The sequence below is a fragment of the Gymnoscopelus braueri genome, assembly GCF_963280865.1.
Source record: "Gymnoscopelus braueri genome assembly, chromosome: 13".
Classification (NCBI taxonomy): Eukaryota; Metazoa; Chordata; class Actinopteri; order Myctophiformes; family Myctophidae; genus Gymnoscopelus; species Gymnoscopelus braueri.
Window position 1 is genome coordinate 37,833,293 of NC_137615.1, and position 72,089 is coordinate 37,905,381.

General features: G+C 38.6%; 1 protein-coding gene and 1 pseudogene across 2 annotated transcripts; one reads left to right on the forward strand and one right to left on the reverse strand.

Moving 5' to 3' along the window:
* Positions 1-23,564: 23,564 nt before the first annotated feature.
* On the forward strand, positions 23,565-27,116 carry LOC308098854 (uncharacterized protein). The gene is made up of 5 exons (XM_080447317.1): positions 23,565-24,674; positions 24,786-24,882; positions 25,088-25,703; positions 25,878-26,037; positions 26,181-27,116. The coding sequence occupies exons 1-5, from the start codon at positions 24,458-24,460 to the stop codon at positions 26,333-26,335; spliced, it is 1,245 nt and encodes a 414-aa protein (XP_080303443.1). The 5' UTR covers positions 23,565-24,457; the 3' UTR covers positions 26,336-27,116.
* Positions 27,117-62,903: 35,787 nt separating this feature from the next.
* On the reverse strand, positions 62,904-65,444 carry LOC308098087 (beta-galactoside alpha-2,6-sialyltransferase 2-like; annotated as a pseudogene). The gene has a single exon. The product of its transcript is annotated as a beta-galactoside alpha-2,6-sialyltransferase 2-like (transcript).
* Between the last annotated feature and the right edge of the window lie 6,645 nt (positions 65,445-72,089).

Below are 72,089 nucleotides of genomic sequence, written 5' to 3' on the forward strand. Positions count from 1 at the left end.
TAAGGAGGCTTTCTATATGGCAGATGTAGAAGCTGCGAAGGATGGGAGGGGCCACGTCCATGCGTCTCAGCCTTCGTAGGAGGTAGGTCCGCTGTTGACATTTTGAAAAGATGGCCTGTGTGTTGTCATTGAAGGTCAACCCATTGTTAATAGTGGTCCCGAGGTATTTGTAGCTGCTAACCCGCTCCACTACCTCACCACCAAGTGTCAGCTGTGGAATCGGGTCGAGGTCATCCTTCCTCCGGGGGCTTATGAGGAGCTCCTTTGTCTTTTTCACATTCAACCGGAGGTAGTGCTCCTCACACCACTGGTGCAGCTTCTGTGCTTCCTCCTCAAAGTGAGCAGGGCTGTTTGAGGTGCAGTGTCGTCTGCAAACTTTACGGCCATGCTTGCACTGTCCGAGCCCCTCAGGTTGTTGGTATACAGTGAGAAAAGGAGTGGGGAAATCACTGTCCCCTGGGGAGCACCGGTGGATGTGGTCATGACTGAAGATGAGGAGTTGTTGACCTTAACAAACTGCTCATATGTTCATATGCTCATATGCTCATATGTATGTATGTATGTATGTATGTATGTATGTATGTATGTATGTATGTATGTATGTATGTATGTATGTATGTATGTACTGTATGTAACCACCCATATGCATGCTGTATACTTGTTACATATATATATACATATATATATGTGTGTGTGTGTGTGTGTGTGTGTGTGTGTGTGTGTGTGTGTGTGTGTGTGTGTGTGTGGGGTGTGTGCGTGCGCGTGCGTGCGTGTGTGTGTGTGTGTGTATGGTCATACAGCTGTGAAGTTGTATTACCACATTGATTTAAATATACCCATGTACTTTTAACAGTTCAATACTCAGAGGGCATAATTACCTTATTTACCTTTAACAACAACATTCATCTATATTCTTGGCCAATAGGCTATGCATAATATTTTATTAATCATTCTAAAAGCCCCCTGTCCTCTACATTAACTGGTAATACATGGCAGTTTGACAGCATTTGAGATATTGGCATCTTGACTCTTGTGTGAAATCATTGCTCTGAATGTGAGTTTATGTTAAAGGGTCTACACCATGAAAATCACTTTTTTCTTGGTTTTTTGTATTTTTTGGGGTCCCCAGTGTCTCTTGTACCCCAAAAAATGTTTTTTTTTTAAATTCAGTCATTCCTTCTCATTTCATGGATTTCCAGAATGGGCGTGTCTGAACAGGCGATCTCAGAATGGAAATGTTTATGATGTCACAAACATTATTGATGGCAAACCCAATGTTAAATTAAAAGTGCCCGAATCGCTCCGAAACTTTTTCTACCCCCCCTAAGTGGGGGTCTACGAACAAATACTTCGGGCTCGGATTTTGGCTCCGCCCCCCGGAAGTGGGTGAAACAGGCACCTCAAACACTTGGTGGAATTGTTCAAAAATGTTCAAAGTGTTTTTTTTTCGATTTTGTATTTTTCTTAGATGCTTCTTTTTATGCAGAATTTTTCCTTTTTTTCCCCTTTTTTTTAATAATTTCTTTTAATATTTTTTTGTATTAACAGACAGAATTGCTCAGTAGCCCCCCCCTGCCCAAGAGGACGTTTTGGTATTGCAGCTGAAAGCGCTGTATAAGCCAGAGACAATTGACTTGGGATGAGTATATCTGAGTGATGATTTAGGCTCAAACCTTTTGAAAAAGGTTTGAGGGACATACACCATATGATATTAAATATCAAAGATATTTTTTTAATTCATGGTGTAGCTCCTTTAAGGGTTAGCCTGGGATCCAGCCTGATCCAGCCTGGACAACACTGGTCGCCCCCCTACAGACCAATCAGAAGCCGCGGGTCGTTTTCACACGTGCTGTGCACGGAGATAGGAGGCTTTCCAAGTAGTAGTAGTAGTAGTATTTTATTTTGGTCTTAGCAGGATAAATTCAATATATTCAACATCATCATATCATTTCATATATGGTTTAGACAAAAAAAGGTGTAGGCTGAAGCCAATGGCTTATTTTGCCTATCCTTTTTCACACAAAACAAATTGACGTAAAGGAAAAAAAGAAAAACTATGAAAACAAGAAAAAACAAACAAACAAACAAGAAAACAGACAAAAGAGAAGATTAACACAACAGAGAAAAACAAGACAAACGTGATCACAGCAACCAAAAGACAAGACTTACAGAGTTCTTGAATTATCATATTACAATATCCATATATAATACTATAGTAGGCCTGTCCCCGACTAAGGATTTGTTTAGTCGAATCTAATTGGCGACTAATTGCCAATAGTCGACTGGCAGTCTAATGGTCCAAAATACATTTTATTTCAAAGGGCCAAGTCTACACAGTTTGTTTTGTGTCTCCAGCAGAGTTTCTAGTGTCTCTATCTCTCTCTGGAAGAGGTTGCACATGAACTCTGCAGCCACACTGAGGCGCTCCAACACAAACAATACCAATACAAAGACGAGGAATAAGAAGAATAAAGTGGAAGTTACGTGTGTTTGCAGGTGTACACTTGGCCAAAAAACAATTAAAAACATTTTTGGCCATTAAAAAATAATAATAATAATAACAATAATCCTCGACTAGATTCGACTAAGAGACACGCAGTCGACTCGGACCCCCCGCGACTAACCAGTCGACTATTCGACTTAGTCGAGGTCAGGCCTATACTATAGTAATATATTTGAATAATACTTTATAATACATAATTAATATGTAATTCAGATATAATTTATAAGATAATCTAGCAAAGCTAACATTCCTTCAAGTATTTATGATTCACATTAATGTTCTATATTTACCTATTATTTTAGATTTATACATTCTTTTACATTTATTTATGGATCTACACTTTTTTAGTTCATCGTCCAAACCGTTCCAAAGATTCACCCCTCTGACACTTATGCATCTACTTTTTTTATTGGTTCTTGCCTTAGTCCCCTTAAAAATACCGAATCCCCTTAGGTTATACCTACTCTCTCTTGACTCAAACAGCTCCTGGATACAGCACGGAAGCAGATGGTTAAGTGCTTTAAACATTGTGACTGCAGTATTAAGGTCAACAAGATCATGTAATTTTAGGGTGTTTGAATGAATGAAAAGTGAATTTGTTGGTGCATAGTATTCTGCATGATTGACAATTCTGATGGCTTTTTTTTGGAGTAGTATTGGATTGATATTTGATTTATAGTTGCTCCCCCATACTTCCACACAATAACTGCTGTGTGGAAGTATGAGAGAGCAGTACAGTAAGTACAGTGAGTTCTGGTCCAAGATTGGTTTCATTTTATACAGTATAGCAATTGTTTTCGATAATTTAGTTCTTAAGGTGTTTATGTGTGATTTCCAATTTAGTTTGCTGTCAATTGTGATTCCCAGAAATGTATTCTCAACAACTTGATCAATTTCAACATCGGCAAATTTGATTTTGACCTGTTTGTCTATTTTCCTATTTCCAAAAATGATAATGACAATTTAATGATATCAAACAACAAAATTTTCAGTATTCTTATCTCACTTTCTACTGTATCCAGGAGCTGCTCTAGGTGTTTTCCTGAGCAATACAGACTAGTGTCATACGCGAACAGTACACAATTAAGATGTTTCAATACATCACATATATCATTTATATACATTATGAACAGTTTGGGTCCCAGTACAGAGCCTTGTGGGACTTCGTATGTGATGTTTAGTTTGTCCGAGTCAACACTGTTCATGTGTGTACATACTGGTTTTTGTCGCTAAGATAACTGTTTAACCATGCATTGGCAGTTCCTCTAATACCATATCTTTCCATTTTTTTTATAGCAAACCATGGTCGATAGTGTCAAATGCTTTTCGTAAATCAATAAAAAACCCAAAGTATATTCATTATTATCAATTGCTGTAGATATTGATTCAACCAGTTCCGTGACTGCCATCGAGGTGGACCTGTTAGACCTGAACCCATACTGATGATTACTTAGTAAATTGTGTTTTTCTATGAAATTGTCAAGCCTAGTCACAAACAGTTTTTCTAATATTTTTGAAAATTGTGAGAGCAGAGAGATTGGTCTGTAATTAGTGAAGTTATATTTATCCCCGCTTTTGAAGATAGGAACCACTTTGGCTGTCTTCATTTTGCTTGGAAAATTGCCGGTTAAAAAAGATTGGTTACAGATGTATGTGAATGGTGTTACTATACAATCTATGATATCCTTGACCAGCATCATGTCTATGTTAGTGCAGTGCGTTGACTTATTTTTAAAGTGTTGGACAATTTCCAGGATTTCACTTTCGTGAACACTCCTGATGAAAATTTTGTTTTGATTCTGTCTGATAATTCTTTCATTTAGACCATCCCAGTCTCTCTGCTCTGCAATATCATTTGCCAAGAGTAGGCCCAACATTTACAAAGAAGTTGTTAAATTCATCAGCTATTTCCTTAGTCTTATTTATAATTATATTGTCTTTAATAAAGTGATTTGGGTAATCCTTACTTACATTACCTTTTTTAATTATACTATTTAATATCTTCCATGTCCCTTGGATGTTACTCCTGTGCTGTTCCAGTTTCATATGATAATATTCCTTCTTTTTTAATCTTATAATACTTACTAATTAATTTGTATACGTTTTATATGTATTTTCTGGTTCTTTTGTTCTATGTTTCATATATAATTTATATAATAGTTTTTTTTTTTTTTACACACATTTTCAAGGCCTTTGGTGATCCATGGCCTATTTTGCCTGGCTTTGTTCTTAAATGTAGACTTTCTCAACGGACAATGTTTATCATAAAGCTTGAGTATAATGGACTGGAAGGCCTCATAGGCCTGTTCAGGGTCATTTGTGGCATAGACCTCATCCCAGGTTTGTATGCTCAGGTCCACCCTATAAGGGCAACAACAGATTCAGGTGTTCTAATCTAATCATCTTATGGTTGTGCATTTGGATATTTTTTTTCCTTTTTTAGTAGATGGTGGAAAATACCAAAAACAGGGAGATGGTCACTTATGTCATTTATAAGTAATCCAGCAGTGGCTTGGCATTCTATTGTATTTGTGTATATATAATGCATATAGAAAAATAAATAAGAGGGGGAAAAAACACAGAGAAGCTCCATCTATCCTTCTGATAAAAAAAAAAAAGGAAATCCATGTTCATGCCATATGCCAAAAAGGTCAAAACCCCCAAAAACAGTCCAAAAGGAAAATAGATAAATAATGTCAGCGCTAGCTCCCTAGCTACATCCTGAGCCCTCCAGGCCATAACTCTTTTAGAGGAGACAGCAACATTATCTGTATGCATAAGGTCTTTCAGTTCTCTTACCGTTACTGTCTTGGCTTGCTCAGGAGTGGATCCATTCAGCTTTATTAGCACCTTGCAGTTTCGGGTCCATGTTGACTTGATCTTGCCGTTTTTCCTCAAGAAGCGAGCCTCTCGTGCAACCTTTCTTGGTTAGGTGCTCATTCAAGTAGACCTTACATACGAAAGGATATCCTGGACCCATTTCTGAGTTGGCAGATCTTGGCACCATTCTTCATTGTGAAACTAGAACAGACAGAGATAGAGATCTTCTCTCACACACACACGCACACGTGCACACACATGCATGGCATTACGTATTTTGGCAATAAATACTTAGATTAATTCATCAAACAAAATGGTCAGTGGAGCAAGTTTAATTATACAATCTCAGTTCAGGTATTTAATTTAGTCTCATCATTCCTCACTGGGTCACAAGACACTGAAGTTTTATTTATCATGATGAATAGATGATTTGGCTGAAATCACAATCTGAATGTTTTTTCAAATTCCAGGCATGTCTGTCTGTACTGTATATATGTGTGTGTGTGTGTGTGTGTGTGTGTGTGTGTGTGTGTGTGTGTGTGTGTGTGTGTGTGTGTGTGTGTGTGTGTGTGTGTGTGTACTGTATGTATATACGTATGTACAGTACGTATGTACTGTATGTATATATGTATGTATTGTGGAGTATCGCTAGGCATCTTGACCAGTGACGGCTCCAGAGAATTCTGGCAGGGGGGGCTATGTGGGGGCTGACTTTTTTCCAGCGGGGGCTTGACGCATGCAGGGTCCAAAAATGTGTGGGTTCGGGCGGGTTTTGGTACTTTATCTCGGTTTTAGGGTTAGGGTTAGGGTTAGGTTAGGGTTACATTATTTAATTCACATTTTTGCCTGATTTTATCGATTTATTTATTAATAAAATATAATGTAAAAAAAAATTCTTAAAAATTGGGTTTGTGGCAGGGGGTGCTTAGGGGGGGCTAGGCTTTCGCCAGGGGGTGCTTGTGCCCCCCCAAGACCCCCCCTGGCGCCGTCCCTGATCTTGACTCTTGTGTGAAATCATTGCTCTGAATGTGAGTTTATGTTAAAGGTTAGCCTGGGATCCAGCCTGATCCACTACGTTCGGCAGATTCTTTTTTTCTCACTTCGCTTATCAGTCTGGCCAGCCTCCATTTGAGTCGTATTTTAATGACGTAGGCCAGTCAGGAAGTGACTCGAGTTTTACATTGAACAACACTGGTCGCCCCCTACAGACCAATCAGAAGCCGCGGGTCGTTTTCACACGTGCTGTGCACGGAGATAGGACGCTTTCCAGACTGTAAAGTGAGTGAGAAACAAAATCCGCAGAATGTAGTGAAGCAGTGTGGATCCCAGGCTAGTTAAAGGTAGGGTAAGTGATTTTCTTTGGTTACAATAAGTGTTAAATAGCTCTATATTCTGATAGAATTCATTGCTATAGAATGTTTGTTCAGTAACAGGACATTTTTCGGGGGTCTTTTTGGGGGGTCCCTCATGCCATTTGACACCAGAAATGTAGTATATTGGATGTGTTATGCTGGAGCAAGATGTTCCACAGTAACTTGGCCCATGTCATTATACTGCCATTACCTCCCTCTCCTCTGCCTCCTGTATCATACCACAAACAGCATAACATGTTAACTTTAAGAAGAGGACAAAGTAACTAATTTCATTTGATAGCTTTAGTCCATGTGGGACTTTCATCAGTGAAAATTGCAGTAAAATAAGCAATACGTTCTCATTACCATGTAAGAATTTAAATAATTAATATTTCTCAATGTAGTCTATTGGCCATCATTTCCATTTGCATAATTCAATACTAATGATCAAATAAAACAGATAAGGCAGGTGAAGATACATTTTTTAAAATGTTGTAATAATATATCATTTAATTTGTTTCAAATTATAACATTCAAAACTAGAAAAAGTGCTCCACACAGGTCTCCGCTAGGTCAGGTAGGTTATTGTGGCCCCCTGTTGGCGCTAAAATAGGCCAATGTGAAAAGGGTGACATTTCTTCTTAGGCCTTTCACGGCAAGTGGACACTCATGATTTAAGGCATTTTGTTCCAAAAATGTGTTTTGCTAAATTAGACCTGCTGGTGGCGCTATAACAGGCCAATGTGAAAAGGGTGGCATATCTACCTCGGCCTAGTGGGAATGTGCGTGCAAAAAAAAATATGCACGATTTGAGGCATTTTGTTCAAAATGGACCTATCCTGCAAACTTTGGAAGGCAATGTTAGCCAATTAGGATGGAATATGAAATATCGTTCGCATCCGTCTTGATCACATGACTATAGAAATACTGTGTATCGATTTGTGTGATTTTTGGACTGAAGGAGTATTTGCAAAAAATATGTTTTACAAATGTCAGCCTCCTGGTGGCGCTCTAAAAGGCAGATTTGAAAAAAGAAGGGTAAAAACGCAAATTGGCCTCTTATAGTGCCACCATGAGGCTGATTTGAACATTTTCAAGTGGCATTTCTTCCTCGGCCTAGTGGGAATGTACTGTACGTGCACAATTTCACGGAAATCGCATGCTGCGTTCGTGCATTTTGTTCAAAATAAACCAATCCTGCTAACTTTGGAAGCCAATCTTAGCAAACTTTAGATGTCAATCTTAGCCAATCAGGATGGAATATGAAAAATCAAACAGATCCGTCTTGATCACATGACTATAGAGATCCTGCGTACAGATTTGTGCGAAATTTGGATCAAATCTGAAGGAGTAATATCCCAATATTTTTTTTTACATAAGTCGGCCTACTGGTGGCGCTATAAAAGGCAGATGTGAAAAATGCAGGCAAAGGTTTTTCCTTGGCCTCTAGGGAGTGCACATACAAAGTTTTACACAGATCGGTGCAAAAAAACACAAATCGGCCTGTTATAGCGCCACCATGAGGCTGATTTGAACATTTTCAAGTGGCATTTATTCCCCGGCCTAGTGAAAATGTGTGTGAAAAAAATCACGGAAATTGCATGCTGTGTTCATGACTTGGGGTATTGTGTTCAAAATGGAGCACTCCTGCAAACTTTGGATGCCATTCTTAGCATGGCCCTGATTTTCCATCATTATTGACACTTGATTCACGTCATTATTAGCCTCGGAAACTCATGCCTTTTTTTTTTGTTTCAAAAGAAAAAAAGGCTGGGCGAACCATGCAGGAACGCTGGTCTTAGGACCTTGTTATCTCCTAACCAATCAGAGTGCAGAGGGGAGTCGCTCTAAATTTGGTGACGTCAGCGTGCTCCGTGCACAGGCCTTGGGGGCGGAGGGGAGGGGAGGCGGGGACATAGATTGGTGAAGCAATAGGAAGCGGCGCAGGAATCCCTGCGCCTGGGTTTGGATCCGCCCTTCAAGACCATCGATTGGGCTCGTTCTTTCAGTCTACGTCATTATTGACACTGACTGACATTGTCATTGTTTACAGAACTTGCTGCAAGCATCTATCCCACAGTGATTGTGTCAATAATGACGATAAAATTACACCATAGTAACAAAGGTCTTGCAATCCAGACAAACTGCCAGAACACAAAAGTTAATATTTGAACAAACTGATAATTTAATTGCGGAACATTTACCATCATGGCAAGGTAACTACGCAACCCAAACCTCTACCAAAGTGTTCTTGCCCTTTAACTAACTTCCAGTAAACTGTGTGACCTTTTCCATTTGTCATAAAGCAAAACTTCAGCGTTGTCAAAAACTTTTTAGGCAGTCCTGTGTCCCACCCCCCAGAACCCTCTACTTTGGTTTATTAGGCTGCTGGTCTGGCCGCCGCGTGGGAGATGGCTTTCTGGACCCAGTCCTGAGTTCTGTCAACACAGAGCTTGGCACCATTCTTCATTGTGAACCTAGAACACACATAGATATCGAAATTAATTCCATCATTAAGATGTTTGATTTGACATTGTATTCATAGTCACTAACCAGTCAAATGGTACAATGTGTTGACACTCTTTCGCACCTTAATCCATTAAAACCGGAAAAGCATACAGTATGTGTCATTTTAGATTTTAGCTATACATACAGCAACATACGTTTTTTCAGAAAACTCTTAGGATTTAGAACCCTGGAAATAGAACAGTGGTTCTCAAAACGTTTTTGAAAAATTGTGAAAGTGTTTGAACATTTTTGAATAATTTAGACTTTTTTTTAAAAAACACAAATCTTCTCTTCTGGGGGTCCCTGGCACAAAACATTTTCAGATGGGGGTCACATTTTCAGATATAATTTTGGGGGTCCTCCTTGGCACTAAAAAGTTTGATAACTACTGATTTGTAGAATCGGCCTCAGGTCTTAATGAGTTTATGTCTAACCCTATGCACCTTATGTCTGACGTCATGTAGGCCTACATATTGCATGCTTATTTATGCTATGTGTAATACAGCTCCCTGACATGTTTTTATTTACTAAGTTATTCCCCTCCTTGCACTCCCTGCCCCTCCCTCCCTTTCATTTTTCTTTCTCTTTCTGAAAACAACAAAAACGGGAAGAAAAAATCACCCACTTCTTTACATCTGTAAGGGTACGGTCGGTCACACCGAACTTTAATTCTGCCTATGCGGCGGATTCGGCCAATGCTTTTCAACAACAAAAAAGTAGAGTCTGATTCTGATTCTGAAATGGTCAATCAGTGAGTAATGGAGCAAGTCATTCATTCAGTAAGTGTAATTAAACAATCTCAGTAGAGGTATTTTACATCTTGTTCCATCATTCCTCACTGGGTCACAAGACACAAACAGTTTTATTTATCATGATGGATATATCATTTTAGTATTGATTAGCTGTCTCTTGAAGCATGTTAACAGTTAACAAAACGCAGGGATCAACATTATAAATGGTCTGCTGACCCGTAAGTACAATTTAAATCCTCCAGGCCAACAGAACACAACCTGCACTTGCGGCACTCGGGCCAGTAAGAATAATGCCTTAAAAAAAAAACATTAATGTCTCATTCACTTTTTCCCTGTAGTGCTGGTGTTTTGTAATGATTTTTGTGAAATTGCCATAATTGGTCTAAAAGTATCCGAAATGTGTATACTTCTAACAGTTTAAGACTCAGAGAGTGTTGGGGTTAAAGTGTGTACCATATTTAGGCTCTGATGCAGCGAGGGGCGGGTTAGATTCCCGGACTTTTGCTGTGTCACTCCCCGACAGTCTATCTGTTTCCTGTCAATCTCTACAACTGCACAATCAAATAAATGTATTGAATATCCCATTCAAGTATTTTTCTCTCAGAAACCATAAGAGCTACAGTTACAAGACTTGGAGGGGAGGTTAATAGTTTAGTGAGAAATTATTTAAAAAATAATGACACCAGTCAGCTTCATGGTGGCGCTATAACAGCCCACTTTACCTTTTGGCCTATAACTCTTGAACCGTAGGTCGTAGAATAAAAAATCCCCTGGATTCCTTGGGTCATGACGCAACTCCCCATATAGGCCACGCCCATTTGCGTCTGGATCGATTTTCCGCCATTTTGAATTTTCTTCAAAACACACTTTTAGCTCCTCCCACAATTGTTTTCCAAATTTCACAAAAATCGGTACACATGATCTCTGGACCCATGCGATAAACATAACCAAATTTGATAGTCCTTACCATTCGTCCGTAATTGGCTTCCAAAGTTAGTGGGAGGGGCCTGTTTTACAAAAAATGCCATAAATCATGAACGAAACGTCCGGTCAATTCCAAATTTGAATCACATGTCAAAGATGGTTTACTCAACGAATCCCCAAAAGCATTTCCACTTTGATCAATAAGGGGCGCCACAAATGCAAAAAAAATTACTGTTTGATGCAAAAACATGATTTTTGGGGGGATCAATCCTCTCAAAATGAAATTGTGATCTCAGGAGTGAGGTGACTATACAATTGTGCCGTTACATTTGTGGGAGGGGCCTATTTATTTAGTGGGAGGGGCCTATAGACCAATTATTTGTTTACTAACATTGAGACTGGACGCACAGGTGATTGTTTCACGCAATCAATTCCCAACCTGTTTTCAGCGCTGGTTTCAGCACACCCCAACCCCCCAGTGGCGTAACGCAGAATCGCGGGGCCTCCCCGCGGGAGTTTCATGTGAGGCCCACGTGCGTGCACAACCCCGCGCGCGTGCGGGTCTAATTTGGGTCTAATTCGGTCTAATTCGGGTCTAATTCGGTCCTATTTGACCAATATAAATCAACTTTTTTCTTTTTTTTTGCTGTACAAATATTTTTATCAGCGCAGGCGGGGCCCCCCCCTGCTGGTGGCCCCCCCCGCACCGCAGCACTTGCGACCCCTCCGTTACGCCACTGCAACCCCCTCTTGTGTGTTGGCTGGTGAGGCGCGTCCTAGCGAGACCTGATAGAATAGGTTTCATTGCGCGCATACTGGTTGCACGCTTACTAGCCTGAGGCTACGAGCTCAATCCATGGTCTTGAAGGGCGGACCCAAACACAGCCGCCTGGATTTGTGCGTGGCTTCCTATTGCTTCACCAATCTATGTCCCCGCCTCCCCTCCCCTCCCCCCTCGGCCTGTGCACGGAGCACGCTGACGTCACCAAATTTAGAGCGACGCCCCTCTGCACTCTGATTGGTTAGGAGATAACAAGGTCCAAGACCATCATTCCTACATCGCTCCCCCAGGCTTTTTTTCTTTTGTAACAAAAAAAAAAGCCTGGGTTTCCGAGGCTACACGCTTACTGGTTCTGATCAGTGTGACGTCGTCTGTTAACACTCGCATGACTGAAGTTTCATTCTCCTCCACCAAGCCTGAAAAAAGATCATTTTGATCCCCAAATCAGGCTATCCTATTGGCCACTGTCTCCCCTCTCTGCTCCAGACTAGTTCACACTTTCTCCCCCAAACAGTGGGGGGTTCCATTGTCTTCTAAAAAGCTGAGAGTTGAAAATGGGTTGCCACATTTTGAGAGAGAAATAAGCAGGCAGGTCTATGAAAGTGTTACTGCATGCGTTGTGCACACTCACACACACCCCCTTTTAAAGTTGCAGCCGCGCACGCACACACACACAGAGTCACACCACCGTCAAATGAATGGCAGGAGGATTCAGATTTCAGAGCGAAACTTTACAAAATAAAACGGTAAAATGCTTTGCAGGGGCTCGGGAGAAAGAGAAGAGGTGATATGGACACATTTTCGCTACATCGATGTGGAGAACAAAACACAACGCTTGATTTTATCCTAAGGCAAGCAATGTGGGAAAAACACAACAACTTGAAGAGACACAAGCGTTCACCACAAAGAGATCGAGTTATAAGTTAACAAAAGGTTTGGTGGTGGTTGTTTACAACGTAACATTAAACGTGGTGTTGCGTGTCGGCTTAATGTTCCAACAAAAACACTAATCCGACCCCAAAGTGCCCAAACTAATGCTGACGAACTTACATTAGCTTCTTAGCATGTAGCGATAAACTTGCACCTGGTGTTTGCACTTTCTCCATTTACAGCCCCGTACATCTACACAAACGTTCAGATTTCAAATATAAAGTGCTTACCTCATGGCCAGGGATGTTACAATTATATTCGGGTAACCCATAAGTACCCATATTTTCCGTATTGTCCAATAAAAAACATTTAAATCCGATCGGTGGCCATTTTCTCCGTATTTTCTCCATGCTTTCAACTACGTGACCCTATCGGTTGGGAGGTGTAATTGCACTCTGATACACTATAACTCTATGAGAAAATGACCGCCAATCGGATTAAAATGCTTTTTATTGAACAATACAGAAGTTACGGTTACTTATACCCACCCGAAGTCAATTGTAACATCCGTGGCCACGGAATAAAAACTTTATATTTGAAATCCGAACGTTTATGTAGATGTACGGGCTGTAAATGGAGAAAGTGCAAAAAACAGGTTGAAGTTTCGTCATGACTGTCATAATATGACCGTCATGTGATGCTGCTTTAAATTTAGTAGCAGCAAGCAAACTATAGTAACTTGTAAACAACCCAGTGACAAACCTATATTATTATTATTCATAATAATAATATTCACATTATTGTCTGAGCGTAAAGCTCTCATTCTATCAGCTGTCCACGTCGCTGACAAACGCGTCTCCTCTCCTCCTCCCTCAGTGCAACAAGTGAACACAATGCTATGTTCCACAAATGTGCTCAATCCTGCGCAAAATATCTGATCTTCAAGCATAAAACAGTTGCTGCGTGACAAGCTGTATGCTTGTAGATCCTATCTTTTTCCACCGCTTTGCAGTGAAAGGGAAAGTGGAAAATGGGTCGCCAAATTTTGCGAGAGAAATAAGCAGGTCTATGAAAATGTTACTGCATACTGCATGCCGAGGCTAATTTGCAACACCAGTCCCTGGTTAGACCTTTCTATATAAATATATACCTAATACAAATGCAAGAAGCTCTAATCTAAACAAGTATGAAAAGATATTTATATCTGCAAAGTAACTAGTAACTAAAGTTTTCAAATAATTGTAGTGAAGTAAAAGTACAAGATTTGCCTCTGAGCTGTAGTGGAGTAGAAAAGTATTACCATTATAATGTAATTATATATATAATTATAATATTAATAATAATAGAAAGACGTGAAAAACAAGCCCAAAGTCGCTTATAATAAGCAGACATGGCAACATAGACTCGCATAGACTCGCTTCGCAGCTCGTCTACGGGCCGCTCTGCGGGGGGTCTAGAGGTGTCAACTGCTCTTGCCTGGGGGAGAGAGGGGGAGAGCGGTCAATTTAGCCGAAATATAACGGTTGGGATGGTATATATGGTATATATTTCATATTTATAATACGTTTCAGAAGAAAAAAAAAACGGAGATGATTTGAAACAAATATTTAGGAAAAGTCATGAAAGGGGAACTTTCTCAGAGCTTCATGAGAGAAGATAATCCACTTTAAATTCTCAAAATCGGTCATATTGATAGCTTAGTCATGCAAGTGTTAAGTGATAAATGTTAGTCTAGTTAATATGTGGGTTTACCTGGTCTGACTGCTTTGAGGTTGATAATGGGTGTGTGGTACACTATTGATTTGATATGTAAATATCTCTAGGCCTGTGGTGTGAAAAAGTATAATGTAGGTGATGTAGACATGAGTAACATTTCATGAGCACAACTTGATGAAAAGATTAAACGGGGTTAAGGACAGAAATCACATTTGATTCTACATTCAACAGAAAATGGTCAGGGCTGGAAATAACATATTTTTTTGGGGCAGATGCAGCATATATACAAGCACAAATGGTGGCACATGGCACAAGAAGCTGATAGAAGTCAACGATGAGTGGAGGCTGCGTCCATTCTACCATAAGCGCATGGCCAGTGAGGTCTCTGCCGATGCCCTTGGAGACCAGTGGAAGGTTAGAAAACTTTGAAAGGAATATCCGTCATGCCACTGTATGCTACATTTCTGCTCAGACCGAATTCTTTGGGTAACGCGTTTGGGTGTTACCCAAACACACCGGGCCGTCGAAACGTGACGTCTCTGTGTCGTGACTCCATTAGACCTGACTCTATGGTTAACACATTTAAAAATAACAAACGTGAATTAAAAATAAACGAAAAAAGTTAATAAAATGTTAGTGGTGTAAAATGGCACCAAAAAATATTCTGAAGCCTGCTGCAGGGCAACAGAAAATAGCAAACCTATTTTCTAAATATATACTATACTAAATAGTATACATACTACATATTATATACTTTGCACTGTTCTACACTTGCACTATTAAAGTTGTCGGATTTGGAATTTCTTTCAGATACATGTTCTACATGAATATAACCATAATAACCATATAAGATGAAACACGAGTTAAACGCTGGGAATTTTTGTGGGACTCATAAAATGTCCCTGGGACCCATCTAAAAGACCACCCTTGGGTCCCAGGCCTTACACCACTGTGTGATGGTTAATGCAACCAAATGTAAAACATCCAAATCAATTAGTAGTCTGCATTAAAGCCCTGTTTCCCAAACAATGTGTCATGTTTGGGTCGAAAAAAACATCATTTTTTTCCTCCTTTTTTTTCCTACATTTAAAAAACTAAAAAAGTGAGCTTGTAGATCTGCTATTTTTCACTAATTTGTGACCCAGGCAAACGTCTAAGTTCTCTTTTGGGTCTTGAGCTAAAAAGTTTGGGAACCACTGGGTTAACCTATTCATTCCAGGAACGCATACCGTGTCATTTTAGATTTCTTTGGCTATTCAAAAATAGCAGATTTACAAGCTCGGCGCGGCAACGAGTGCCGTGCTCTGAGCTTGTAGATCTGCTATTTTTGAGGAAAGAAATCGTGAAAATGTGTGCAAATCTTTGAATATATATGTACACTTTTAACTCAAATCTTTGCTTCTGAGGGTCCCTGGAACTAAATGTTTTGAGATGGGGGTCTGTGGCTAAATACATATAGCATTACCCAATTCTTAACGGACAGTGCATACAGGACTCAAACACCAATGGAAAATGACTAGTTCCCCCACATGGAGAGGATTCAGTTGGCTTACTCATGTCTCTACCATAAGACCTGATTTTATTTGAATTCAGTTATTTTAATAACATTTCCTTCAGCTATTTTTCTTTGGTTGACTATATTGAATGGAGTGTATGTTGAATCTGTCCCATTAATGGACTTTTTGTTCACCGGTTTTGAAGTGACCAAGTGCATGGGATACAAGTATGCATAGTAGTCAATAAATGACCAAGTAGAGAGCAAGTTTTCTCTCCTTATATGTTTGTATTTGTATGTCCAGTTTGCTCCCCTTATATGTTTGTATTTGTATGTCCGGTTTGTTTGTTTCCTTGTCTTGTCTTTCCTTTTTGGATGGCAAGCGCAAGCGGCCAGTAATGAACAGCTATGAGGCATCTGACCAAAAGGGGGAGTTAACCTCCGAAGCTATTTAAAGAGAGGCGGGGCGTCGGTGAAAAAGGGGCGGGGTTGGTAAGTCTGGTTGGTCTGTTGGAAAAAGGGGGCGGGTTTGCTAAAAAAGGGTCTGAAAACGCGTCATCATTAAATGTCCGTCCACCAATTGGTTGCTTCAACTTGGATTCATGCAGGGAGACGCCCCCTCTTTGCTCCGAAAAATTTTGAACAGCCGCCATAGTTGTCACAGGGACTGTGGAGAAGTAGACAGACTATGGAGGCATCAGAATGTTTTATTAAATTATAGAATGCACCAAAACTTGTCGACTTGAATCTATTTAAGCCACAATAAAGTCCCGATTTTATTTTTGATATGTTTTGGACATATTTAGCATAGTTTCAGGTGATTTTCTGTGATCATGTGTTCATTTAAGAGCATTGAAATGTCACCTTAAAATTAATTTTCATCAATTACAGAATGTACCTAAAACATTTAAGTGTCCAATAAATATAAAGGTAATTTAGATAAAGGTCCGACTTTATTTTTGATATTTTTTTGGGGTTTATTTAGCATAGTTTTAGATGATATTCTGTGCACATTTTCTTCGTTTAAAGGGTAAGACCACTTTGGTAGAGGTTTGGGTTGTGTAGTTACCTTGCCATGATGTAACTCCAAAGGTGGGCAAGAAATAAAAAATAATTGCTCCATTGATTAGAAATTGATAATTCAAAATATGCTCCTCATTGACTTACATTGTACGGTAAAACTGCTCTCAAAGTCACTCTTTTAGCACAAAAACGAATGCAAACAAAGTTGATTCAGACAATATAGAACATCACCAAACCCAGTACTGTTTGTTTTTTGAATAAAAATGTCAACTTCCTGTTGATTTTGCCATTTTTAATAAGTAGAAAACCCGGACTGGATCGGCGGATCCGGATCCAGATCTTCAAATAGTAAAATCAACAGGAAGTTGACATTTTTATTAAAAAAACAAACAGTACTGGGTTTGGTGATGCTCTATATTGTCTGAATCAGCTATGTTTGGGTTCATTTATGTGCTAAAAGAGTGACTTTGAGAGCTGTTTTACCGTACAATGTAAGTCAATGAGGAGCATATTTTGAATTATCAATTTCTAATCAATGGAGCAATTATTTTTTATTTCTTGCCCGCCTTTGGAGTTACATCATGGCAAGGTAACTACACAACCCAAACCTCTACTAAAGTGGTCTTACCCTTTAAGCACCACTGAGCACTCCATGCCGTCCCAGCCAGCACGCCCACGTGGGACCCATATGGGCCCAATGCGGGCTACTTGGGTACCAAGTGGGCATGGGCTTGAACTGGGCAAATTATGAGGGTCCCACGTGGGCTGCATGTGGGCTAACTGGGCGTGGGTTGGAAGCGGGCAAGCCCAAGTGGTTCCCGCGTGGGCTGCATGTGGGCTAACTGGGCGTGGGTTGGAAGCGGGCAAGCCCAAGTGGTTCCCGCGTGGGCTGCATGTGGGCTAACTGGGCGTGGGTTGGAAGCGGGCAAGCCCACGTGGTTCCCGCGTGGGCTGCATGTGGGCTAACTGGGCGTGGGTTGGAAGCGGGCAAGCCCACGTGGTTCCCGCGTGGGCTGCATGTGGGCTAACTGGGCGTGGGTTGGAAGCGGGCAAGCCCACGTGGTTCCCGCGTGGGCTGCATGTGGGCTAACCGGCATGGGTTGGAAGCGGGCAAGCCCACGTGGTTCCCGCGTGGGCTGCATGTGGGCTAACCGGCATGGGTTGGAAGCGGGCAAGCCCACGTGGTTCCCGCGTGGGCTGCATGTGGGCTAACTGGGCGTGGGTTGGAAGCGGGCAAGCCCACGTGGTTCCCGCGTGGGCTGCATGTGGGCTAACTGGGCGTGGGTTGGAAGCGGGCAAGCCCACGTGGTTCCCGCGTGGGCTGCATGTGGGCTAACCGGCATGGGTTGGAAGCGGGCAAGCCCACGTGGTTCCCGCGTGGGCTGCATGTGGGCTAACCGGCATGGGTTGGAAGCGGGCAAGCCCACGTGGTTCCTGCGTGGGCTGCATGTGGGCTAACTGGGCGTGGGTTGGAAGCGGGCAAGCCCACGTGGTTCCTGCGTGGGCTGCATGTGGGCTAACCGGCATGGGTTGGAAGCGGGCAAGCCCACGTGGTTCCCGCGTGGGCTGCATGTGGGCTAACCGGCATGGGTTGGAAGCGGGCAAGCCCACGTGGTTCCCGCGTGGGCTGCATGTGGGCTAACCGGCATGGGTTGGAAGCGGGCAAGCCCACGTGGTTCCCGCGTGGGCTGCATGTGGGCTAACTGGGCGTGGGTTGGAAGCGGGCAAGCCCACGTGGTTCCCGTGTGGGCTGCATGTGGGCTAACCGGCATGGGTTGGAAGCATCAAAAGCATCAAAATATACTTAGGTTGTGTGTGTGTGTGTGTGTGTGTGTGTGTGTGTGTGTGTGTGTGTACACACACACACACACACACACTCTGTTTGTTTTTTTCAGTCAGAGCTGATCATAAAAATAGCAAAAATACAATCTACAAGCTCAATGTTTCGTTTTCAGAAAGATTCAAACTGTATGATTTTTCAGTTATAGTTACTTCACTCGTTTCATTTAACTATTTTAACTCTGATACATGTTTATTTTGGCTTGGCAGTGGGGATAAGCTTCCTTGACCCCCGAAGTCAAGTTCTTGACCAACAGGTTTTCGTGCAACGACTACAGCATACAGATGCAAAATAGCTTCTCTAGAATAGGCCTACATGTGAAGCCAGAGAGGGTAACGATGTCCCGTTTTCAGTCATTGTTATTCAAACAGTTAGTATAGGCAGGCGATGTTGTTGAGCAGCTAACAGCCTGCGATCTACAGATGACCACATCTCTAAAAAAGATTTTAAAAAAATGACTTGCAGTAAAAGTAGCAATACCACAATAGAAAAATACTCTGTTACAAGTAATAGGCCTAGCTGTGTTCAAAATGTTACTTGAGTAAAAGTTATTGGCATCAAAATATACTTAGAGTACCAAAAGTAAATGTAGCCTACTAAATATTTAAGTATACTATTTAGTCCTGGTCAAATCCATGCAAACTCTGTGTCAAAAAGCCAATCTACAAGATCACATAATGTATTGCATTGCACAACTGTTATGTTCTTGTAGAGCTGTTGCCATTTGTGCCAAAAGTCCACCCCATAGGATTCATGTAATTATTAGTGTGGTTATATACATTTTAGGAAGGAAGCAGCAGGCCATATCATCTGCCTGTGAGCCATAATTGGCCCGCCCTGGGCCAGACTTTGGACACTCTGCTAAAATGTGCCGCTGGGCTATCATACTGTATAATAATACTGCTGCTTTGTATTGATAATCTAAATCTGTAACTACATAATACAGTGTGTGTGTGTGTGTGTGTGTGTGTGTGTGTGTGTGTACACACACACACACACACACACACACACACACACACACTCTGTTTTTATTATTTTTGACACAATTGCTTTGGCAATGTAAACTTTTCTCATGCCAATAAAGCTCCTTTGAATTGAATTGGTTAGTTTAGTTTACTACTTTTTTTTATTACAATATGGATCAGTCAGAGCTGATCATAAAAATACAATCTACAAGCTCAATGTTTCGTTTTCAGAAAGATTCAAACTGTATGATTTTTCAGTTTTAGTTACTTCACTCGTTTTATTTTAACTCTGATACATGTTTATTTTGGCTTGGCAGTGGGAATTCCTTGACCCCCGAAGTCAAGTTCTTGACCAACAGGTTTTCGTGCAACGACTACAGCATACAGATGCAAAATAGCTTCTCTAGAATAGGCCTACATGTGAAGCCAGAGAGGGTAACGATGTCCCGTTTTCAGTCATTGTTATTCAAACACAGTACTTGAGTCAGGTATAGGCAGGCAATGTTGTTGAGCAGCTAACTCAACTCAGCTAAAATTTACTTGCAGTAAAGGTAGCAATACCACAATATAAAAATACTCTGTTACAAGTAGGACTACATGTGTTGAAAATGTTACTTGAGTAAAAGTAATTGGCATCAAAATATACTGAAAGTACTAAAATATTTGAAAATAGCAGATCTGCAAGCTCACAACGCGTCGCCATGCCATATGCGTTGTGAGCTTGTAGATCATCTATTTTCAAATAGCATAGGGCTAAAGTGGTGAATGTATGTTTTATAATACAATAATTATATCTGCAAAGTAAGTAGCTAAAGTTTTCAAATAATTGTAGTGGAGTAAAAGTATTGAAAATTGGAAAAGTAAAAATACCTCAAAATTGAGTACTTGAGTAAATGTACTTTAGTTACTTTACACCACTGATAATAATAATAGTAAACATCATAATTGACTTACTGCTGCTTTGTATTTATAATCTAAATCCTGAAAGTAACTACAATTTATATTTAGTATTTGCCTCTGTGGTGTGTGTGTGTGTGAGAGAGAGAGAGAGAGAGATAGAGGCGGGGGGAGGGAACTGGCCAATCCGTTTTATCATGACAATAGTCCATGAACCGACCAATTGCGTGAGCCTAATCTTCTTTGTTGTCTTAAGTTTAAATATCCAGGGCGGTTAACACACAGTCACACACACACACACAGACACACATCCTGCTGTGCTTTGCTCCATCAACAGAACACGGACTCTCTTCTTACTTTCTTCATTTATTGACCATTGGAAACACATTTAAGGTAAGAAACTTTTGACATTGTATTTGTCATGTGTAGGTCTAGCCCTGGTCCAGGGCGTTAGTGAGTTCTCTCTAACGCTCTGCCAGGCGCTCAGCTCATAGAGAAGGAATTCCACTACCCAGGCTTTTAGTAAAAAATAAAACAAACCACTTCGCTATACTCACTGAAACAAAGGCTGTTTTGTGTTGTTGAAAGTCTGTTCTCGGAGGTGGGAAGCCTCTCAGCACCCCACCTTCTCTGTAAATACACTTTTTGGCCAGAAAAGAAAGATATTTCACCGGAAGGAGAAAATGTTTTGGTTGCTCCACTGCGCCCTCTACATTTTTTCTATTGACACGATTTTTCTTTCCGGTGAAATATTTTTCTTTTCTGGACAAAAAGGTGTATTATATAGAGAAGGTGGGGTGCTGAGAGGCTTCCCACCCTGGAGAATAGACTTTCAGCAACACAAAACAGCCTTTGTTTTGGTGAGTAGTGAAGTGGTTTTGTTTATTTTTTTACTACAGTTGGAGACCTCGCAGGGCCGTGCAATTCCTTGTCTATGAGCAGAGCCGAGCGCCTGGCAGAGTGGCAGGGCGTTAGAGAGAACTCACTGACCAGAGCTATTGCTTTTTTTTGTATAGTCTGCGAAATGTGTTAGCTTGCAACAATTTAACTCACACTCAGTGTGTAAGCTTAACAACAATGCCGATCCATTCTCTACACTATGTGACTATTTACATTGTTGTTTTGTAGGCTCTTGGATGTATTATTTTTTTGATAGTCTGTTGTTGTAGAGGGCTGTTTAAAGGGCTAATGCATCAGAGCTAGCTAGTGGTTGGTGTGCTCTGCCATGATCAGACTGTGTCAGGTCCCCAGCAAAGTTTGTTAATATAGCATAAAAATAATTTAGCTTTTAGCTTTTATACAAGCTCACAACCCATTTAGCTAATTTTCCCCACATTTTGTGGTGCCACAGATAGGATTTTTTTCTCCCATAGATATTTTTTAGAATATCTATATAAATTATATTAAGCCTGGAACCAAGCCATCCAGGCTCCTGGTGAATCATGACCATAATGCATTTGATTCTGTGAAAAAAAAGAGGAAAAACAATATTGAATTATATCATATAATATATTAAATAAATACCTGTTTTTTGCGGGTTTCAATTTCTTTCTTTTGACACAGAATCAAATGTTTTATGGTCACGATTCACCAGGAGCCTTGGTTCCAGGTTTAAAATAATATATATAAATATTTTCAAAAAGCTCTATGGGAAAAATGTATGTGTTTTCTATCTGTAGCACCACACAATCGTTTTTAGAATAGTGACGTAGAAACATTTCTAAGCGTCATCATTTTTGTGTTACAGATTGTGTGGAAACATGGAACGGTTTGGTTGCTATCGGACCAAACGTAGGCGCATTAAAGCCAGAGTTGCAGAGCGCATGCGTTTTTGGCGAGACTTACACTCCAGCCAGAACAACAGCATGTCTTCAAATCAGAACTTAGATTCTTTTGAAACAGACAGTCAGATTGTTGGGAATCCTAATGAGTCTCAGGCAGTGTACAGTGAAAGTGGCCAAGAATCAGATTCTGAGATTGTTGTGAATCGTAATGACGAGTTGGCATCTCAGGCAGTGTACAGTGAAAGTGGCCAAGAATCAGATTTAGAGATTGTTGTGAATCCTAATGACGAGTTGGAATCTCAGGCACTGTATAGTGAAAGTGGCCAAGAATCAGATTCTGAGATTGTGTACTATGACTTTGGTGAAGAAATAGATTGTCAGGCTGAATCAGACTGTGTTGCTGAAGGATCGGATCCCTGTACTCAGGGTTCGATTAGATCGAATTTGGCTGACTGGGCGGCAGGTAGCAATATTTCTCATAGTGACTTGTCCAAACTATTACATGTTTTAGTGCAGGGTGGCCTGGATGTACCCAAAGATCCTAGAACCCTTCTGTCAACCATGAGGACCTGTGAGGTCAAAGAAATTGCAGGTGGTAGCTACTACCATTTTGGTGTGTCAAATGCAATTATTTCAGTGCTGTCACATGAATCAGATCCTTTAGTTGACACTCTAACTCTCCGTGTTAACATTGATGGCACACCTCCCTTTAAAAGCGCTAGAATGGATGTGTGGCCTATTTTGGCCAAGATCAAAGAATTTCCAGGATCTAATGTTATTGTCCTTGGTCTGTATGCAGGCCGTACAAAGCCTAATAATGCTGGGGAATATCTGAAGGATTTGATTCAAGACCTGAAGGTAGTAACTCGAGAGGGTTTTGATTACAATGGGAAACATTATAATGTTGCTCTTCCAGATGCCTTCATCTGTGATGCACCTGCCCGCGCCTTCTTGAAATGTATCAAGGGTCATACTGGTTACGGTGCCTGTGAGCGCTGTGTAGAGCATGGGATTTACCTAGATGGTAAGGTTGTGTTTCCTGATTTGACAGCACCACTTCGAACAGATTCAACGTTTGAACGTAGGATGGATGATGAACATCATCACGGTGTCTCACCCCTACAAGAGCTTGGCATAGGGATGGTTTCAAGCTTTGCACTTGATTACATGCATTTAGTTTGCTTAGGAGTTGTTAAGAGACTCATAGGTCTGTGGATGAAGGGACCTCTGAAGTGTCGTCTTTCTTCAAATGCCATCACCAGTATCTCTAACCACTTGCAATCAATCAGAGAATGTATCCCGAGTAATTTTTCCCGAAAGCCACGGTCACTTTTGGAATTCAGAATGTGGAAGGCCACTGAATTTCGACAGTTTTTATTGTACACAGGCCCTGTGGTTCTAAAGGGACGCTTACCTACACGATTGTACAAAAACTTTATGGTTCTGTCCATAGCAATGAGAATCCTACTCAGTCCAGCATTGTGTTCTGCATACTGTGACTATGCAGACAAGCTATTGAAATGTTATGTGGCCAACTTTGCAAAGATATATGGACCAGAGCAGATAGTGTATAACACCCATTCGCTTATACATCTGGCTGATGATGCAAGAAAGTTTGGTGCCTTGGACAATGTTTCATGCTTCCCTTTTGAAAATTATCTGGGGACACTGAAGCGGCTAGTAAGAAGGCCACAAGGCATTGTGCCACAACTTGTGCGGCGTTTAGGTGAGAGGAACAGGCTTGATAATGGACAGGAAAGGGGGGATAAGCCTCAGCAACCACACGTATCTGGTCCAACTCTCCCAGATCGTCCTGCACGTATGCAGTACAAGCAGTACAGGCATAAGGGAAATATTATTTCCATCTCTCAAGGCAACAACTGTTTTAATGTTGAGGGAAGAGTTGCTGTAGTGAAGAATATTGTACAGTTGTTCTCAGGAGCTATGTACGCTGTGTGTCAGTTTTATGACAGAGAAGGGTGCTTTTGCAGTTACCCTCTTGATTCATCTTGTGTGGGGATCAAAACAGTGACACAACTGTCTGATCGGCTTCATGGTGTGCCGGTGACTGACTTAACCGAAAAACTCATACTACTACCTTTCCAAGAGGGGAGTGTGGCTTTTCCTCAGTTGCATAACCAGTAACTGACCACAACAAAAAAAGGGGGGAAAAGGGGGGGGGGAGAAGAAAAAATAGACCTGACTGACAACATGTGCACTTTGCAGTATGCCCCACTTCTACGTTGTGGAGTTCACCGCTGAGCGAACTGCAGATGGGGTGACAATCGACATCATACCAGCCTGCTGGTTAATTGACGAGGCCAAGGAGGAGTGTTGGTGGCCGCGAAAGAATGCATCTAAAAAGGTGCCAAAGGCGATGCAGGAGGATGTAAAGACGGATGGGACATGGCAGAGATGCCCTGTCCATATAATGAGAAGTGCAGGTATGAAAATCATAGTTTCTGGGGAAGGGGATAAGTCTGAAAACATGAACAATTTGCATTACTTTAACTTAGAAAAATTGCTTAAAGTTGTTTCCTCATTTTGTCTTTTAGGCACATATCAAGAAGCCCGAAAGAAGCTGTCAGATGCAGAGAGAGAAGCTGATAGGACGACGACAGAAAGTGACACGCCAAGAAAGCGAAAACGACAGTACGTATATCTCTAACAATATATTGAATTGGCTATTTAGTCCTCACTAATGCTCATGATATGGCACCATTTCTGTCTACACACTATGTCACTAGTAGACACAAATTGAACCATCTTATGAGTATTAGTAATTACAAGTTTGAAAATGGCTGATGTGCTCCCTTTTATGTTTCATGTGCTAAAATGTATGCTTTTATCTGAATAGGCCATCACACAAAGTCGCGAATCAATCAAGTGAAGACGAATCTGACTCTTGTGGTGAGGATGACTTGCCACCAAACCCCCCCCATGGACTTACGCCTAGTGTCCACCAGAGAGCTGTCCCCTCAAGTGTATCCCAGAAAGACAGGCACCACCGTGGACTTCAGAGTCCAATCAGTGTGAGGGAGTCCCCGAGCTTGAGGCGCTCCAGTGAAAGCCAGAGTCCACGCAGTGCAAGTGAGTCCCGAGTGAGGCGCTCCAGTGGAAGCCAGAGTCCAAGCAGTGCAAGTGAGTCCCAAGTGAGGCGCTCCAGTGGAAGCCAGAGTCCAAGCAGTGCAAGTGAGTCCCGAGTGAGGCGCTCCAGTGGAAGCCAGGGTCCGACCTGTCCCAATTGCGTTGGACCAACAGTTTATCGAAACCTGATCGAGTTTATGGAGAAACAGGCCGAAGACATACGAGTGATGAAGTCGATGTTGAACCTGCTGCTGAAGCAACAGGCTCTGCCTCTGGCTGTGTCGTTGCTGGAACCACCCGCAGGAGCAGACTTCCCACTGAAAACGAATGAAGACGTCGATTCCATGAACGAGAAGCTTAGTGACCCTGCGTTCATGTCTGGAGTTGTAAGTTTGAATCTTTTATTCACTTGAAAATTTGCTTGTATTGTACATGTGAGTTGGGGGAAATATGTAAGTGTGTTTAAAGATAGAATGACTGCTTGGAATTTATATCTTGCTGTTCACTAACAGCTTTTCCTTCCTGTGATTTTTTTTTTCCTTCCCCCCCCATTCACTCAGGTTGCCATGGTTGCCGATATCGGAGGTACTTCAATGGATGATGCTACCAGAAGAATGATGCAGTACCTCCTCTCGCATGATCTGGCAGTCCAGTTCAACCTTTGTGGACGTCACAACAAGAGGAAGTTCAGAGAAATGCGCCTTTATGATGTCATATATGGTAAGTTTGAGTATTGAATTGCTCAGTCTAACTTTAAATCTTTTAATTTGGCAACACATTTGATGTATACCAGTAGATGGTATGCCACAGCAATACCATAATACTATAATTTCTAACAGTTGGCCTCTTGTCATTTCTATTAGGGGGACTAAAGAAAAATGCCCTCACACAAGAAACCAACCACAAGGATGCAGAAAAGGCTCTCTCCAAGTGGTTCAGTGGAGCTCGCGATAGAGGTGGAAAAAGAGTTAGACCCCAGACACAGCTTCCACAACTGGATGATGCACCACCCCAGTAGGCAAAGTCTCTGTCTCTCTTTCTCTCCCCTCGGCAGCACAATGCTGCCCTGTGGTTGGTTCTGTCACTGGGGATTAAAACCGAAAGGCTCAAGAGACACCCACACGCACAGAGGGCCCAGATTCATCTGCAACATGAAACTGGATCTCAGAATCCCTCAGCCCTGTACATGGACAATGGAAGATTTTGATGCGCACTATTTTTTTATACAATTTTTATTGCACTGCTTGGACTCAGAATCCCTCAGCCCTGTTACATGGACAATGGAAGATTTTGATGCGCACAATTTTTTTTAATACCATTTTTATTGCACTGCTTGGACTCAGAATCCCTCTGCCCTGTTACATGGACAATGGAAGATTTTGATTGTTATTCTTATATTTTGTTCTGATATTAGTCTCTGTGGAGGATTGTGAGAATATTTTTTTGCATTTTAAGTGTACAATTTTTTATGTATATACTGTATGTACACCTGCACATTTGATGTGTGTGCCTTCTCTTCCTGCACATTTACACTGCTGCTTTTTTCCCCTTATTTTTCCCTAAATTAGAGCCAATTATTTTTTAACCCTTTTCTCCCCAATTTAGTTGTTATGCCAATTGATTCCTCCCCACACACATTTGTGTGTTGTCACTGCTGTTGTATCTTACTGACTCACCTGCCAGTGAGGAGCCCCCACCAGGAGGACTCAGAGCCTTCGTGGAGCATTGTGGGAATATTTTTTTTGCATTTTAAGCGTACAATTTGTATGTATATACTGTATGTACACCTGCACATTTGATGTGTGCCTTCTTTTCCTGCACCTTTACACTGCTGCTATCTTTATTCCCATTTTCATTGTCATTGTATTTTCATTATCTTTAAATTTTGTTTTTAATAAATTTGTCAAAATATATGTTGTCTATTTTCATCCTGGTAAAACTGAAGACGTGTAAAATCTTATACCCAATTTTTACTTTAGGTGTGCTTACAATAATTAACACGGTTCATGTTTGCTGCTTAATCTATTTCATTTATATTTAAATCTTATTAGGACCCACGTTGGAAATCAAAGGAACCATTGTCCCATATAGACTTGCCTAGTTGTTGCCCACGTGGGGCCCAGGTAGAACCCACCTATAGCCCACATGGGGCCCATGTGGGGCCCAGGTAGAACCCACCTAAAGCCCACATGGGGCCCAGGTAATACCCACCTAAAGCCCACATGGGGCCCACGTGGGGCCCAGGTAGAACCCACCTAAAAGCCCACATGGGGCCCATGTGGGGCCCAGGTAGTACCCACGTAAGGCCCACATGGGCATCCCAGATGGGACCCAAGTGGATCCCACTGACATGCCGACATGGGGCCCATATGGTTTAGCCCACCTTGAAACCATATGGGACCCACCTAGGGCCCAGGTAGAACCCACCTAAAGCCCACATGGGGCCCAGGTAGTACCCACCTAAAGCCCACATGGGGCCCATGTGGGGCCCAGGTAGAACCCACCTAAAGCCCACATGGGGCCCATGTGGGGCCCAGGTAGTACCCACCTAAAGCCCACATGGGGCCCATGTGGGGCCCAGGTAGAACCCACCTAAAGCCCACATGGGGCCCATGTGGGGCCCAGGTAGTACCCACCTAAAGCCCACATGGGGCCCATGTGGGGCCCAGGTAGAACCCACCTAAAAGCCCACATGGGGCCCATGTGGGGCCCAGGTAGTACCCACGTATGGCCCACATGGGCATCCCAGATGGGACCCCAGTGGATCCCGCTGACATGCCGACATGGGGCCCATGTGGTTTAGCCCACCTTGAACCCATATGGGACCCACGTGGGCGTGCTGGCTGGGGTCTCACTCTCTCTCTCTCTCTCTCTCTCTCTCTCTGTACAGCGTAGCCTAACAGTCAGTGTTGGGACGTAACGCGTTACTGTAACGCCGTAATTTTTATCAGTAACTAGTACTCTAACGCATTCTTTTTTTAATTCAGTAACTCAGTTACCGTTACTACATGGTGCGTTACTCCGTTATTTTTAATATAGTATTTATATATACAGCGAGGCGAACAGTGACTGAGAATTGTACTTAAGTAGAGTACTTGAGTAAATGTACTTATTGACTTTACACCAGTCTGTGTTGCGGAGACCCGCTGTGATGGCTTTGCAAGCTCTCTCTCTCTCTCTCTCGCTCGCTCGCTCGCTCGCTCTTTCTTTCTCTCTCTCTTAACAGCGTGTGTGTGTTTCTGGGACTAGTAGTAGGAATACCACGATAACGCAATGGTGATTATGAACCACGTACCCAAACCCGTTAAAGGCTGCTTTTCCCAAGCTGAAATCTGCACTTAAACTGCAAGGCTGCAACCAGGAAAGTTACATGACTCACTCGCCCAGCTTGTGTCAATAATAGGCTACTAATCACCGTAATCATAAAAAAAATCAGAATCACAGCGCTGCCTGTTTCGGATTCCGCACGTTAACGTATATTAATTAATTTGTTCGTCTATTTATTAACTGCGTCTGCTACTGCAGTCCCTGCGGTACATGAAAAGTCCTGTTACAGTCAAGGATCACCTTCAACCTGGTGTTTGCACTTTCTCCATTTACGGTCCGTACATCTCTATAAACGTTCAGATTTCAAATATAAAGTGCTTATCCCATGGCCACGGATGTTACAATTATGCACGGGACTCTCAAAAGTAACCGTATATTCTGTATTGTTCAATGAAAAGCATTTTAATCCGATCAGTGGCCATTTTTTCATAATGTATTGGAGTGCAATACACCTACCAACCGATAGGGTCACTCAGTTGAAAGCATATGGAGAAAATGGCCACCGATCAGATTAAAATGCTTTTTATTGAACAATACGGATGATACAGGTACTTTTGAGAGCCCGTATATACATGTAACCTCCGTTGCCATGGGATAAGCACTTTATATTTGAAATATTAACGTTTATGTAGATGTACGGGCCATAAATGGAGAAAGTGCAAACACCAGGTTGAAGTTCATCCATGACGGTCGTGACAGTCGACCGCCGTGTATCCATGGCTATTACTCCCTCTAACATTTCCCATGTTTTTAGTTTATTGAAATAATGTCATGCATATTTGTCCAGTGCATAGCCTACTGCAGGCCTTGTTGACTAGATTTAGAAGAGATTTTTAAGCTCTTGCTCCTGAAATGATCGATTATTTTTAAGGGGAAACGCCATCATTTAACATGCAAGTCAATGGGTGAGAAGCAGAGATTGCCAGGCGCAAATGGTAGTGTAGGTAATTAATGTATTTGTGCAAGATGACCCTGCTACTGTATATAAAATGTGTATATTACTCGTTCATCATGGTTCATGTTCAAATAGCTCAATCCAAAATATAATGCTGTAGGCCTAAGTGTTAGGCTGTATTTACGCACCTGCTTAATTGTAATTAATGCTTAAACATAATTATGACCGGTATTTTTTATCAGATGTCTGATAAGTTTGATTCATTCCGGACATTGGGACCAGCAGGTTACAATCCTATAGAGCGACCCCTGGTATAGACCACATTGCTTAGCAGAGTTCAGTGATGCAAATGCATGTCAAGTTGATCAACAGATTGTATTATTCTCCAATGCAATAACAGTACTGAAATGAAGGGCAATAATGGGAGCCCTTTTTTTTATTTTTTATAAAGTAACTTAAAAGTTACTTTTCACAGTAACGCATTACTTTTTGGTGTAAGTAACTAGTAAAGTAACTGAGTTACTTTTAAATGAAGTAACTAGTAATGGTAACTAGTTACAACGGTGTCTAACCGAGTTATACTTCTCCAGTACAACGGTGTCTAACCGAGTTATACTTCTCCAGTACAACGGTGTCTAACCGAGAGTTATACTTCTCCAGTACAACGGTGTCTAACCGAGAGTTATACTTCTCCAGTACAACGGTGTCTAAGCGAGAGTTATACTTCTCCAGTACAACGGTGTCTAACCGAGAGTCCATGCAGATCACAGTTGACAAATATTATATATTATCGGAGCTATTATTAATGTTATCGGTTTTATCGAACCGATAATTATCGGGCCGATAGGCCTACTTATCGTGCACTAATAATTTTATCGCGAATTATTTTTATATTTTTCTCTGCTGTTGGTGACAACTCTATTGCGTCCCATGGACGCCACGACGGTGTCATGAATGCGTCCTTTCACAATATTGTGTGTCAGCGACGCACGACGCAGGCCTATGAGCATCTCTGCTCAGTGCGGCTGCAGAGTTCATGTGCAACATCTTGCATGCGTGGCTGTGGCTTTACAGTTTTCCTTCGCCGTGTCTGTAGGTCACCCCCAGGGACCCCCAAGGGTCTCCAGGGACCCCTAAGGGGGGGGGGGAACCGCGGACCTCCTTTTTCTTTTTTTTTTCTTTTTTCCATCCCATGATTTTGTACCCCCAAACGCTATTTTCTTTTTGGGGGTGGGGGGCCTGTGCCATCCACCATGACATCTATGTCATTCTTTCTTGTTCATGTATGTTTGTTCCTGTTTTGGAAAATGCAAAAAAAAGGAAATAAGAAAATGCAGCTGGACAATCAACACTGGGATAGGCTGGGGGACTAAGATGACACAAGTGGAAACACTGGCAAATCAAAGGACTGGCGAGACAAGACAGGTACAGAGACAGCAACAGAGGAAACCAGGAGACACTAGATACTACAAAATAAAAGGTGCACAAGTGTTAAGTAAAACTCCAACTGCAACCAAGAAACAAGGAATACAAAATACTTCAAAATGAAAGGAACACAACAGAAAAGTTAAAGACTAACTAAAACTAGGAACACAACAGGAATTCAAATCAAATCAAAGTTTATTTATATAGCACATTTCACATGACAGAATCAAACAAAGTGCTGTACAGGTAAAACACACAACAAAGAGCAAATAATGCAATGTACTGTAAACAGACGTAGCATACAAAAATTAAGTGCAAATAAAAACAAAACAAACAATATAGCTGCAAGCAGCAATAAGCGGTTTCGAGGGATAAGGCAGAGACAGGAAGAGGCAGGCAGACTCTCTCCTCTCCCTCTCTCTCTCTCTCCCCCTCTCTCCCTCTCTCCTTCTCTCCCCCTCTCTCCCTCTCTCCCTCTCCCCCCTCTCTCTCTCTCCCCCTCTCTCCCTCTCCCCCTCTGTCTCTCTCTCCCTCTCCCCCTCTGTCTCTCTCTCCCTCTCCCCTCTCTCCCTCTCTCCCTCTCTCCCTCTCCCCAGACAGACAGACAGGCAGACAGTGAGAGAGAGAGAGAGAGAGAGAGGCAGACAGGCAGACAGACAGGAAGAGAGTGACAGAGTGAGAGAGAGGCACACAGACAGACAGGGAAAAGTACTTAGGGTACCACTACTAGCAGCTTGCTAAATAACAAAAGAATGCTGCTATACTCAACTACCAGAGGTCAGGAGCTCAGTTCACTTCAGATGTTGGTTACACACTGAAGAGAATACTCTCAACCTGCCTACTTATCCCTTGAGCTGTGCTGGCTAAACCACACACTTCACAAGGCAATCAAGTGGCCTATACAGGGTGAAACTACTTGTACTACTACAAAGTGCCAATAGCCTACTGCTTGAAGCACACAAACAATACAACTATAAACTACAGACTACCACACAAGCTAATAATATAATACTAATAGAAAAGCACTTAGGGTACCACTACTAGCAGCTTGCTAAATAACAAAAGAATGCTGCTATACTCAACTACCAGAGGTCAGGAGCTCAGTTCACTTCAGATGTTGGTTACACACTGAAGAGAATACTCTCAACCTGCCTACTTATCCCTTGAGCTGTGCTGGCTAAACCACACACTTCACAAGGCAATCAAGTGGCCTATACAGGGTGAAACTACTTGTACTACTACAAAGTGCCAATAGCCTACTGCTTGAAGCACACAAACAATACAACTATAAACTACAGACTACCACACAAGCTAATAATATAATACTAATAGAAAAGCACTTAGGGTACCACTACTAGCAGCTTGCTAAATAACAAAAGAATGCTGCTATACTCAACTACCAGAGGTCAGGAGCTCAGTTCACTTCAGATGTTGGTTACACACTGAAGAGAATACTCTCAACCTGCCTACTTATCCCTTGAGCTGTGCTGGCTAAACCACACACTTCACAAGGCAATCAAGTGGCCTATACAGGGTGAAACTACTTGTACTACTACAAAGTGCCAATAGCCTACTGCTTGAAGCACACAAACAATACAACTATAAACTACAGACTACCACACAAGCTAATAATATAATACTAATAGAAAAGCACTTAGGGTACCACTACTAGCAGCTTGCTAAATAACAAAAGAATGCTGCTATACTCAACTACCAGAGGTCAGGAGCTCAGTTCACTTCAGATGTTGGTTACACACTGAAGAGAATACTCTCAACCTGCCTACTTATCCCTTGAGCTGTGCTGGCTAAACCACACACTTCACAAGGCAATCAAGTGGCCTATACAGGGTGAAACTACTTGTACTACTACAAAGTGCCAATAGCCTACTGCTTGAAGCACACAAACAATACAACTATAAACTACAGACTACCACACAAGCTAATAATATAATACTAATAGAAAAGCACTTAGGGTATCACTACTAGCAGCTTGCTAAATAACAAAAGAATGCTGCTATACTCAACTACCAGAGGTCAGGAGCTCAGTTCACTTCAGATGTTGGTTACACACTGAAGAGAATACTCTCAACCTGCCTACTTATCCCTTGAGCTGTGCTGGCTAAACCACACACTTCACAAGGCAATCAAGTGGCCTATACAGAGTGAAACTACTTGTACTACTACAAAGTGCCAATAGCCTACTGCTTGAAGCACACAAACAATACAACTATAAACTACAGACTACCACACAAGCTAATAATATAATACTAATAGAAAAGCACTTAGGGTACCACTACTAGCAGCTTGCTAAATAACAAAAGAATGCTGCTATACTCAACTACCAGAGGTCAGGAGCTCAGTTCACTTCAGATGTTGGTTACACACTGAAGAGAATACTCTCAACCTGCCTACTTATCCCTTGAGCTGTGCTGGCTAAACCACACACTTCACAAGGCAATCAAGTGGCCTATACAGGGTGAAACTACTTGTACTACTACAAAGTGCCAATAGCCTACTGCTTGAAGCACACAAACAATAAAACTATAAACTACAGACTACCACACAAGCTAATAATATAATACTAATAGAAAAGCACTTAGGGTACCACTACTAGCAGCTTGCTAAATAACAAAAGAATGCTGCTATACTCAACTACCAGAGGTCAGGAGCTCAGTTCACTTCAGATGTTGGTTACACACTGAAGAGAATACTCTCAACCTGCCTACTTATCCCTTGAGCTGTGCTGGCTAAACCACACACTTCACAAGGCAATCAAGTGGCCTATACAGAGTGAAACTACTTGTACTACTACAAAGTGCCAATAGCCTACTGCTTGAAGCACACAAACAATACAACTATAAACTACAGACTACCACACAAGCTAATAATATAATACTAATAGAAAAGCACTTAGGGTACCACTACTAGCAGCTTGCTAAATAACAAAAGAATGCTGCTATACTCAACTACCAGAGGTCAGGAGCTCAGTTCACTTCAGATGTTGGTTACACACTGAAGAGAATACTCTCAACCTGCCTACTTATCCCTTGAGCTGTGCTGGCTAAACCACACACTTCACAAGGCAATCAAGTGGCCTATACAGGGTGAAACTACTTGTACTACTACAAAGTGCCAATAGCCTACTGCTTGAAGCACACAAACAATAAAACTATAAACTACAGACTACCACACAAGCTAATAATATAATACTAATAGAAAAGCACTTAGGGTACCACTACTAGCAGCTTGCTAAATAACAAAAGAATGCTGCTATACTCAACTACCAGAGGTCAGGAGCTCAGTTCACTTCAGATGTTGGTTACACACTGAAGAGAATACTCTCAACCTGCCTACTTATCCCTTGAGCTGTGCTGGCTAAACCACACACTTCACAAGGCAATCAAGTGGCCTATACAGGGTGAAACTACTTGTACTACTACAAAGTGCCAATAGCCTACTGCTTGAAGCACACAAACAATAAAACTATAAACTACAGACTACCACACAAGCTAATAATATAATACTAATAGAAAAGCACTTAGGGTACCACTACTAGCAGCTTGCTAAATAACAAAAGAATGCTGCTATACTCAACTACCAGAGGTCAGGAGCTCAGTTCACTTCAGATGTTGGTTACACACTGAAGAGAATACTCTCAACCTGCCTACTTATCCCTTGAGCTGTGCTGGCTAAACCACACACTTCACAAGGCAATCAAGTGGCCTATACAGGGTGAAACTACTTGTACTACTACAAAGTGCCAATAGCCTACTGCTTGAAGCACACAAACAATACAACTATAAACTACAGACTACCACACAAGCTAATAATATAATACTAATAGAAAAGCACTTAGGGTACCACTACTAGCAGCTTGCTAAATAACAAAAGAATGCTGCTATACTCAACTACCAGAGGTCAGGAGCTCAGTTCACTTCAGATGTTGGTTACACACTGAAGAGAATACTCTCAACCTGCCTACTTATCCCTTGAGCTGTGCTGGCTAAACCACACACTTCACAAGGCAATCAAGTGGCCTATACAGGGTGAAACTACTTGTACTACTACAAAGTGCCAATAGCCTACTGCTTGAAGCACACAAACAATACAACTATAAACTACAGACTACCACACAAGCTAATAATATAATACTAATAGAAAAGCACTTAGGGTACCACTACTAGCAGCTTGCTAAATAACAAAAGAATGCTGCTATACTCAACTACCAGAGGTCAGGAGCTCAGTTCACTTCAGATGTTGGTTACACACTGAAGAGAATACTCTCAACCTGCCTACTTATCCCTTGAGCTGTGCTGGCTAAACCACACACTTCACAAGGCAATCAAGTGGCCTATACAGGGTGAAACTACTTGTACTACTACAAAGTGCCAATAGCCTACTGCTTGAAGCACACAAACAATACAACTATAAACTACAGACTACCACACAAGCTAATAATATAATACTAATAGAAAAGCACTTAGGGTACCACTACTAGCAGCTTGCTAAATAACAAAAGAATGCTGCTATACTCAACTACCAGAGGTCAGGAGCTCAGTTCACTTCAGATGTTGGTTACACACTGAAGAGAATACTCTCAACCTGCCTACTTATCCCTTGAGCTGTGCTGGCTAAACCACACACTTCACAAGGCAATCAAGTGGCCTATACAGGGTGAAACTACTTGTACTACTACAAAGTGCCAATAGCCTACTGCTTGAAGCACACAAACAATACAACTATAAACTACAGACTACCACACAAGCTAATAATATAATACTAATAGAAAAGCACTTAGGGTACCACTACTAGCAGCTTGCTAAATAACAAAAGAATGCTGCTATACTCAACTACCAGAGGTCAGGAGCTCAGTTCACTTCAGATGTTGGTTACACACTGAAGAGAATACTCTCAACCTGCCTACTTATCCCTTGAGCTGTGCTGGCTAAACCACACACTTCACAAGGCAATCAAGTGGCCTATACAGGGTGAAACTACTTGTACTACTACAAAGTGCCAATAGCCTACTGCTTGAAGCACACAAACAATACAACTATAAACTACAGACTACCACACAAGCTAATAATATAATACTAATAGAAAAGCACTTAGGGTACCACTACTAGCAGCTTGCTAAATAACAAAAGAATGCTGCTATACTCAACTACCAGAGGTCAGGAGCTCAGTTCACTTCAGATGTTGGTTACACACTGAAGAGAATACTCTCAACCTGCCTACTTATCCCTTGAGCTGTGCTGGCTAAACCACACACTTCACAAGGCAATCAAGTGGCCTATACAGGGTGAAACTACTTGTACTACTACAAAGTGCCAATAGCCTACTGCTTGAAGCACACAAACAATACAACTATAAACTACAGACTACCACACAAGCTAATAATATAATACTAATAGAAAAGCACTTAGGGTACCACTACTAGCAGCTTGCTAAATAACAAAAGAATGCTGCTATACTCAACTACCAGAGGTCAGGAGCTCAGTTCACTTCAGATGTTGGTTACACACTGAAGAGAATACTCTCAACCTGCCTACTTATCCCTTGAGCTGTGCTGGCTAAACCACACACTTCACAAGGCAATCAAGTGGCCTATACAGGGTGAAACTACTTGTACTACTACAAAGTGCCAATAGCCTACTGCTTGAAGCACACAAACAATACAACTATAAACTACAGACTACCACACAAGCTAATAATATAATACTAATAGAAAAGCACTTAGGGTACCACTACTAGCAGCTTGCTAAATAACAAAAGAATGCTGCTATACTCAACTACCAGAGGTCAGGAGCTCAGTTCACTTCAGATGTTGGTTACACACTGAAGAGAATACTCTCAACCTGCCTACTTATCCCTTGAGCTGTGCTGGCTAAACCACACACTTCACAAGGCAATCAAGTGGCCTATACAGGGTGAAACTACTTGTACTACTACAAAGTGCCAATAGCCTACTGCTTGAAGCACACAAACAATACAACTATAAACTACAGACTACCACACAAGCTAATAATATAATACTAATAGAAAAGCACTTAGGGTATCACTACTAGCAGCTTGCTAAATAACAAAAGAATGCTGCTATACTCAACTACCAGAGGTCAGGAGCTCAGTTCACTTCAGATGTTGGTTACACACTGAAGAGAATACTCTCAACCTGCCTACTTATCCCTTGAGCTGTGCTGGCTAAACCACACACTTCACAAGGCAATCAAGTGGCCTATACAGAGTGAAACTACTTGTACTACTACAAAGTGCCAATAGCCTACTGCTTGAAGCACACAAACAATACAACTATAAACTACAGACTACCACACAAGCTAATAATATAATACTAATAGAAAAGCACTTAGGGTACCACTACTAGCAGCTTGCTAAATAACAAAAGAATGCTGCTATACTCAACTACCAGAGGTCAGGAGCTCAGTTCACTTCAGATGTTGGTTACACACTGAAGAGAATACTCTCAACCTGCCTACTTATCCCTTGAGCTGTGCTGGCTAAACCACACACTTCACAAGGCAATCAAGTGGCCTATACAGGGTGAAACTACTTGTACTACTACAAAGTGCCAATAGCCTACTGCTTGAAGCACACAAACAATACAACTATAAACTACAGACTACCACACAAGCTAATAATATAATACTAATAGAAAAGCACTTAGGGTACCACTACTAGCAGCTTGCTAAATAACAAAAGAATGCTGCTATACTCAACTACCAGAGGTCAGGAGCTCAGTTCACTTCAGATGTTGGTTACACACTGAAGAGAATACTCTCAACCTGCCTACTTATCCCTTGAGCTGTGCTGGCTAAACCACACACTTCACAAGGCAATCAAGTGGCCTATACAGGGTGAAACTACTTGTACTACTACAAAGTGCCAATAGCCTACTGCTTGAAGCACACAAACAATACAACTATAAACTACAGACTACCACACAAGCTAATAATATAATACTAATAGAAAAGCACTTAGGGTACCACTACTAGCAGCTTGCTAAATAACAAAAGAATGCTGCTATACTCAACTACCAGAGGTCAGGAGCTCAGTTCACTTCAGATGTTGTGACAGACAGTGACAGAGTGAGAGAGAGGCAGACAGGCAGACAGTGACAGAGTGAGAGAGAGGCAGACAGACAGTCACAGAGTGAGAGAGAGGCAGACAGGCAGACAGTGACAGAGTGAGAGAGAGGAAGACAGGCAGACAGACAGTGACAGAGTGAGAGAGAGGCAGACAGGCAGACAGTGACAGATTGAGAGAGAGGCAGACAGGCAGACAGTGACAGAGTGAGAGAGAGGCAGACAGGCAGACAGGCAGGCAGACATTGACAGAGTGAGAGAGAGGCAGACAGACAGGCAGACAGACAGTGACAGAGTGAGAGAGAGGCAGACAGGCAGACAGACAGACAGTCAGACAGTGACAGAGTGAGAGAGAGGCAGACAGGCAGACAGTGACAGATTGAGAGAGAGGCAGACAGGCAGACAGACAGGCAGACAGTGACAGAGTGAGAGAGAGGCAGACAGTGACAGAGTGAGAGAGAGGCAGACAGGCAGACAGGCAGACAGACAGACAGACAGACAGACAGACAGACAGACAGACAGACAGTGACAGAGTGAGAGAGAGGCAGACAGACAGACAGACAGACAGACAGACAGACAGAAAGTGACAGAGTGAGAGAGAGGCAGACAGACAGACAGACAGACAGACAGACAGTGACAGAGTGAGAGAGAGGCAGTGACAGAGTGAGAGCGAGGCAGTGACAGAGTGAGAAGAAGTGAACTTGCATTAATTAACAAAGTCATGATTTTTGTTCAGTAAATTATATTTGGACTGGTTAAATTGGGGTTTGAACCAGGGACCTACAGACTTGCGGTTAGACAGTGTAAAGGATAAGGATAATTCCTTTAACAGGTCTGTTTATGAAAGTCCTTGTGGCCTTGTTTCCAATGAGGGCCTGTGAGCAATTAGGGGTTAAGAGTCTTGCTCAGGGACACATTTCATTTCATCGACACATTTGCTGGCCTGGCCTGGAATCGTACCTGGGGCAACCAGGGCCTCTGGCTCTGTAGGCGGGCTCACTAACCACTCAGCTATGGCCGCAGTACTGACTGAGCTATTGGATAGACAGGACGCTAACTACTCTAGATCACTGGTTCACATAACATTTACCAATAAATTTCATGTTATTGTTTAAAAATTGCACATGTCTGAATTATCAGGGTCATGTTTTGAACAATGCAATTCAAATGTAAACTCTGATGAGTGGGGTTTGAACCGTGGACCTTTGGCACATGAGGCTAACACTGTACTGATCAAGCTATTCAATCCACAGTCTTAATCAGTGAAAAAGGAGAATCCAACAAAACAAAACAAAAGAGAGAATGAAGTACATCATACATTGAAAATAACTACTCTCAATAAGCGTTTCATTTAACAATTGCACGTTTATTCATTGATACAGTCATGTTGTGTGCAATGCAATTGAGGTGAAGTCTGCATGAGGTGGGATTTGAACCGGCAACCCTGTGGTTTCAAGGCAGATGATTAAGCCATTGGACCAACAGACCTGAATTGGTGAAAAGGAGCTCACAGATTTGGCAGACTTTCACGCAAATTGCTCAGAAATCCTGGGTTAAAATGTTTTTCAAACTGGTTAAATTGGGGTTTGAACCAGGGACCTACAGACTTGCGGTTAGACAGTGTAAAGGATAAGGATAATTCCTTTAACAGGTCCGTTCATGAAAGTCCTTGCGGCCTTGTTTCCAATGAGGGCCTGTGAGCAATTAGGGGTTAAGAGTCTTGCTCAGGGACACATTTCATTTCATCGACACATTTGCTGGCCTGGCCTGGAATCGTACCTGGGGTAACCAGGGCCTCTGGCTCCGTAGGCGGGCTCACTAACCACTCAGCTATGGCCCCAGTAATGACTGAGCTACTGGATAGACAGGACGCTAACTACTCTAGATCACTGGTTCACAAAACATTAACCAATAAAGATTTTTTTTTTCTGTCCTCGGAATGGAAACTAGTGAAAATAGTCGAACTACAAGCTCACAATGCGTTGCTATCTAAAAAGGTGTGAGATTGTAGATCGGCTATTTTCACAAGAAAGTATGTCATACATAAAAAACAACTACTCTCAAAAGCATTTCATGTTATTGTTTAAAAATTGCACATGTCTGAATTAACAGGGTCATGTTATGTACAATGCAATTTAAATGTAAACTGTGATGAGTGGGGTTTGAACCGTGGACCTCCGGTACATGAGGCTAACACTGAACTGATCAAGCTATTCAATCCACAGCCTTAGTTAGTGAAAAAGGAGAATCCAACAAAACAAAACAAAAGAGGGAATGAAATACGTCATACATTGAAAATAACTACTCTCAATAAGCGTTTCATTTAACAATTGCAAGTTTATTCATTGATACAGTCATGTCGTGTGCAATGCAATTGAGATGAAGTCTGCATGAGGTGGGATTTGAACAGGCGACCCTGTGGTTTCAAGACAAATGATTAAGCGATCAAGCTATTGGACCAACAGACCTGAACTGGTGAAAAGGGACTTCACACACGACACACTTTCACGCAAATTGCTCAGAAATCCTGGGTTTAAATGTTTTTCAAACTGCTCAAAATTGCAGACAATCTAAGGGCGGAGCTTACTGGTCAAAGTGATAGATATGTTCCTCATGAGTCAAGGCACATGTGTAAGCAAGTTTCACAGCTGTCGGCCAAACGAGGCATGACTTTTGCCTGTTTAAAGTTTGCATTTTCAAAAAATTGCTATAGCGCCCCCCTTTGACCAATTGGAGTAAGATTGGTTTCAGTGATACTTGGAATGACCCTCTACAATATTGCAAAGTTTCAAACAAATGTGAGTCTGCATGTATGTGTTAGGGGCAGACGAATAATTTTCATAAAACTGCAATATTCATTGGCTCATAAAAGCTTAACGTTTTCACTTATGGAAAATCTGCTTGCTCACGTCTGTCGGTATAGGTCCAAAGTTCATGTGTGAAACGTTTTGTGCAGATTGCTCAAAAATCCCAGGAGGAGTTTGATTTTAACTGCTTTTCATATAATTCGAAATGGTGGGAGATCTAAAGGTCAGAGGTCAAAAGTCAGAGTGTGAAAGTTGTTAGGCATGAGGAGACGCATGTGTTTATCGAAGTGTCATGGATGTGGGTCAAACAGGGCATGAGTTGTACATGTTCAAAGTTGGTATTTTCAATTGAGTGCTACAGCGCCACCCTTTGGCCAATGGTTGTGAGTTTCAGGCCTTTGCCGTTTGGCATAGCCCTCTACCATATTGCCGAGTTTCGTAAAAAGTGACCACGCGGTTAGGCCAGAACTGCCAAAAACGGCGGAAGAATATTAATAATAAATATAGCTGCAAGCAGCGATAAGCGGTTTCGAGGGATAAGGCAGAGACAGGAAGAGTCCCTCCCTCTCTCTCTCTCTCTCCCCCTCTCCCCCTCTCCCCCCTCTCCCTCTCTCCCTCTCCCCCCCTCTCTCTCTCCCCCTCTCTCCCTCTCCCCCTCTGTCTCTCTCTCCCTCTCCCCCTCTGTCTCTCTCTCCCTCTCCCCTCTCTCCCTCTTAAAATGCTTAAAATGTATAAAATGGATAAAATACTTAAAATGCATAACATGCTTACAATGGATACAATGCATAAAATGCTTACAATGCATAAAATGCATACAATGCATACAATGCTTAAAATGCTTAAAATGCTTAAAATGCATAAAATGCTTAAAATGCATAAAATAGATAAAAGGCATAAAATGCTTAAAATGCATAAAATAGATAAAAGGCATAAAATGCTTAAAATGCATAAAATGTATAAAATGCATAAAATGCATAAAATGCTAAAAATGAATAAAATGCTTAAAATGCATAAAATACTTAAAATGCAAAAAATGCATAAAATACTTAAAATGCATAAAATGATTATAATGCTTAAAATGCATAAAATACTTAAAATGCAAAAAATGCATAAAATACTTAAAATGCATAAAATACTTAAAATGCATAAAATGATTACAATGCATAAAATTCATGAAATGCATGAAATGCATAAAATGCATAAAATGCATAAAATGCATAAAATGCATACAATGCTTAAAATGCATAAAATGCTTAAAATGCTTAAAATGCATCAAATGCATAAAATGCTTAAAATGTATAAAATGCATAAAATCCATAAAATGCATAAAATGCTTAAAATGCAAAAAAATAGATAAAATGCTTAAAATGTATAAAATGCAAAAAAATGCAAAAAATGCATAAAATACTTAAAATGCTTACAATGCATACAATGCATAAAATGCTTACAATGCATAAAATACTTAAAAAGCATGCAATGCATACAATGCCTACAATGCCTAAAATGCATACAATGCTTAAAATGCATAAAATGCTTAAAATGCATAAAATGCTTAAAATGCATGAAATAGATAAAATGCATAAAATGCTTATAATGCTTAAAATAAATAAAATGTATAAAATGCAAAAAATGCATAAAATGCTTAAAATGCATAAAATGTATAAAATGCATAAAATGTATAAAATGTATAAAATGCATAAAATGCTTAAAATATATAATATGCAAATAAATCATAAAATACTTAAAATACATAAAATGTATAAAATGCATAATATCCATAAAATGCTTAAAATGCATAAAATGTATAAAATGCATGAAATGTATAAAATGCATAAAATGCATAAAATGCATACAATGTATAAAATGCATAAAATGTATAATATGCATAAAATGCAAAAAATGCTTAAAATGCAAAAAATGCATAAAATACTTAAAATGCATAAAATGATTACAATGCATAAAATGCATAAAATGCTTACAATGCATAAAATGCATGAAACGCATAAAATGCATACAATGCTTAAAATGCATACAATGCTTAAAATGCATCAAATGCATCAAATGCAAAAAATGCTTAAAATGCATAAAATGCTTAAAATTTATAAAATAGATCAAATGCATGCTTAAAATGCATAGAATGCTTAAAATCCATAAAATACTTAAAATGCATAAAATAGATAAAATGCTTAAAATGCTTAAAATGCATAAAATGCATACAATGCTTAAAATGCTTAAAATGCATCAAATGCTTAAAATGCATTAAATGCTTAAAATGCATACAATGCTTTAAATGCATAAAATGTATAAAATGCATAAAATGCTTAAAATGCATAAAATGTATAAAATGCATAAAATGCTTACAATGCTTAAAATGCATAAAATGCAAAAAATGCATAAAAAAATTAAAATGCATAATATGATTACGATGCATAAAATGCATAAAATGCTTACAATGCATAAAATGCATGAAATGCATAAAATGCATGAAATGCATAAAATGCATACAATGCTTAAAATGCTTAAAATGCATAAAATGCATACAATGCATACAATGCTTTAATGAAATAGATAAAATGCATAAAATGCTTATAATGCTTAAAATAAATAAAATGTATAAAATGCAAAAAATGCATAAAATGCTTAAAATGCATAAAATGTATAAAATGCATAAAATGCATAAAATGCATAAAATGCATAAAATATATAATATGCCAAAAAATCATAAAATACTTAAAATACATAAAATGTATATAATGCATAATATCCATGAAATGCTTAAAATGCATAAAATGTATAAAATGTATAAAATGCATGAAATGCATAAAATGTATAAAATGCATAAAATGTATAAAATGCATAAAATGCATAAAATGCTTAAAATGCAAAAAATACATAAAATACTTAAAATGCATAAAATGATTACAATGCATAAAATGCATAAAATGCATGAAACGCATAAAATGCATACAATGCTTAAAATGCATCAAATGCAAAAAATGCTTAAAATGCATAAAATGCTTAAAATTTATAAAATAGATCAAATGCATGCTTAAAATACATAGAATGCTTAAAATCCATAAAATAATTAAAATGCATAAAATAGATAAAATGCTTAAAATGCTTAAAATGCATAAAATGCATACAATGCTTAAAATGCTTAAAATGCATCAAATGCTTAAAATGCATAAAATGCATAAAATGCATTAAATGCTTAAAATGCATACAATGCTTTAAATGCATAAAATGTATAAAATGCATAAAATGCTTAAAATGCATAAAATGTATAAAATGCAAAAAATGTATAAAATGCAAAAAATGCATAAAATACTTAAAATGCATAAAATGATTAAAATGCATCAAATGCATGAAATGCATAAAATGCATAAAATGCTTAAAATGCATAAAATGCTTAAAATGCATACAATGCTTTAAATGCATAAAGTTCATAAAATGTATAAAATGCATAAAATGCTTAAAATGCATAAAATGTATAAAATGCATAAAATGCTTACAATGCTTAAAATGCATAAAATGCAAAAAATGCATAAAAAACTTAAAATGCATAATATGATTACGATGCATAAAATGCATAAAATGCTTACAATGCATAAAATGCATGAAATGCATAAAATGCATGAAATGCATAAAATGCATACCATGCTTAAAATGCTTAAAATGCTTAAAATGCTTAAAATGCATAAAATGCTTAAAATGCATCAAATGCTTAAAATGCTTAAAATGCTTATAATGCATAAAATGCATACAATGCTTTAAATGCATAAAGTGCATAAAATGTATAAAATGCATAAAATGCTTAAAATGCATAAAATGTATAAAATGCATAAAATGCATAAAATGCATAAAATGCTTAAAATATATAATATGCCAAAAAATCATAAAATACTTAAAATACATAAAATGTATATAATGCATAATATCCATGAAATGCTTAAAATGCATAAAATGCATAAAATGCATTAAATGCTTAAAATGCATACAATGCTTTAAATGCATAAAATGTATAAAATGCATAAAATGCTTAAAATGCATAAAATGTATAAAATGCAAAAAATGTATAAAATGCAAAAAATGCATAAAATACTTAAAATGCATAAAATGATTAAAATGCATCAAATGCATAAAATGCAAAAAATGTATAAAATGCTTAAAATGCATAAAATGCAAAAAATGCATAAAAAACTCAAAATGCATAATATGATTACGATGCATAAAATGCATAAAATGCTTACAATGCATAAATGCATGAAATGCATAAAATGCATACAATGCTTAAAATGCATAAAATGCTTAAAATGCATAAAATGCTTAAAATGCATAAAATGCTTAAAGTGAAAAAATAGATAAAATGCTTCAAATTAATAAAATACAGAAAATAGATAAAATGCATAAAATGCATAAAATGCATAAAATGCATAAAATACTTAAAATGCATAAAATGTATAAAATGCATAAAATGCATAAAATGCATAAAATGCATAAAATGCTTAAAATATATAATATGCCAAAAAATCATAAAATACTTAAAATACATAAAATGTATATAATGCATAATATCCATGAAATGCTTAAAATGCATAAAATGTATAAAATGTATAAAATGCATGAAATGCATAAAATGTATAAAATGCATAAAATGTATAAAATGCATAAAATGCATAAAATGCTTAAAATGCAAAAAATACATAAAATACTTAAAATGCATAAAATGATTACAATGCATAAAATGCATAAAATGCATGAAACGCATAAAATGCATACAATGCTTAAAATGCATCAAATGCAAAAAATGCTTAAAATGCATAAAATGCTTAAAATTTATAAAATAGATCAAATGCATGCTTAAAATACATAGAATGCTTAAAATCCATAAAATACTTAAAATGCATAAAATAGATAAAATGCTTAAAATGCTTAAAATGCATAAAATGCATACAATGCTTAAAATGCTTAAAATGCATCAAATGCTTAAAATGCATAAAATGCATAAAATGCATTAAATGCTTAAAATGCATACAATGCTTTAAATGCATAAAATGTATAAAATGCATAAAATGCTTAAAATGCATAAAATGTATAAAATGCAAAAAATGTATAAAATGCAAAAAATGCATAAAATACTTAAAATGCATAAAATGATTAAAATGCATCAAATGCATGAAATGCATAAAATGCATAAAATGCTTAAAATGCATAAAATGCTTAAAATGCATACAATGCTTTAAATGCATAAAGTTCATAAAATGTATAAAATGCATAAAATGCTTAAAATGCATAAAATGTATAAAATGCATAAAATGCTTACAATGCTTAAAATGCATAAAATGCAAAAAATGCATAAAAAACTTAAAATGCATAATATGATTACGATGCATAAAATGCATAAAATGCTTACAATGCATAAAATGCATGAAATGCATAAAATGCATGAAATGCATAAAATGCATACCATGCTTAAAATGCTTAAAATGCTTAAAATGCTTAAAATGCATAAAATGCTTAAAATGCATCAAATGCTTAAAATGCTTAAAATGCTTATAATGCATAAAATGCATACAATGCTTTAAATGCATAAAGTGCATAAAATGTATAAAATGCATAAAATGCTTAAAATGCATAAAATGTATAAAATGCATAAAATGCATAAAATGCATAAAATGCTTAAAATATATAATATGCCAAAAAATCATAAAATACTTAAAATACATAAAATGTATATAATGCATAATATCCATGAAATGCTTAAAATGCATAAAATGCATAAAATGCATTAAATGCTTAAAATGCATACAATGCTTTAAATGCATAAAATGTATAAAATGCATAAAATGCTTAAAATGCATAAAATGTATAAAATGCAAAAAATGTATAAAATGCAAAAAATGCATAAAATACTTAAAATGCATAAAATGATTAAAATGCATCAAATGCATAAAATGCAAAAAATGTATAAAATGCTTAAAATGCATAAAATGCAAAAAATGCATAAAAAACTCAAAATGCATAATATGATTACGATGCATAAAATGCATAAAATGCTTACAATGCATAAATGCATGAAATGCATAAAATGCATACAATGCTTAAAATGCATAAAATGCTTAAAATGCATAAAATGCTTAAAATGCATAAAATGCTTAAAGTGAAAAAATAGATAAAATGCTTCAAATTAATAAAATACAGAAAATAGATAAAATGCATAAAATGCATAAAATGCATAAAATGCATAAAATACTTAAAATGCATAAAATGTATAAAATGCATAAAATGCATAAAATGCATAAAATGCATAAAATGCTTAAAATATATAATATGCCAAAAAATCATAAAATACTTAAAATACATAAAATGTATATAATGCATAATATCCATGAAATGCTTAAAATGCATAAAATGTATAAAATGTATAAAATGCATGAAATGCATAAAATGTATAAAATGCATAAAATGTATAAAATGCATAAAATGCATAAAATGCTTAAAATGCAAAAAATACATAAAATACTTAAAATGCATAAAATGATTACAATGCATAAAATGCATAAAATGCATGAAACGCATAAAATGCATACAATGCTTAAAATGCATCAAATGCAAAAAATGCTTAAAATGCATAAAATGCTTAAAATTTATAAAATAGATCAAATGCATGCTTAAAATACATAGAATGCTTAAAATCCATAAAATACTTAAAATGCATAAAATAGATAAAATGCTTAAAATGCTTAAAATGCATAAAATGCATACAATGCTTAAAATGCTTAAAATGCATCAAATGCTTAAAATGCATAAAATGCATAAAATGCATTAAATGCTTAAAATGCATACAATGCTTTAAATGCATAAAATGTATAAAATGCATAAAATGCTTAAAATGCATAAAATGTATAAAATGCAAAAAATGTATAAAATGCAAAAAATGCATAAAATACTTAAAATGCATAAAATGATTAAAATGCATCAAATGCATGAAATGCATAAAATGCATAAAATGCTTAAAATGCATAAAATGCTTAAAATGCATACAATGCTTTAAATGCATAAAGTTCATAAAATGTATAAAATGCATAAAATGCTTAAAATGCATAAAATGTATAAAATGCATAAAATGCTTACAATGCTTAAAATGCATAAAATGCAAAAAATGCATAAAAAACTTAAAATGCATAATATGATTACGATGCATAAAATGCATAAAATGCTTACAATGCATAAAATGCATGAAATGCATAAAATGCATGAAATGCATAAAATGCATACCATGCTTAAAATGCTTAAAATGCTTAAAATGCATAAAATGCTTAAAATGCATCAAATGCTTAAAATGCTTAAAATGCTTATAATGCATAAAATGCATACAATGCTTTAAATGCATAAAGTGCATAAAATGTATAAAATGCATAAAATGCTTAAAATGCATAAAATGCAAAAAATGTATAAAATGCTTAAAATGCATAAAATGCAAAAAATGCATAAAAAACTCAAAATGCATAATATGATTACGATGCATAAAATGCATAAAATGCTTACAATGCATAAATGCATGAAATGCATAAAATGCATACAATGCTTAAAATGCATAAAATGCATAAAATGCTTAAAATGCATAAAATGCATAAAATGCTTAAAGTGAAAAAATAGATAAAATGCTTCAAATTAATAAAATACAGAAAATAGATAAAATGCATAAAATGCATAAAATACTTAAAATGCATAAAATGCATAAAATGCATAAAATGCTTACAATGCATACAATGCATAAAATGCTTACAATGCATAAAATGCTTACAATGCATAAAATGCATAAAATACTTAAAATACATGCAATGCATACAATGCATACAATGCATAAAATGCCTACAATGCATAAAAGGCATACAATGCTTAAAATGCATAAAATGCTTAAAATGCATGAAATAGATAAAATGCATAAAAGGCTTAAATAAAATGTATAAAATGCAAAAAATGCATAAAATGCTTAAAATGTATAAAATGCATAAAATGCTTAAAATATATAATATGCAAAAAATGCATAAAATTTATAAAATGCATAAAATTTATAAAATGCTTAAAATGCATAAAATGCATAAAATGCATAAAATGTATAAAATGCATAAAATGCATAAAATGCATAAATGTATAAAATGCATAAAATGCATAAAATGCTTAAAATGCATAAAATGCATAAAATACATAAAATACTTAAAATGCATAAAATGATTACAATGCATAAAATGCTTACAATGCATAAAATGCATCAAATGCAAAAAATGCTTAAAATGCTTAAAATGCATAAAATGCATAAAATGCTTAAAATGCTTAAAATGCATAAAATGCTTAAAATGCATAAAATAGATAAAATGCATGCTTAAAATGCATAAAATACTAAAATGCATAAAATAGATAAAATGCATAAAATGCATAAAATAGATAAAATGCATGCTTAAATGCATAAAATACAAAAATGCATAAAATAGATAAAATGCATAAAATGCTTAAAATGCTTAAAATGCATAAAATGCATACAATGCTTAAAATGCATAAAATGCTTAAAATGCATCAAATGCATCAAATGCTTAAAATGCATAAAATGCATACAATGCTTTAAATGCATAAAGTGCATAAAGTGCATAAAATGTATAGAATGCAAAAAATGTATAAAATGCTTAAAGGGCAAGACCACTTTGGTAGAGGTTTGGTTTGTGTAGTTACCTTGCCATGATGTAACTCCAAAGGTGGACAAGAAATTAAAAATAATTGCTCCAATAATTAGAAATTTATAATTTAAAATATGCTCCCCATTGACTTACATTGTACACTGAAACAGCTCTCAAAGTCACTCTTTTAGCCCATAAACGAACACAAACTAAGCTGATTCAGACCATATAGAACATCACCAAACCCAGTACTGTTTTTTTTTTTAAATAAAAATGTTAACTTCCTGATGATTTTACTATTTGAAGATCCGGATCCGGATCCACCGATCCAGTCCAGGTTTTCTTTCTAATAAAAATAGCTAAATCAACAGTAAGTTAACATTTTTATAATTAATTTATATTAAAGAAAACAGTACTGGGTTTGGTGATGTTCTATATTGTCTGAATCGACTTTGTTTACATTCGTTTACATGCTAAAAGAGCGACTTTGAGAGCTGTTTTACTGTACAATGTAAGTCAATGGGCAGCATATTTTGAATTATCAATTTCTAATCAATGCAGCAATTATTTGTTATTTCTTGACCACCTTTGGAGTTACATCATGGTGAGGTAACTACACAACCCAAACCTCTACCAAAGTGGTCTTGCCCTTTAAAATGCATAAAATGCCAAAAATGCATAAAATACTTAAAATGCATAATATGATTACAATGCATAAAATGCATGAAATGCATAAAATGCATACAATGCTTAAAATGCATCAAATGCTTAAAATGCATCAAATGCATAAAATGCTTAAAATGTATTAAATGCATAAAATGCTTAAAATGCATAAAATGCTTAAAATGCATAAAATGCTTCAAATGAAAAAATAGATAAAATGCTTAAAATTAATAAAATGCAAAAAATAGATAAAATGCATAAAATGCATAAAATGCTTAAAATGTATTAAATGCATAAAATGCTTAAAATGCATAAAATGCTTAAAATGCATAAAATGCTTCAAATGAAAAAATAGATAAAATGCTTAAAATTAATAAAATGCAAAAAATAGATAAAATGCATAAAATGCATAAAATGCATAAAATGCTTACAATGCATACAATGCATAAAATGCTTACAATGCATAAAATACTTAAAATGCATGCAATGCATACAATGCATACAATGCATAAAATGCCTACAATGCATAAAATGCATACAATGCTTAAAATGCATAAAATGCTTAAAATGCTTAAAATGCATAAAATGCTTAAAATGCTTAAAATGCATGAAATAGATAAAATGCATAAAATGTATAAAATGCAAAAAAATGCAAAAAATGCATAAAATGCTTAAAATGCATAAAATGTATAAAATGTATAAAATGCATAAAATGTATAAAATGTATAAAATGCATAAAATGCATAAAATGCATAAAATGCAAAAAATGCATTAAATACTTAAAATGCATAAAATGATTACAATGCATAAAATGATTACAATGCTTACAATTTATAAAATGCATGAAACGCATAAAATGCATAAATGCATACAATGCTTAAAATGCATAAAATGCTTAAAATGCATCAAGTGCAAAAAATGCTTAAAATGCTTAAAATGCATAAAATGCTTAAAATGCATAAAATGCATAAAATGCATAAAATGCTTAAAATGCATAAAATGCTTAAAATGCATAAAATAGATAAAATGCATGCTTAAAATGCTTAAAATGCTTAAAATGCATAAAATACTTAAAATGCATAAAATAGATAAAATAGATAAAATGCATAAAATGCATAAAATGCATAAAATGCATAAAATGCATAAAATGCATAAAATGCTTAAAATGCATACAATGCTTAAAATGCATACAATGCTTTAAATGCATAAAGTGCATAAAATGCATGCAAAAATGCTTAAAATGCTTAAAATGCTTAAAATGCATAAAATGCATAAAATGCATAAAATGCTTAAAAAGGGGCCCCCAGAAATATGTTTCCTTTCAAAACGATGCGTAGCTATGGCCGCAGTACTGATTGAGCTATTGGATAGACAGGACGCTAACTACTCTAGATCACTGGTTCACAAAACATTTACCAATAAAGATTTTTTTTGTGTGTCCTCGGAATGGAAACTAGTGAATATAGTCGATCTACAAGTCATACATTGAAAATAACTACTCTCAATAAGCGTTTCATTTAACAATTGCACGTTTATTCATTGATACAGTCATGTTGTGTGCAATGCAATTGAGATGAAGTCTGCATGAGGTGGGATTTGAACCGGCAACCCTGTGGTTTCAAGGTAGATGATTAAGCCATTGGACCAACAGACTAACCTCACTCCGTCAAATGGAAGAAGCTTGCGACACACATTTTGTTTCACAGCGTACTTGCATCTGAGACTTCGGGCGCAGAATCGATGACAGACGGAGTTTCATTTTTTCAAGCTACTAGGCAGGTGATTGGATGATCCCGCCCCTAGCAGCCGCTGATTGGTTCGTATGCGCAGCGGTTCGGGCAGCTTTACTCTGTGAGCAATCCCAGACCCTCCTTCCTGAAACCAAATGCAATGCAATGCATGAGATTTCCGGAGGGAGGGGGTGTTTACCAGGCTACCAACAGACCTGAATTGGTGAAAAGGAGCTCACAGATTTGGCAGACTTTCACGCAAATTGCTCAGAAATCCTGGGTTAAAATGTTTTTCAAACTGGTTAAATTGGGGTTTGAACCAGGGACCTGTACAGACTTACGGTTAGACAGTGTAAAGGATAAGGATAATTCCTTTAACAGGTCCGTTCATGAAAGTCCTTGCGGCCTTGTTTCCAATGAGGGCCTGTGAGCAATTAGGGGTTAAGAGTCTTGCTCAGGGACACATTTCATTTCATCGACACATTTGCTGGCCTGGCCTGGAATCGTACCTGGGGCAACCAGGGCCTATGGCACTCTAGGCGGGCTCACTAACCACTCAGCTATGGCCGCAGTACGGACTGAGCTATTGGATAGACAGGACGCTAACTACTCTAGATCACTGGTTCACAAAACATTTACCAATAAAGTTTTTTTTTGTGTCCTCGGAATGGAAACTAGTGAAAATAGTCGATCTACAAGCTCACAATGCGTTTCTATCTAAAAAGGTGTGAGATTGTAGATCGGCTATTTTCACAAGAAAGTATGTCATACATAAAAAACAACTACTCTCAAAAGCATTTCATGTTATTGTTTAAAAATTGCACATGTCTGAATTAACAGGGTCATGTTATGTACAATGCAATTTAAATGCAAACTGTGATGAGTGGGGTTTGAACCGTGGACCTCCGGTATATGAGGCTAACACTGAACTGATCAAGCTATTCAATCCACAGCCTTAGTCAGTGGAAAAGGAGAATCCAACAAAACAAAAAAAAAGAGGGAATGAAATACATCATACATCGAAAATAACTACTCTCAATAAGCGTTTCATTTAACAATTGCAAGTTTATTCATTGATACAGTCATATCGTGTGCAATGCAATTGAGATGAAGTCTGCATGAGGTGGGATTCGAACAGGCGACCCTGTGGTTTCAAGACAAATGATTAAGCGATCAAGCTATTGGACCAACAGACCTGAACTGGTGAAAAGGGACTTCACACACGACACACTTTCACGCAAATTGCTCAGAAATCCTGGGTTTAAATGTTTTTCAAACTGCTCAAAATTGCAGACAATCTAAGGGCGGAGCTTACTGGTCAAAGTGATAGATATGTTCCTCATGAGTCAAGGCACATAAATGCTTAAAATGCATAAAATGCTTAAAATGCATAAAATGCATAAAATGCTTAAAATGCATAAAATAGATCAAATGCATGCTTAAAATGCATAAAATGCTTAAAATGCATAAAATACTTAAAATGCATAAAATAGATAAAATGCATAAAATGCTTAAAATGCTTAAAATGCATAAAATGCATACAATGCATAAAATGCATAAAATGCATAAAATGCTTAAAATGCATAAAATGCTTAAAATGCATAAAATGCATAAAATGCTTAAAATGCATACAATGCTTTAAATGCATAAAATGTATAAAATGCTTAAAATGCCAAAAATGTATAAAATGCCAAAAATGTATAAAAATCATAAAATGCTTAAAATGCAAAAAATGCATAAAATACTTAAAATGCATAAAATGATTAAAATGCATCAAATGCATAAAATGCTTAAAATGCTTAAAAAGCATAAAATGCATAAAATGCATAAAATGCATAAAAAGCTTAAAATGCAAAAAATGCATAAAATGCATACAATGCTTTAAATGCATAAAGTGCATAAAATGCATAAAATGCAAAAAAATTATAAAATGCTTAAAATGCATTCAATAGATAAAATGCATAAAATGCATAAAATGCATAAAATGCATAAAATGGTTAAAATGCATAAAATGCTTAAAATGCTTAAAATGCATAAAATGCTTAAAAAGGGGCCCCCAGAAATATGTTTCCTTTCAAAACGATGCGTAGCTATGGCCGCAGTACTGATTGAGCTATTGGATAGACAGGACGCTAACTACTCTAGATCACTGGTTCACAAAACATTTACCAATAAAGATTTTTTTTGTGTGTCCTCGGAATGGAAACTAGTGAATATAGTCGATCTACAAGTCATACATTGAAAATAACTACTCTCAATAAGCGTTTCATTTAACAATTGCACGTTTATTCATTGATACAGTCATGTTGTGTGCAATGCAATTGAGATGAAGTCTGCATGAGGTGGGATTTGAACCGGCAACCCTGTGGTTTCAAGGTAGATGATTAAGCCATTGGACCAACAGACCTGAATTGGTGAAAAGGAGCTCACAGATTTGGCAGACTTTCACGCAAATTGCTCAGAAATCCTGGGTTAAAATGTTTTTCAAACTGGTTAAATTGGGGTTTGAACCAGGGACCTACAGACTTACGGTTAGACAGTGTAAAGGATAAGGATAATTCCTTTAACAGGTCCGTTCATGAAAGTCCTTGCGGCCTTGTTTCCAATGAGGGCCTGTGAGCAATTAGGGGTTAAGAGTTTTGCTCAGGGACACATTTCATTTCATCGACACATTTGCTGGCCTGGCCCGGAATCGTACCTGGGGCAACCAGGGCCTATGGCACTCTAGGCGGGCTCACTAACCACTCAGCTATGGCCGCAGTACGGACTGCGCTATTGGATAGACAGGACGCTAACTACTCTAGATCACTGGTTCACAAAACATTTACCAATAAAGTTTTTTTTTGTGTCCTCGGAATGGAAACTAGTGAAAATAGTCGATCTACAAGCTCACAATGCGTTGCTATCTAAAAAGGTGTGAGATTGTAGATCGGCTATTTTCACAAGAAAGTATGTCATACATAAAAAACAACTACTCTCAAAAGCATTTCATGTTATTGTTTAAAAATTGCACATGTCTGAATTAACAGGGTCATGTTATGTACAATGCAATTTAAATGCAAACTGTGATGAGTGGGGTTTGAACCGTGGACCTCCGGTATATGAGGCTAACACTGAACTGATCAAGCTATTCAATCCACAGCCTTAGTCAGTGGAAAAGGAGAATCCAACAAAACAAAACAAAAGAGGGAATGAAATACATCATACATCGAAAATAACTACTCTCAATAAGCGTTTCATTTAACAATTGCAAGTTTATTCATTGATACAGTCATATCGTGTGCAATGCAATTGAGATGAAGTCTGCATGAGGTGGGATTCGAACAGGCGACCCTGTGGTTTCAAGACAAATGATTAAGCGATCAAGCTATTGGACCAACAGACCTGACCGGCTGAAAAGGGACTTCACACACGACACACTTTCACGCAAATTGCTCAGAAATCCTGGGTTTAAATGTTTTTCAAACTGCTCAAAATTGCAGACAATCTAAGGGCGGAGCTTACTGGTCAAAGTGATAGATATGTTCCTCATGAGTCAAGGCACATAAATGCTTAAAATGCATAAAATGCTTAAAATGCATAAAATGCATAAAATGCTTAAAATGCATAAAATAGATCAAATGCATGCTTAAAATGCATAAAATGCTTAAAATGCATAAAATACTTAAAATGCATAAAAAAGATAAAATAGATAAAATGCATAAAATGCTTAAAATGCTTAAAATGCATAAAATGCATACAATGCTTAAAATGCATAAAATGCATAAAATGCTTAAAATGCATAAAATGCTTAAAATGCATAAAATGCTTAAAATGCATACAATGCTTTAAATGCATAAAATGTATAAAATGCAAAAAATGTATAAAAATCATAAAATGCTTAAAATGCAAAAAATGCATAAAATACTTAAAATGCATAAAATGATTAAAATGCATCAAATGCATAAAATGCTTAAAATGCATAAAAAGCATAAAATGCATAAAATGCATAAAAAGCTTAAAATGCAAAAAATGCATAAAATGCATACAATGCTTTAAATGCATAAAGTGCATAAAATGCAAAAAAATTATAAAATGCTTAAAATGCATTCAATAGATAAAATGCATAAAATGCATAAAATGGTTAAAATGCATAAAATGCTTAAAATGCTTAAAATGCATAAAATGCTTAAAATGCATAAAATGCTTAAAAAGGGGCCCCCAGAAATATGTTTCCTTTCAAAACGATGCGTAGCTATGGCCGCAGTACTGATTGAGCTATTGGATAGACAGGACGCTAACTACTCTAGATCACTGGTTCACAAAACATTTACCAATAAAGATTTTTTTTGTGTGTCCTCGGAATGGAAACTAGTGAATATAGTCGATCTACAAGTCATACATTGAAAATAACTACTCTCAATAAGCGTTTCATTTAACAATTGCACGTTTATTCATTGATACAGTCATGTTGTGTGCAATGCAATTGAGATGAAGTCTGCATGAGGTGGGATTTGAACCGGCAACCCTGTGGTTTCAAGGTAGATGATTAAGCCATTGGACCAACAGACCTGAATTGGTGAAAAGGAGCTCACAGATTTGGCAGACTTTCACGCAAATTGCTCAGAAATCCTGGGTTAAAATGTTTTTCAAACTGGTTAAATTGGGGTTTGAACCAGGGACCTACAGACTTACGGTTAGACAGTGTAAAGGATAAGGATAATTCCTTTAACAGGTCCATTCATGAAAGTCCTTGCGGCCTTGTTTCCAATGAGGGCCTGTGAGCAATTAGGGGTTAAGAGTTTTGCTCAGGGACACATTTCATTTCATCGACACATTTGCTGGCCTGGCCTGGAATCGTACCTGGGGCAACCAGGGCCTATGGCACTCTAGGCGGGCTCACTAACCACTCAGCTATGGCCGCAGTACGGACTGAGCTATTGGATAGACAGGACGCTAACTACTCTAGATCACTGGTTCACAAAACATTTACCAATAAAGTTTTTTTTGTGTCCTCGGAATGGAAACTAGTGAAAATAGTCGATCTACAAGCTCACAATGCGTTGCTATCTAAAAAGGTGTGAGATTGTAGATCGGCTATTTTCACAAGAAAGTATGTCATACATAAAAAACAACTACTCTCAAAAGCATTTCATGTTATTGTTTAAAAATTACACATGTCTGAATTAACAGGGTCATGTTATGTACAATGCAATTTAAATGCAAACTGTGATGAGTGGGGTTTGAACCGTGGACCTCCGGTATATGAGGCTAACACTGAACTGATCAAGCTATTCAATTCACAGCCTTAGTCAGTGGAAAAGGAGAATCCAACAAAACAAAACAAAAGAGGGAATGAAATACATCATAAATAACTACTCTCAATAAGCGTTTCATTTAACAATTGCAAGTTTTTTCATTGATACAGTCATATCGTGTGCAATGCAATTGAGATGAAGTCTGCATGAGGTGGGATTCGAACAGGCGACCCTGTGGTTTCAAGACAAATGATTAAGCGATCAAGCTATTGGACCAACAGACCTGAACTGGTGAAAAGGGACTTCACACACGACACACTTTCACGCAAATTGCTCAGAAATCCTGGGTTTAAATGTTTTTCAAACTGCTCAAAATTGCAGACAATCTAAGGGCGGAGCTTACTGGTCAAAGTGATAGATATGTTCCTCATGAGTCAAGGCACATATGTAAGCAAGTTTCACGGCTGTCGGCCAAACGAGGCATGACTTTTGCCTGTTTAGAGTTTGCATTAAAAAAAAATTGCTATAGCGCCCCCCTTTGACCAATTGGAGTAAGATTGGTTTCAGTGATACTTGGAATGACCCTCTACAATATTGCAAAGTTTCAAACAAATGTGAGTCTGCATGTATGTGTTAGGGGCAGACGAATAATTTTCATAAAACTGCAATATTCATTGGCTCATAAAAGCTTAAAATCCGCTTGCTCACGTCTGTCGGTATAGGTCCAAAGTTCATGTGTAAAAAGTTTTGTGCAGATTGCTCAAAAATCCCAGGAGGAGTTTGATTTTAAATGCTTTTCATATCATTCGAAATGGTGGGAGATCTAAAGGTCAGAGGTCAAAAGTCAGAGTGTGAAAGTTGTTAGGCATGAGGAGACGCATGTGTGTATCGAAGTGTCATGGATGTGGGTCAAACAGGGCATGAGTTGTACCTGTTCAAAGTCAATTGAGTAAAATAGCGCCACCCTTTGGCCGATAGTTGTGAGTTTCTTTTCTTCGCCGTTTGGCATAGCCCTCTACCATATTGCCGAGTTTCGTAAAAAGTGACCACGCGGTTAGGCCAGAACTGCCAAAAACGGCGGAAGAAGAAAGGCAAGAGATGCAATAAGGCTTCGAGAGCCTGATAGGCCTCGAAACCTTAATAATAGTGAAAGTGTAGAGACGTAATAAGGCTTCGAGCCTCATAGGCCTCGAAACCTAAATTAGCACCAGTCAATGGAGAGGCAGAGTTACATCAGCTATCACTGAAGGCCAGGGAGAAAAGATGAGTCTTTATAGTAGGGGGCATTAAGTGAAAAATCGTTACGCGGCGGATAAAAGCATGAAATTTGATACAGATGTCCCTTGGGTCATTCTAAAACATCCTAGAAGGGGTGCCCAAAAAAATCTTAAACAGGAAGTAAATTATGGACAAAATCCAAAATGGCCACCTAAACTGTTGACCGTTGACTCAAAAGACACCAAAATAATCTCCAAAAAGCATAAAATGTGGCACACATGTCCCTTGAGTCATCCTAAGACATCCTAGAAGGGGTGCCCAAAGAAATCTGAAACAGGAAGTGAGTTATTGATCAAATTGAAAATGGGCACCTAGTTTTGTCGATTGACTCAAAAGACAACTAAATAATCTCCAAAAATTATAAAATTTGGCACACATGTCCCTTGGGTTATCCTAAGACATCCTAGAAGGGGTGCCCAAAAAAGTCTTCAACAGGAAGTGACTCAAAAAGCCTATAGAATCTCCAAAAAGCATACAATTTGGCACATTATGTCCCTTGGGTCATCCTAACACATCCTAGAAGGGCTGCCCAAAATAATCGGAAACAGGAAGTGAGTTATTGACTAAATTGAAAATGGCCGCGTACAGTGTTGAAAGATGATGCAAGATACCTAAAGAATCTCATAAAAGCATGAAATGTGGTACAAATGTCCCTTGGGTGATCTCAACGCATCCTACAAGGGGTGCCCAAAAAGGTTTTAAACAGGAAGTGACCGCCTAAAGCAGTTGACACAAAATAAAACATAAAGGGACGTCATAAAAGTGTTAAATTTAGTACGTACATTGAGTGCATAACCTGCCGTATTTTGTAGTCTACCTTCTGTTTTCATTTCTACATCACTTATTTATTTTACTTTCTGCATGATTTTTTTTATTTTACTCTTTTAATCTTCTTTATTTATCTAACTCTCTGCATATTCTTATTTATTTTACTCTGCATCTTATTTATTTTGCATTCTACATCTTCTTGCTTGTTTTACACTCTATCTTCTCATGTATTTTCTTCTTGATCATTATTTTTTTTTGTTATTAGTGTTTAGTAACTACATGTATTCATGTGTGCCATTTTGCAATTACCAGCACATTGGCATAATGCTCTGCAAGGTAACCCAGCATCCCGGCATCTACACTTTCTCGAACAGAAGGGCTCAGCTTTGCAGCCACACTTGAGTTCTCTACAAACTTTGGTAGCCTGTGGCAAGAGTGTCCATAACGGTGTCCACGAATCAGCGACTTTAATCCATCCATATTTTTCAGGAGATGGTAGAGATTGTATAGCTTTCAGGCTTCTGGACCAAATGCCAGATTGGCAAACTGCTCGATTTGAATGTTGTAGCAGTGCAGCCCGTGTGGGAGGAGTGTTTTCCATTGAGAGACTATTACTTTTTTTGGCACCCTTTAGGATGCATTCAGATCACCCAAGGGACATTTGTACCAAATTTAATGTTTTATGAGACTATTTTTTATGAGTGTCTTTTGCATCATCTGTCAACACTGTACACGGCCATTTTCAATTTAGTCAATAACTCACTTCCTTTTTCAGATAATTTCAGGCACCCCTTCTAGGATGTCTTATGATGACCCAAGGGAAATGTATGCCAATTTGTATGCTTTTATGAGATTCTTTAGTTGTCTTTTGAGTCAATCGACAACACTGTAGGCGGTCATTTTCAATTTTGTCAATAACTCACTTTCTGTTTAAGATCTTTTTGGGCACCCCTTCTGGGATGTCTTGGGATGACCCAAGGGACATGTATGCCAAATTGTATGCTTTTATGAGATTCTTTAGGTGTCTTTTGAGTCAACGGTCAACAGTTTAGGTGGCCATTTTGAATTTTGTCCATAACTCACTTCCTGTTTAAGATTTTTTGGGCACCCCTTCTAGGATGTTTTAGGATGACCCAAGGGACATCTGTATAAAATGTCATGCTTTTATCCGTCGCGTAACGATTTGGCAATTTTTTGACGTTTATGCCCCCTACTATTAGTAGAGATTTAAAGGTAGCTAGCGACTGGGCCGCTTTGATGTTTAAGGGCAAAATATTCCAGAGCCTGGGGGCAGCTACTGCAAAGGCCCGGTCACCCCTTTTTTTTTTCGTGGGTGTTGCCGGCACCTCCAGCAGCAGCTGGTCAGCCGACCTCAAGGCTCTGGGTGGAGAGTGGTTAGAAACTAGATCGGCAAGGGATGGGGGAGCCAACCCATTTCGAATTTTAAAAACGAACATTAAAATCTTAAAATCTATTCGGAAACGGACACGACCAAGCTAACCTGTTTATCTAGTTTGAATGCTGAATCTAAAGTGACACCAACATTTTTTACAGAGGAGTGATTATAGGAGCTAAGGGGACCAAGTATGACGGGGGGAGGATTGGGAGAATCGAGGCCGAAAATGAGAATTTCTGTCTTGCTGTCGTTTAAATTAAGAAAATTTGAGCTCATCCAAGATTTGATATCTGCTAGGCAGTCCTGTAGTAACTGTAGGGTTGGGTTATGGGTTATGATCTGGGTTATTATCATTTGGCTTAAGGGGCAGGTAAATTTGGATGTCGTCGGCGAAGCGATGAAAAGATATATTGTGTTTGGTTATGAATTCCCCTAGGGGCAGTATATATAATAAAAAGAGTATGGGGCCCAGGATTGAACCTTGAGTGACTCCACAGGTCAGAGGGACCATAGAAGATGAAAATTCCCCAAGTTTCACGGAAAAACTCCTATTTGTTAAATAGGATTTGAACCACTGTAAGGCGGTGCCAGTAATGCCTACATTATATTCGAGACGCGATAATAAAATATTATGGTCCACCGTGTCAAATGCGGCTGTAAAATCAAGCAGAACCAGGACAGCTGGGCTGCCAGAGTCTACAGTTAAAAGAAGGTCATTAAAAACTCTTAAGAGTGCCGTTTCCGTGCTGTGACCTAATCTAAAACCGGACTGAAAATTTTCATACAGTGTATCGTGCATTATAAGGCACTTATAAGGCATTATAAAACTTGTTATAAATGTTTAGAATTATACAACTTATAACAAGGTTTGTGAAGTATTATAACGTATAATAACATACTGTATATGTGCTGGTCATAATGCATTATAAACTCAATAGAACAGCACGTTATAACTACCAGGTAACACTTTACTTAAAGGTTGGGTCTATAATGCATTATAATCACATTTATCAGTGTATGTCAGTGAGGCCAAGGAAGAACCTGCACCCCAACTATTTCACATCGGCCTCATGGTGGCGCTGCAACAGCCTACTTCACGTTTTGGCCAATAACTCATGAACCGTAGTCCGTAGGTCGTACTATACAAATATGTTGTTCCCCTGCGCATTCCTTGGATCCTCACTCTCCATATAGGCCCCAGCCATTTGTCCCAGAGTACGTTTTCCACCATTTATGTTTCCTTCAAAACACAGTTTTTGTTACTACTCCTGCATATTTTGGTTCATGGTGGAAGGGGCCAAAATGGCCAAATGCCTGAAAAGGGGCTTTTTTTTAGTGTTATCAAAAAGCAGCAACATGCCCTGCTGCTGCTGCTGTTCAAAGCCGTTCAAAAGGATCTTGCGCCCTCCTGAGGACAAACTGTGATATGTTAGTGAACTTAAATTGCTCTATATCTGTGGGCTTAATGACAATGCAGTGAATTATGATTTCACAGTATTATACGTGTTTGACTCTGATCAACAAGTAGCATTGCAGGGATCTATTACATTTCATCTAATCCTTTTTGGTGCCATTAAGTATTTGCCCATGACTAACTTCAGAGATTAAACTTGTCTACGCTTTATGATTTGCCAATTTGACGATGACAAACTCAGATTTCAATCTTGGAACTAAAACCTACAACCAAACTAAAACCTTTGTTTTAGTTACATTATTTCTCCAAATCCTACACTGTATGATGGATGTTTGATTTACAGGTTAAAATGTATAAAATATACCAGCTAGTGAAGCAGAGTGAATGCCTTCCCTTTCTAAAACTAAAAGCATTTTACAACAATTTTTCAACAGTTTAATTTTATGTGGTGTCCCACGCTTTTGCCAACACCAGACTATATTAACCAGGCTCTGTACCGACGCAATAACTTTAGTGGTTGCATATTATCTGAAGGCTGGGGAGTGGGAACAGAGATTATATTTTGTGTGTGTGTGTGTGTGTGTGTGTGTGTGTGTGTGTGTGTGTGTGTGTGTGTGTGTGTGTGTGTGTGTGTGTGTGTGTGTGTGTGTGTGTGTGTGTGTGTGTGTGTGTTTGTGGAGAAGTTCTCCTGCACTTCTGCTGCCAATCATACTGTTAAAAGATTATTCTGTGAGCAACCCCCAAATTATGATTTGCCTTAAAGAATGATATTCAGTGCACAAAAACATTTTTTATGAGATTTTATGATGAAGAACAACTGTATTGTATATCGTTTTGAGAACATTATGATGCCCTCATTGATTCTCTGGAACATTTGTAAAACAAAAACAAAAACAACAATCCTGCCATGCAGGATTGTTGTCATTGTAGGATTTATTATCCTATTGAACAATTAAGTTCACCCGCCCTCTCTTTGACTTCACTAAATTACATCACTCCTGTTTCCCACACTGGCATCCATAATAATAGTCCAATAAATCAATAAAATTGTCTATAAAGTTCACACTTTGTTCACACACAGCCACATGTTTGCCATATCCTCCTATCTCTGCCGGCCGAGCGGCTGTACCCCTCCTCAGAACAGAATACAATCAAAACCAACTTCATAAATCAACAAATAATAAATTAATCCCTTTCTACCCACCCATTCATGGGCCTAAAAAATAGCACAAAGGTCAACAAAGAAAATATATATTGTAGAATTGTAATGTTAGTTATATACTGTTACTAATATTATAATTATAATTAGTATTATCATTACAAAACATAATAGTTAAGCCCTATTTCATACGTCAGCTATAAAAAACAATTATTCTATTTTTGTATTGAAATGCTTTTTGCTATATTTTTTATTGCTTATTACCATGTCATGTAAATGACAATTTATAGTAAATCCTGAATAATTTAAAATAAAGCATGCATTTATTTGAAATGAAATTAGAGATTAAAAAACAACAAAAAAAACATTTTGTATCAAATGGGGGGTCTGTGGCCTATTGCGTATCAAACTGGTGGCCCTTGCAATTAAAAAGTTTAAGAATCATTGTTTCACATCTCAAATGTCACAGTTGTTAACCGTGCTGAATCCAGGAAGCGTGGCCACGCCTCGTCTAAGGTCACTCTCACTGCCTATATTGATTCTCCGGATCAACCTCTTCTCGAATTGGACGGGGTGCCACTCGTTCTTTCCGCCCAGGGTGCAGGTGATGTCGTAGATCTTCTCGTAGTAGTGGCACAGGTTCGTCTGCCTCTGGGAGGGAATGTACTCGTACACGTGCACTTCATCGCACAGCGCCATCATCACAAGGATGCCCATAAAGCCAGAGGTAGGTGGCCTGGGTGAGATGTTCACCTGCGTGTTTCCCTGAATCACATCCCAGAGCTGCCAGATGAAGCTGGGGTGAAGCGTGTAGAAGGGCTGACCGGGGTCCAGAGTGCGGTGCTCTGCGTACGGGCTGAACAATCTTCCAACGGCGTACCACTTGTTTAGGTTGAGGTCATAAGGGGGAGATTCCCAGGCCACCAGGGTGACATTCTTGTAGAGAGAGCTGGTGCTGAATTTAAATATAGGTTTGGTCAGAACGTTTGTGTTAATGAAGCGAATAGTTGTCCTGCTTCCCACGTCTTTCTCGTAACCCTCTGTCGTGCGTGATTGAACCGCATAACTTCGTCATGGGAATCAATCTCCTTACCTAGTCCTGAGTGCAGGATGGCCCCAGTGGAGGCCACCACAGCACAGGTCTTGACGGTGCGCCGGTTCTCCTGCCGTCTGTGTCGCTGCTCCAGAGGAAGGGGGGGAACCAGGCGGGCCCAGCCCAGCGAGGAGAAGGGCTCCTCCGATCCGTCCACTGTCCTCAGCCTGGCCTGGGTCTTCAGTTGACACAGCACCTCCTTCATACTCTGGTCAGGTCTGCGAACGCCCTTGTATTCTACATTCCAGACGTTGTCCAGGAGGTGCCGTATAGGTGGTGCCGATGTCGGTGCCTCCTTCATTGCCGGTGGCGATGGAAGAGAGAGAGCCACCAGTGCCAGGATTCCTGCCAGAGTAACTGCCAGGAACGGCAGGATTGGCCGACACCATTTCATACTGGACTGCCGACAACTTCAAACTTCTGCTTTCGTTCAGCTGTAGAGAGTTTTGTGTGATCCAGCAAGTGACGTCTGCAAAACGGTTCATGAAGCTGACTGCTTTGGATGAAGGGCAGGTTGTTTGATTTCAAGGGAGAGGAAGCTGTAAAGCTGGAAACTCTCAAAACAAAGAGACACGTACTGTACAGTACCTTCCTGGTTGTGTATGCCTCCAAGACCATTTGAATGTTGTCTGTCTTGTTTTTGCAAGTGATGTATCATGTTTCATGGACTGGTATCATGATGTGCATGTGTTGTACAGTATGACCACTAATAGATCCCTGCAGAAAGGAAGCTCATCTCAGGAGCAGTGGTGGAAACTCAAGTACTGTACACATTTGAGGTACTTTTACTTTACTGGAGCATTTTAAATTTTCTGTATTTTTACTTCTACTCCACGGGAAGCTAAGGTGGCTAGCAGCCAACTCACCACAAGGCAGAAAAATAAGTAGTAGGTTGTTTTCCGAAGCGAGAGAAAACCTGTGGGTTATTGATCCTAATCTCCGCTTTTAGGGTTAGAGCTGGTTTCTCTCGTGAAGACTGGAAATCGAAGATTTAAGTAGTTTGAAGTTGTTTTCAGTTTTATAAGCTTGTGAGCCTAGTGCATCTGCGAACAGAGGAACTGAAGAGGAACTGAAGAGGATATCATTTTCCAAGCTAATTATTTCCAGTTCTTAGATTACATCGTCCTAATTTTTTTCTCACTATTTCTATTTTTGCTAAAAAACAAAAACAAATCCAATAGCCCATGCATTCTGTCCCTGGTCTCTCTGCTGTTTCATGAGGTAGCTTCTAATTTGTAGATAATTAAATAAATATTGTTTACTTATATTAAATGTAACAACTAAAGTTTCAAATGAGTCTATCACATTATTTGTAATAATCTGTTAATATACCTGTGATCCCTTTCTTGCCCATTCTTCTGGTATCTTATCAGTTTTATTTGGCAGAAAATCTCTCAAATATATACATATTTCATCACATCCATACATTTTACGAATAGATTTTATTAATAGTTTATGAATGTATTTTCTACGCATCTATTATTTCAGTTATATATTAGAATTTCCTTTGAACTCAAATGAGTTAATGTTCCAATTGATATTAATATTAATGTTCTATGCAGAAAATGTATGATCTTTTTTTGTTTTTTACTTCAGCACCTCACTGTTGAGTTGAGTTCCATTAAATGGTAGGTAACAGTGCCATCTCGTGGCTAAATATAATAACTACAGGGTCATACAACCTGCCATACTGACTGCAAGCACCAACCACAGTATTAACACATGAACAGTGTTGCAGTGTCTCAGTACATAGACCATGCAATTACAGCTGTGTTTTCATGTTTTCTTACACATGCTCTTAATTTTATCAAAAGGACCTCACTGCACACACTTAGAGAGAGAGAGAGAGAGAGAGAGAGAGAGAGAGAGAGAGAGAGAGAGAGAGAGAGAGAGAGAGAGAGAGAGTGCATTGAAGTGAACACTATAACTACCTGCCATAATGTTGGCCTTTTTAAGTGAAAGAGTCATTGTAAACAGTGTTTCCAGTAAATAAATAGATTGTGAGCATCTAGATTGGGTCAGTATCTTGTCAATATCATGTCAGCATCATGTCAGCATCATGTCACTATGAAGCTATGTATGACAGCTATGAAAAAGTTGAATGTGCAACACAATTTTATACAGTGTGTAGTGGAAACATTGAAGACCCCTGATGTAACAGTTCAAATTAGGTCACGTTTCTATACATTAGAAAAAGGATATAAAACAGGGATATGTTCTGGATTGTTTTTACTTCAGAAGACATTATGTACAGTATATTTGAAGAACAGCTCACACTCACTTAAAAATAAATTATAATAAAAAAATCCTTCTACTTATCGGTTCATAAGGAAAACAGGATTATTGTATTGAAGTTGCTCTGAGAGCAGACCTGCTGCCATATTGCCGAACGTCAACAGCCTGGGTCGCCCGTTGCTTTAAGAGCATGTACGGTTTTAGTGTCGCTAGTCTCTTGATAATCTTTCGACTTATACGGTGGCATGGTGGGAGCCAGGTGGTGGAGGTGGTGTCCATCCTGCTCATAATGAGAGTCCAGTGGCTTCTCATTTGTGATGAATGCCTGCATGTTGCTGTGCTTCCATCAGGTGGTGGAGCCTCTTGTGAAGGTCATGGATGTTGTGTGAAGGGTGCACCAGTCTCCCCTTACTTCTGATCCTGGTAAGTACATGCCTCTGACTCTGTGGGATGGATGCTGTGATAGCTGTGCTCGTCAAGGGCACTGCTGGAGAGACAGTACTCACTGCATGCCTCGCATTCCGTTTTTCCCACTCAGTGGTGGAAGAAGTACTCATATATTTTACTTAAGTAAAAGCAATACCACAATATAAAAATACTCTGTTACAAGTAAAAGGCCCGTGTTGAAAATGTTACTTGAGTAAAAGTATAAAAGTATTGGCATCAAAATATACTTAAAGTATCAAAAGTAAAGGTACTAAAATGTTTGAAAATAGCATTTCTGCAATTTATCGGCAGCCATATTGGAAAACATGCCGCCATATTGGAACCTAGTTATTTTTTATCGTACTTGGTAGAAATACCTCCAGAACATATTCTCATATATTAAAATAAGCCCCAGCAAAGTGATATAGTCCAAAACATTGGCCCAGTTGCAGCCATTTTGAAAACTGGTGGTGGCCATCTTGAAATCTTAGGAATTCTGCGTGGCCAGAGGTTGATTATCAATTAGGGTCATATGAAGGTCATCTGTGCCAAATTTCGCGCTTGTATCACCAAGTGCACTATCGTATCAATTTCCCGCCTTACTACTCCAGAAAGTTTGGTAAATGTGCCGCAAACACAAAGCTTGTAGATCTGGTACTGCCCAAATATAGAACAAACATGAGAACATTCTCATTCTACTGCTCTGCCACCAAAACCTGGAATGCCCTGACACCATCCATTAAAACATTTGAATCACTGATTTCTTTCAAAACTATAGCCTGAGAAACTATCTATAGAAGTCCTCATAGGGAGGTAAATGCAATTTCCCATTGAAAGGAAGTGTCATTCACTGATGACCTTCACCCCCCCAAACCCCCAATTTCTCCTTTGTACATGGTGTTGTGTTTGTTGATGACATGTATTGGCGTGTGATTAGTTTTAGATGCCATACGTAGGACCACAATGGAAACAAGTGCCCAGGACTTAATAAAACTGTAAAAAAAAGCTGGCATGGGAGACAATCTGTGAACATGACATGAAGTTGGCCAACTGACAACTCTATCACACTAATTCATAAAGAAAATAGTTGTGAGCTTGTAGATCAGCTACTTTCAGAAAAAAACAACATTGGAATATGTTTGAAACATTTTAACACAAATATCTTATGGGGGATCCCTGGCACATCATGTTTTGAGATGAGTCTGCACACTACTGCTACTACTACTGCAATGACATCCATTAAAAAAAAATTAATCACTGATTTCTTTCAAAACTAGCCTGAGAAACTATCTGTAGAAGTCCTCAAAGGGAGGTAAATGCAATTTCCCATTGAAAGGAAGTGTCATTCACTGATGACGTTCACCCCCACTCCCCATTTTCTCTTTTGTACATAGTGTTCTTGTTGGATGACATGTATTGACGTGCGATTTGCTTTACGTGCAATGTTGAAGAAATTAATACATAGGACCACAATGGAAACAAGTCCCCAGGACTTTTTTGTGTTATCCTTTTAACCTTAATTGTCTGGCAGTACCTCGTGCTCTTTAACTACATTTAACTAATTAAAGTATATAATTGAAAAAATAAAACTGAAATGAGAGACAATCTGTGAACACTTCTCTCACACCTGGGGAGGGAAAAGTAGGACTAAAAAGCATCAGTTACCAGTGTTGGAAAGTAACTAAAGTAATATGTAACTTAAAGTAATATTATTACTTTTTCCCAGTAACTAGTAACGTAACTAATTACTTTCACGTTTTGAGTAATATTATTACCTTTACTTTTTTTCAAAAAGTAATTTATTACTTTTTTTCACGAGCCTTGGTGGTACTCTGGGTTTGAGTGTGTTTATTTGATCCTGTGTTGTTTTTGGTCAATTGATATAATGGTAGACTGGTTGGGATCCAGTTGCTATGCAGGCTGCTTGCTGATCCGGTCTAGAGCGGATACGGAAACGTTGCGCACTTGTCTGTGTGAATTATCAGCTGCGGAAGGGCGGGCCTTAAACCGGATCAAACAGTGTTGCCATGTCTGCTTATTATAAGCGACTTGTTAACAAATGAAGACGCGCCGTAAGCTTGTAGGTTGGCTATTTTCAATATATCGTCAGTGTCCAGCCGGGACCAGCTAACTCCATTTTCAAGTTTTTTTTTTTTTTTCATAAATCAACGCTATTGAACCCCCTCTACATCTGTGTAAATTATTTTTTAATAATAACATATGAAAAGTATTAAAAAGCGCCTCTGACGAAAACTCCTAACTCCATTGGACCCTCAAACTGTCCGTCAAAAACAAACAACTCCCCCCTCCTCTCAGGCTCTCAGAGAAGCTCTGCTCTGTATGAGGCAGACAGGGAGAAGATTTTTCAATGCTTTTGGGAGAACATAAACTGGGAAGAGAAGAGAATGTATGTGCAAGGTTTGATAGATGTCACCCCAGTAAAGAGGAGAAGGGTGTCTTCACAAAGGTCATCTGCTCGTGTTTTCTTTTTAAATGTTAATGGACAGAGAATGAGTGTGTGCAGGAGTTTGTTTCAAACATCTCCAAGAGCTCAAGGAGATCATGCCAAAAGACTTTCACAGCTTTTATGACAATCTAAAGCACTAAGAAACACCCACCACACACACGCAACACACAACACACAACAGTGTGATAATGAAATGTTGATAGGTATATGATAGGTAAATTCAACTGTGGTTGTTATTGTTAGTGCATTAGGCTACAGATTTGACAGATTCTATTTTTCATGAATGTATTTTGTATTTATATGCCATTTATTTATTGTTGGTGTGCCATGATCGCTTTTGTTAAATACATGATTGAGTATTGAGGCAGAATTGTTTGTTGCACTCAACTGTAGAAGAACAACAGTGGTAACAGTTAGATCCATGGTTGTTTACAATGCATGTTAAAATAAAAGTTGTTTAAGTACAGAATTCAGCTTGATCTATAGTATATGAGGATGGCGCTCACCATAAATAGCTGATCTCCAAGCTCACAATGCGTTGTGATGTGTTGTGAGCTTTGAGATCCATTGCCAGCTGTTCTTATCAATGATGGACAAAACCTCCTAACTCCACTTGCACTGGATTTGGGTAAAGTGGTGATAATATAATGACACATGCAAGTATCTGATAATATATAAAGTCACAATACCAAGTTTGATGAGGCAGTATTGCTTTGTTTAAAAAATATAAGGTTTTCTTCATTTTCTGAAAAATTGATATTTAGTTTTTCATCTCCTGAACAATTACCATTTTGGATTTAGCTGGTTCCGGCCGAACAGCAGAGATATATATATAGGTCACTGACTGTGGCATATATATATACACACACACACACACACACACACACACACACACACACACACACACACACACACACACACACACACACACACACACACACACACATATATATATATATATATAGGTCACTGTGGCCTGGCTACTCGCCGCTGCTTTAGTTTCTTTTCCTCCGCTTAGTAATATGCTTAAATTCAGCTTAAATACTGGCTAAATTTGGGGTGAATTTAATACTAAATTTAATATGCTTAAATACAACTAAAGCAGTCATACAGAATGATTGATTTATTTTTACTTGCATTTGCTCGTACATTCTGCCACGATGATATGTGCCTTTTTATGTTTGTATTTTATTAGAATACATTTTGTTTAATAAACAACAGAAGTTGTTCAAAGATTGTGTCTCATGATGTTTGAGCCCAGGTGTTTGAATTTTTTAGGCAAAAAATACATGAAATACATTTAAAATACAAGTCCTTGCGGTCTTGTTTCCATTGAGGTCCTTAGTATTCAATTCATAGTCAAATGGTTTTCATTTAGTCTGTAAGTTATGAATTCATACACAGTAAAAGTCTTAGTGTTAATATAATTGAAATGAGTGTACAAATGGAACCAAATGGACCCGTCATGTGTACAGAACACTTTTCAGAGTTAAATCAACAATGAGGATTTTACAATGTAGGCTGCAGAAAAGAGAAAAAAAACAACTGCTAATGTTGAAAATGCAAAGTCAGACTTTTGGGGAGAAAGGATGCAATTACTGGGGGCGAGAAAAAAAAAGTAACTAAGTAATAAGTAACTAGTTACTTTTGGCAGGGAGTAATAAGTAAAGTAACTACATTACTTTTTAAACAAGTAATATGTAATAAGTAACATATTACTATGTTGTAGTAACTATTCCAACACTGTCAGTTACACTCGACTGCGCATGGTGTCGTGCACCGAAAATAGCCGATCTACAAGCTCACAACGTGTCACAGTGGCCATTTCCGGTGTGTGACACCGGCACACAAACTACATAAGGCTTAATCGTCAGCCGGGTGCGTGGCGCTGTTCCGACGCCCCGCGGGTCCGACAGCCGGAATCTGGGCTCAAAACGGCTGAAAAAAGAGCAGATCCACAAGCCTGTAAAAGGCTGTTGTCTTGGGGCGCAATACCGCCGGCGTGCACAAGGCGGCGCCGTCCCCGGTCCCTGGTCCCCATCGGGGGTCCATGGACCACCTCCTACCCAGGGACGGTGGCTCCCGGGGCGGGTAGAGCGGGCGAGTGTGCACCCGGCACTGTGCCGTGAGGGACTGGGCTCCCTGGCCCCTGGCCTGTGTGGAAGGGAGAGCCAGGGAGAAGGGCCGACTGGTGCCATCTCGTAGGTAGGGACCATGCCCAGGAAGAGGCCTCCTCCTGGGGGAAGCGATGGGCCACGGAGCGCCCAAAATCCTGGTTCTCAAAAAAAAATCGAAAATGTTTCTAAGTCCAGGATCCCCTGGAGGAGGTGGGCCCCTGCCTTCCTGCCTCAAGGAATTTTCCTGGAGGTGCCTGAAAGGCCGACTCGTGCCATCGGGTAGTTATGCCCAGCACGGAGGCACCTGCCTGGGGCCGAGACGGCGACACGGACCGCCCAAAATCCTGGTTCTCCCAAAAAAAAAAATTGAAAATGTTTCTAAGTGCCTGCATGGGCTCCAGAGGTCCCCAGGGACCCCCTGGAGGACCCCCGGCCGAAAATCTCAACTTTTTTCGGGCTTTTTTTATGAGCTTGTCGATCTGCTCTTTTTCGGCTTTTCGGGCCAAAACGGCCGGTACCTCCCTGTCCCTGGGTCGCCCGGGGCCGGCGGAGGGCTCGTT

Coding starts and splice junctions, on each gene's coding strand:
- LOC308098854 (XM_080447317.1), top strand. CDS start 24,458: ATGCCCCACTTCTACGTTGTGGAGTTCACCGCTGAGCGAACTGCAGAT. Junction 24,883..25,087: donor CCAAGAAAGCGAAAACGACA/GTACGTATATCT, acceptor TTATCTGAATAG/GCCATCACACAAAGTCGCGA. Junction 25,704..25,877: donor CTGCGTTCATGTCTGGAGTT/GTAAGTTTGAAT, acceptor CCATTCACTCAG/GTTGCCATGGTTGCCGATAT.